Genomic DNA, 72,089 nt, shown 5'->3' with positions numbered 1-72,089 from the left:
CGAGCAGCCCCTCGGGTGCTTCCTTGGCCCATTGGCTTTCTTCTGGCCCAAAAAAATCCTCCAGGAGTTGCGTTGCGTTTGGACTCCGTTTCATATTGATTTCCTGCAATGTAAAAAACATGCAGAAAACAACAACTGACACTCGGCACTATGTCAATACGTTAGTACCAAAAATGATATAAAATGACTATAAAATGATTGTAAAACATCCAAGAATGATAATATAACAACAAGGAACAATCAAAAGATATAGATATGTTGGGGACGTATCAGCATACCCAAGCTTAATTCCTGCTCGTCCTCGAGTAGGTAAATGATAAAAAACAGAATTTTTGATGTGGAATGTTGCCTAACATGTTCATCACATTCTTTTCTTTATAGCATGGACATATGGAATTTTATATGATTCAAAGCAATAGTCTAGTTTTGACATGAAGACTTTAATACTCAAGCATACCAACAAGCAACCATGTCTTTCAAAGTATCAACACTAAAAGCAAGTTATCCCTAGCCCATCATGCTCAATCATTGATCCATTCATGAAGCACACTCGAATATTAGCTACACCCAGTGCTCAAATATGATCATAGTGCCCCTTAGTTGGTGCTTTATAAGAGAAGATGGAGACTCAAATTCCAAATAAAAATTGCATAAGTAAAATAACGGCCTTTCGCTGAGGGAAGTAGGGATTTGTAGAGGTGCTAGAGCTCAAAGCTTAAATTGAGAGATAAAATTTGAGAGGCATACTTTTCCTACCAACGAAAATGACTTGGAGCATCCCAACACTTTCCATGCTAGATACATCATACGCGGTTCCCAAATAGAGAATAAAGTTTATTCCTTTTTCCACCATAACTTTCACTTTCCATGGCTAGTCGTATCCACGGGTGCCTTCCATACCAACACTTTCCAAGGAATTTATTATTTGACAACATAAAGTAAATTTATTTTTTATTTCAGGATTGGGCATCCCTAATACCTTTGTCATACTCTCATGCAATGACAAGTGAATAAACACTCATCCTGAGAATAACACATCTACCATGGAAAATATTGGCTACCCTTTACCGCCTCGCGAGTAGTAGAGCACACAAAAGAGAAATTTATTTTGAACATTAGAGATGGCACATGCAAATTTTCTTAGAACGGCATGGAAATACCGTGTATAGGTAGGTATAGTGGACTCATCAGGCAAAACTGGTTTAAAGGGTTTTGGATGCACAAGTAGTGATCATACTTAGTGCAAAATGAAAGCTAGCAAAAAGATTGAGAAGCGACCAACCAAAAAGCAAAAAATCTCATACCCAAGCGTTAAGCATAAGTAACACCGAATGATGCACCATAAGTAGGATATAAATTTCGTTGCATAACTATTGACTTTCGTGCTTGCATAGGGAATCTCAAACCTTAACATCAATATTATTACTAAAGCACAATTACCCATCAACATGACTCACATATCATATCGTCATATCTCAAAACCATTGCTAAGAATCAAGTTTATTTTGTCCAATTACCTTCATGAAAGTTTTTATTATATCCTCCTTGGATATCTATCACTTTGGGACTATTTTCATATGTTGCTTTTGATAAGCTCAAACAAATATAAGTGAAGAGCATGAGCATAATTTTTTCTTTCTCTCAAAATAATCTAAGTGAAGCAAGAGAGAATTTCTTAAAAATTTACTAACTCCCTAATAAATCTAAGTGAAGCATGAGAGCATTTCTTCAAATTTAACAAAGCACACCATGCTCAAAAAGATATAAGTGAAGTACTAGAGCAAGTCCATGGCTCTAAAAATTTAAGTGAAGCATAGGAGCAAGCATAGCATAATTTTTGGCTCTCTAAAAAGGGTGTGTCCAGCAAAGATTCAACACTTAAAACACAAAGTAAAACAAGCAAAAACTCATATCATACAAGACGCTCCAAGCAAAACTCATACCATATGATGAATAAAAATATAGTTTCAAGTAAAATACCGATGGTTGTTAGAACAAAGCGGGGATGCCACTCAGGGGGCATCCCCAAGCTTAGTTGCTTTCTAATTCTTTGAATATTATCTTGGGGTGCCTCGGGCATCCCCAAGCTTAGACTTTTGCTTATCATTATTCCTTCACTCATCGTAAGATAACCCAAAACTTGAAAACTTCAATCACAAGAAACTCAAACAAAACCTTCGTGAGATCCATTAGTATAAGAAACCAAACCACTCCTATAAGTATTGTAGAAAACCTATTATTATTTTGTTTTTGCATTATATCTATTGTATTCCAACTTTTCTATGGCAAAAAATCATCAAAGAAAATCATAGAATCATCAAAACAAGCACACAACACAAAGAAAACAGAATCTATCAAAAACAGAACAGTCTGTAGCAATCTGACAATTTCGAATACTTATGTAACTCCAAAAAATATGAAATAAATTGGTGAATGTGAGGAATTTGTCTATTAATCCTCTGCAAAAAATAATCAACTTAAAATCACTCTTTTGTAAAAAAAATGACAATGAATCTCGTGAGGGAAAAAGTTTCTGTTTTTCAGCAATATCAAATCAACTTTCACCCAAGTCTTCCCAAAGGTATTTCTTGGCACAAACACTAATTAAAACACAAAAAACACAATAATAACAGTAGAATAATTGTGCTAATACTCGAGAACAGAAAGCAAAAACCAAAAATAAATTTTATTCATTGGGTTGCCTCCCAACAAGCGCTATCGTTTTATGCCCCTAGCTAGGCATAACGCGTAGGATGTAAATGTTGTCGTCTTTGGTTCTAGATCCATAAGATGCCCTCAAGATTGATTCATATAGTGTCCTAATTCTTGTACTAGGGAAGTTTTCCATTCCCTTCCTTAGTGGAAATTGAAATTTAATATTGCCTTCTTTCATATCAATCACAACACCAATAGTACGCAAAAACGGTCTACCGAGAATAATTGGACAAGACGGATTGCAATCAATATCAAGAACAATAAAATATATGGGCACATAATTCTTATTTGCAACAATAAGAACATCATTAATTCTTCCCATAGGCTTTTTAATAGTAGAATCAGCTAAGTGCAAATTTAAAGAGCATTCTTCAATATCGGTAAGACCAAGCACATAAAGAAAAACACTCATAATTTTTAATATTGACTTTGATAGTAGGTTCCCACTCATCATGCAATTTTCTAGGAATTGAAACTTCTAATTCCATTTTTTCTTCAAAAGCTTTCATCATAGCATCAACAATATGTTTAGTAAAAGCTTTATTTTGTTCATAAGCATGGGGTGAATTTATCATGGATTGCAACAAAGAAATACAATCAACCAAAGAGCAACTATCACAATTAAAGTCTTTGTAATCTAATATATTGGGCACATCACTAGTTAAAGTCTTGACCTCTTCAAACCCACTTTTATCAAAAAAAATCAACAAGATTTTCACCCTCCGAATCATAGAGACGTCTTCTAACTAAAGTTGACTCTTCTCTAGTCCCTTTTTCATCAATATTAAATTTACTAAACAAAGAATCAATAGAAGAAACACCAATGACTTTAAGATCTTCATCACTTTTATGATAGTAATCACTAGAAAACGCTTTTTCTAAAAATTATCTTTTAGCTCTAAGCATAGTGGTTCTTTTCTTAATTTCATCCATAGAGACATAAAGAGCTTTAATTGATTCATAAACTTTAGGCACAAAAAATTTCATCTTGAGTGTTTCTACATCCTGAGAAATTCTATCAACACTTCTAGAAAAATCATCAATTTTATTCAACTTTTCTTCTATCGAAGCGTTGAAAGCCTTTTGTGTATTGATAAATTCTTTAATATTGCTCTCAAAATCAGAGGTGTTTCTATTATTATTCTAGGTGGGATTACCATAGGAGTTACCATAATTATTAGAGGAATTACTAGGAAAAGGCCAAGGATAAAAATTACCTCTATAAGCATTGTTATTGAAATTATTTCGCGAGACAAAATTCACATCTATGGCATCACTATTTTGCTCAATCAAAGTAGACAAAGGCACATCATTAAAATCAATAGGAGCACTTTTATTAGCAACCAATTCATAAGAGCATAAACTTTTTCACTCAAAGAATTTATTTCTTCTACCGAATTGACCTTTTTACTAGTAGGAGCTCTTTCGGGTATGCCATTGAGAGTAATTTGCCATAATATTGTCTAGTAACTTAGTGGCTTCACCCAATGTAATTTCCATAAAAGTACCCCTAGCGGCAGAATCTAAAAGATTATGAGAAACAAAATTCAGTCCTGCATAAAAATTATGTATGATCATCTAAAGATTTAACCCATGAGTTGGGAAATTCCTCATCATCAATTTCATCCTTTTCCAAGATTGTGCAACATGCTCATGTTCAGGTTGCTTAAAATTCATGATCTGGGTTCTAAGGGAAATAAGTTTTGCAGGCGGAAAATACTTGGTGATAAAAGCGTCTTTGCACTTGTTCCAAGAATCGATACTATTGCCAGGCAAAGAAGAAAACCAAATTTGTGTGCGATCTCTCAAAGAAAGCGGAAATAATTTCAACTTCACAACATCATTGTCCACATATTTTTTTTCTTTTGCATATCGCATAATTCCACAAATGTGTTAAGATGGGACGAGGCATCCTCATAGAAGTACCGGTAAATTGATCTTTCATCACAAGATTCAACAAAGCAATATTAATATCACAAGACTCTGCACTAGTGGAGGGAGGAGCAATTGGAGTGCTAATAAAATCATTGTTGTTAGTATTTGAGAAATCACACAACTTGGTGTTCTCTTGAGTCATGATGACTACGGAACAAGACTGCACTCAAAAACAAATTTGACGAGAAAACGGCGAACGAAAGAGGGGGCGAATAAAACAGTATTTTTTGTGAAGTGGGGGAGAGGAAAACGAGAGCAAATGGCAAATATTGTAAATTGCGAGGAGTTGAGATTTGTGATTAGGAACCTGGTTGATGTTGAAGATCCTTCCCGGCAACGGCGCTAGAAATTCCTTTTGATGTCTGCTAGAACTACGTCGGTATTTCCCCAAAGAGGAAGGGATGATGCAGTATAGTGACATTAGGTATTTCCCTCAGTGATGAGACCAAGGTTATCGAACCAGTAGGAGAACCTCCTCACACCACGTAAACAGCACCTGCACACAAATAACAAATACTCGCAACCCGACGTGTTAAAGGGGTTGTCAATCCCTTTCAGGTACGACGCCTCTAGTGGGCAAATAACGCAAGGTAAAAAGTGGGAGATAAGATAAATAGATCGCGGAACAAATAAATTGCAGCAAGGTATTTTTGTAAGATTTCGGAAGAGACCATTGTATTGTTAAACGAGAGAGAGAGAGAGAGAGAGAGAGAGAGAGGAAGCCATCTAGCTTCTAAGTACGGACCCGTAGGTCTACAAAGAACTACTCACGCATCATAGGAGAGGCACCAATGGAAGTGGTGAACCCCTCCATGACAGTGTCTAGATTGGATCTTGGTGGTTCTGGACTCTGCGGCGGCTGGATCAATATTTCGTCGACTCTCCTAGGGTTTCTGGAATATTTGGGTATTTACAGAGCAAAGAGGCGGTTCGGGGGGCACCCGAGGTGGGCACAACCCCTCAAGGCGCGCCTGGGCCTCCTGGCGCGCCCTGGTGGGTGCTGCTCACCTCAAGCAGCCTCTCAGGTGCTTCCTTGGCCCATTGGCTTTCTTTTGGCCCAAAAAAATCCTCCGGGAGTTGCGTTGCATTTGGACTCCGTTTGATATTAATTTCTTGCAATGTAAAAAACATGCAGAAAACAGCAACTGGCATTGGGCACTATGTCAATAGGTTAGTACCAGAAAATGATATAAAATGACTATAAAATGATTGTAAAACATCTAAGAATGATAATATAACAGCATGTAACAATCAAAAATTATAGATACGTTGGAGACGTATCAGGCGCCGCCCCCCTGCACTTGTCCTATTCAGACTCCAAGGGGTAGCGCGGCCTGCCCTGGCTGCCCTCCTCTCTTTCCACTAAGGCCCGTGGTGTCCCATTAGTTCCCTCGGGGGGTTTCAGTAACCCCTCCGTCACTTCGGTTTTACCGGAAACTTCCCGGAACACTTCCGGTGTCTGAATAACATGGTCCAGTATATCACTCTTTATGTCTGGACCATTTTGAGACTCCTCGTCACGTCCGTGATCTCATCCGGGACTCCGAACAAACTTTGGTCATCAAAAACACATAACTCATAATACATATCGTCATCGAACATTAAGCGTGCGGACCCTACGGGTTCGAGAACTATGTAAACATGACCGAGACACATCTCCAGTCAATAACCAATAGCGGAACCTGGATGCTCATATTGGCTCCTACATATTGTACGAAGACCTTTATCGGTCAAACCGCATAACAACATACGTTGTTCCCTTTGTCATCGGTATGTTACTTGCCCGAGATTCGATCATCAGTATCATCATACCTAGTTCAATCTCATTACCGGCAAGTCTCTTTAATTGCTCCTTAATACTTCATCCCGCAACTAACTCATTAGTCACATTGCTTGCAAGGCTTATAGTGATGAGCATTACCGAGAGAGCCCAGAGATACCTCTTCGAAACACGGAGTGACAAATCCTAATCTCAATCTATACCAACCTAACAAACACCTTCGGAGACACCTGTAGAGCATCTTTATAATCACCCAGTTACGTTGTGAAATTTGATAGCACACAAGGTGTTCCTCCGATATTCGGGAGTTGCATAATCTCATAGTCTGAGGAACATGTATAAGTCATGAAGAAAGCAGTAGCAATGAAACTGTGATGATCATAATGCTAAGCTAACGGATGGGTCTTGTCCATCACATCATTCTCCTAATGATGTGATCCCGTTCATCACATGACAATACATGTCTATGGTCAGGAAACATAACCATCTTTGATTAACGAGCTAGTCAAGTAGAGGCATACTAGGGACACTATGTTTTGTCTGTGTATTCACACATGTACTAAGTTTCCGGTTAATACAATTCTAGAATGAATAATAAACATTTATCATGATATAAGGAAATATAAATAACAACTTTATTATTGCCTCTAGGGCATATTTCCTTCACACATCACCATCACCGTCACCACACCGTCGTGCTGATGGAACTCATCTACTTCTTAGACCCTCTACTGGATCAAGAGTTCGAGGGATGTCGGTCGCGCTGAACGTGTGCAGAACTCGGAGGTGCCGCACGTTTGGTACTTGATCAGTCGGAACGAGAAGACATTCGACTGCATCAACCGCATTGAGCAAATGCTTCCGCTTTCGGTCTACGAGGGTACGTAGACACACTCTCCCCATCTCGTTGCTAGGCATCTCCTAGATAGATCTTGCGTGAGCGTAGGAATTTTTTTGAAATTTCATGCTACATTTCCCAACAGTGGCATCCGAGCCAGGACTATGCAGAGATGATATGCACAAGTAGAACACAAAGAGTTGTGGGCGATGATCATCATACTGCTTACCACCAATGTCTTATTTTGATTCGGCGGTATTGTTGGATGAAGCGGCCCGGACCAGCCTACATGACCGAGTTCATGAGACCGGTTCCACTGGCAGACATGCAACTAGTTTTGCATAAAGGTGGCTGGCAGGTATCTGTTTCTCCAACTTTAGTTGAATCGAATTTGACTGCGGTCGGTCCTTGTGAAGGTTAAAACATCAAAGTTGATAAATCACCGTTGTGGTTTTGTGTTGTAGGTAAGAACGGTTCTTGCTAGAAGCTCGTAGCAGCAACGTAGAACTTGGAACAACAAAGTAAATGACGTCTAACTTGTTTTTGTAGGGCATGTTGTGCTGTGATATGGTCAAGACATGATGTGATATACGTTGTTGTATGAGATGATCATGTTTTGTAAAAGTTATCGGCAACTGGCAGGAGCCTTATGGTTGTCGCTTTATTGTATGAAATACAAATGACATGTAATTGCTTTACTTTATCACTAAGCGGTAGTGATAGTCGTAGAAGCAATAGTTGGCGAGACGACCACGACACTATGATGGAGATCAAGGTGTCAAACCGGTGATGATGGAGATCATGACGTTGCTTTGGTGATGGGGATCAAAGCACAAGATGATGATGGCCATATCATGTCACATATTTTGATTGCATGTGATGTTTATCTTTTTGCATCTTATTTTGCTTATTACGGCGGTAGCATTATAAGATGGTCCCTTAACTAAATTTCAAGGTATAAGTGTTCTCCCCGAGTATGCATTGTTGCGAAAGTTCTTCATGCTAAGACACCACGTGATGATTGGGTGTGATAAGCTCTATGTTCAAATATAACGGGTGCATGCCAGTTTGCACATGCAGAAGGTTAAACTTGACGAGCCTAGCATGTACAGACATGGCCTCGGAACACTGGAGACCGAAAGGTCGAACGTGAATCATATAGTAGATATGATCAACATAGAGATGTTCACCATTTATGACTACTCCATCTCATGTGATGATCGGACATGGTTTAGTTGATTTGGGTCATGTATCATTTAGATGACTTGAGGGATGTCAATCTAAGTGGGAGTTCTTAAGTAATATGATTAATCGAAATTTTAATTTATCATGAACTTAGTCCTGATGGTATTTGCAAATTATGTTATAAATCAATAGCTCGCGTTGTAGCTCCCCTATGTTTTTTTGATATGTTCCTAGAGAAAACTAAGTTGAAAGATGATGGTAGCAACTACACGGACTGGGTCCATAACTTGAGGATTATCCTCATTGCTGCACAGAAGAATTATGTCCTTGATGCACCGCTGTGTGAAAGGCCTGCTGCAGGAGTAGAAGCTGACGTTGTGAATGTCTGGCAAGCTCGATCTGATGACTACTCGTTAGTTCAGTGTGCCATGCTTTACGGCTTAGAATCGGGACTTCAAAGACGTTTTGAACGTCATGGACCATATGAGATGTTCCAGGAGTTGAAGTTAATTTTTCAAGCAAATGCTCGAGTTGAGAGATATGAAGTGTCCAACGGGTTCTATAGTTGCAAGATGGAGGAGAACGGTTCTGTTTGTGAGCACATACTCAGAATGTCTAGGTACCATAATCACTTGACTCAGCTGGGAGTTAATCTTCCAAATGATTGTGCCATTGACAGAGTTCTTCAATCACTGCCACCAAGCTACAAAGGCTTCGTGATGAACTACAATATGCAAGGTATGGGAAAGACTATTCCCGAGCTCTTCGCAATGCTAAAGGCTGCGGAGGTAGAAATCAAGAAGGAGCATCAAGTGTTGATGGTTAACAAGACCACTAGTTTCAAGAAGAAGGGCAAGGGTAAAAAGAAGGGGAACTTCAATAAGAATGATAAACAAGTTGTCACTCCCGGGAAGAAACCCAAAGCTGGACCCAAGCTTGAAATTTAGTGCTTCTACTGCCAAGGTACTGGTCACTAGAAGCAGAACTGCCCCAAGTATTTAGCAGATAAGAAGGATGGCAAAGTGAACAAAGGTATATTTGATATACATATTATTGATGTGTACCTTACTAATTCTCGTAGTAGTGCCTGGGTATTTGATACCGGTTCGGTTGCTCATATTCGTAACTCGAAAAGATTCCTAAGGACGAGGTGACGATGCGCGTCAGGAATGGTTCCAAGGTCGATGCGATCACCTTCAGCACGCTACCTCTACATCTACCTTTGGGATTAGTTTTAGACCTGAATAATTATTATTTGGTGCCAGCGTTGAGCATGAACACTATATCTGGATCTCTTTTAGTGTGAGACGGTTATTCATTTAAATCAGAGAATAATAGTTGTTTTATTTATATGAGTGCTATCTTTTATGGTCATGCATCTTTGAAGAGTGGTCTATTTCTGTTGAATCTTGATCGTGATGATACACATATTCATAATATTGATGCCAAAAGATGCAAAGTTGATAATGATAGTGCAACTTATTTGTGGCACTGCCGTTTGGGTCATATCGGTGTAAAGCACATGCAGAAACTCCATAAAGATGGACTTTTGGAATCACTTGATTATGAATCATTTGATACTTGTGAACCATGCCTTATGGGCAAGATGACTAAAACCCTGTTCTCCGGAACAATGGAAGGAGCTAATGACTTATTGGAAATAATACATACCGATGTATGCCTTGCAATGAGTGTTGAGGCTCGTGGCGGGCATCGTTATTTTCTGACCTTCACAGATGATTTGAGCAGATATGGGTATATCTACTTAATGAAACACAAGTCTGAAACGTTTGAAAAGTTCAAAGAATTTTAGAGCGAAGTGGAGAATCATTGTAACAATAAAATAAGGTTTCTACAATCTGATCATGGAGGTGAATATTTGAGTTACAAGTTTGACCTTCATTTTAAAACAAGGGATAATTAATTTGGTGCCCTTAGTTGTGTCCCCCTTGGCAGGTTTGCCCCGAGTTTCCAACAACCCTCGTTCTTGCCCAACTCACTTTGGTTTCTTTGTGCTTTTGCCCTCCCGTCACGGTTCCGTCCAGTCAGCGCCGTTTGACCGCTACCGCCGCTAGATTTAGGAACTGACTTGCCCCCCGTGCTCACTCGCTTGTTCCCCCCTCACTCTTTTGTTCCCCATTCCTCCCGTCACTCTCTCTCCCTGTCCAAACCCTAGTTCGTCGGCGCCACCACCAGATCCAGAAACCCTAAGGGCACCACCACCAGAACGTTGTCTGTAGCACCAACACATCCATTTCCAGGCGATGGGGGAGAATGGAGAAACCCTAGGCGGCAGCCGCCACCACAAGAAGGGAATCGCATCGGCGCGGGAGGGCGATGGCTGCGCGCACGGCCACGGCGGCGGTGACATCATCGACGATGATAAAAGCTTGCCATCGGTTAGGGGGGGCGTTGAAGGCGGCTGTGGTAGTAGTCAGGGCGACAAAGGCAAGGGCACCGCATCTGCACGGGGGATCCCGACGGGGTAAGTCTCAGATCTGCTTTTCCATAGTATTGTAGGCTTGATTCAGAGAAGATTTAGTCATGGTAGATGTTGTGTTCATTATTGTAGGATGGATCCAGCTGTTGCATTCTTTCTATCTATTAGAATGGAGACCACAGTCATAGTTTCTGCTGGTACTAGAGGAAAAGAAAGCAGCTTCACATTTCCATTAGTTGTGGACAGCAGTAGTAGTTCATTTAATGATTTTAGGGCTAGTATTTGTGCAAAGTATCCATGGGGATTGTTTGATGTTGTTGACATAAGATACTAGGACAGTTCATAGGAGAGTTGGAACCCTCTACAGTGTGATGATGAGTTAGGTTTGATATTTGCAAGAAATGAAGAGACAAGGTCATGCAATTTGGAAATTACAGTAATTCAGAGAATAAGAGGAGAAAGGTGTGAGAAAACACCTGCATCTAGGACAACTGCTGGAGGGACCAGAGGTAGAAAAAGGGGTAGACCATTGAAAGGATCGAGATGGACCTAGAGGGGGGGTGAATAGGTACAATTACAAATTTTAATTATTACTTAGCAATTTTAGGCAATAATGCGGAATATGAAGATGAGCCTAACAATTGCAAGTGAGTACTAAGTACTAAGCAAGTAACACAAGCACGTAAGTAAGCAAGCACAATATGATGTACGTAAGTGTAAAGAGACAAGTAACCACAAGTAGAGAGTTAGGGTTAGAAATAACCGCAACTCCGGGAGACGAGGATGTATGCCGATGTTCACTTCCTTGGAGGGAAGCTAGTCACTGTTAGAGAGGTGGATGTTACCATGAAGGCACACCAACGCCACGAAGGCTCACCCAATTCTCCCTTTGAGACAACACCACGGAGGCGTTTCTCAACCACTAGTGGTAGACCTTGGGGTGGTCTCCAAACCCTCACAAACTTTTCCGAGGGTAATCACAAAGTTCAATTCCTCTCCGAATGACTCCTACCGCCTAGGAGTCTCCAACCTCCAAGAGTAACAAGAACGATGGGGGAAAGCTCAAAACTTGCTCAAATCACGAATTCCTTTGGTGCAAAGAAGGAGAAGGAGTGGATCTATCACTTGATTGGACAACTTCTCACAAATGCTCTCTAATCCCTTGGGGATCTAAGATTTGGTGTGGAGGAGTGAGAGAGAGTAAGAAATGTGTTCTAGGGTTTGTTCAAAGTGAGTGATCAACCCACTCCCGTGGGGGAGAAGGGCTATATATAGTGTGAGTGCAAATGTGGCCATTATAGAGTAAATGAACGGGCAGGCCGGAAATCTGGGCTAGAGGCCGGACATCCAGATTGGCAAGGGCACACAAGGAACACATCAGAGGCAGAGCAGAAAACAGAGAGGCCGGACATCCGGGGTCCAAGCCCGGACATCCGGCGTATCAGGAAGGCCCGGACATCCGGTAGATGACCGGACATCCGGCTGATCACAAGGCGGTTACAGAAACCCAGTTGTTCTGTGGTAGTAGGGGCCGGACATCCGGGATAAGGCCCGGACATCCGGCGCGGCATGAGAGCCCGGACATCCGGCATAGAGGGCCGGACATCCGGCAAATGATACCAGCAAAAATGCATTCTGGATAGCCAGGGATGGAAATCCGGCCTGCAGGCTGGATATCCACCGTGAACACGGACATCTGGGGACAAGCCCGGACATCTGGTATGCTAGAGACAGAACCTTATCAGAGGGCATAAAGTTGGATCACTAGCCTAGTTTTGAACGGTTGTTATTGACATGAGCAAGTCTTAAGCTAACCCTATCGATCCCCTCTTAATAGTGTGGGATCCTATACTCAAGGAAATAAATATGAAATCACTTTTGATACTTCATCCTTGATCAAAGTTACTTCATATGCTCTTGATCCACACACGTCGATGAAACCGGGGACTAACACCTGAGATTTACTTAACAACCATTGTTAGTCCCTTACATGTATATTGTCATCAACATCAAAAACATGATGTAAGAGCATGATTTCTCTTTCAATCTCCCCCCTTTTGTTTGTTGATGACAATCACACATGTACTATCACAGTTGTAATAAATAATCAGTATTGACAAATATGAGAGCAAGAATACAAAGTATGTTGATGTTTCTATTTGTATTTGGCTCCCCCTCATTGTGAGCATGCAATGAATGTATTAGAATGCATGTGTATCTCCAGAAGATATATATGTATTTGCCATGCACATAGGAAATCATAATGACACATGGATAAGGAAACAACAATTCCATAGCCACAAGGTAATCAATATAGACTCACATGATCAAGATAATACGATAACGTAGGTAGCAACATACCAAGTTTAACATACCAAGTTCGAATAACAGTAGGGCTAATCCCAAGCAACATAACAAGTTCAACATACCAAGTTTGAATAATAGTGGGGCTAACACAACGAGCTAGTACATCAAGTAATACTACTTCTCCCCCTTTGACAGCAACAAATAAAAAAAGGGGCACACTCGGTCACTCCTGGCGGATGTCATCAAGATCATCAAAGAACTCCAGATACTCGTCACGAGAGGGGAAGCCTAACGTAGAGGTGGACGGAGCCGCGGGAATAGGATCATCGTCACTCACGGGACTCCCACGGTTATGGAGGCGCTGCTTGAGCTGATTCTTGGAGAGGATGAGGCGCTTCTGAACATCATAATTCTGCTGACAGCTAAAAGTGATGGACCTCATGATGGTAGATTGAGCCTTGCTGATGAACATCGCTAAGCGACCACGGGGAGCCGTTGAGGAAGATGGAACAAAGGAACCAGTGGGCTGAGTCCTGCTAGCAGACCTCCTAGACTATGAAGGAGCAGTAGGCGGAGCCGCAGCCACCACACGCATATGAGGAGCAGGCTTCCAACAAGAGTGAACAGTAGTCTTGACCACCTCAAATGGAGCAGTATGATCAATCAAATCCTGAATGAATGGAGCATGAGGAAACTGGTGTGTCTGAATGAAGTTGCAAAGACGGATCTCATGCCAAATGAAATGGGTTGTGTCCAGAGGCTCAGTGGGTTTGTCATGCATACAAACCATCAAGTCAATGCAATAGTTGTAGGCCCGCGAGCGATCTCCCTTCTTAGGATAGAGAGTGTGAAGCACACACTGATAGAGGATGTAGTAAGGAGCACGGAAGATAGATACCTCATTGAGTGGATATGCAAGTTCTTCTTGAGTGAGCTGAGAGGTAGGTTTGATAAGTGGTAAGCAAGCATCAATCGCTTTGGGCTTGCTCTCAGGATACATACTGTGGATGTGATGGCCAACACCGGAGAGACCTAAAATCTGAACAAACCTGTCATAGGTGATGCTCAGAGTGGTGTTATCAGTCCTCCAAGTGACAGTGTTGTCCGGACCAAAGAAACAGGTGGCATAGAACTGTAGAATGGCAGCTTCATTCCAATCACACCTGAAGGTCATTGCGGGACCGAGAGTCATATCATCAATGATCTGGACCGGATCATTTGGAAACATGTCAGGATTCTCACGTAGGAAGTTCAGATCCAAGTATGAGTGAGGAGCAAGGCCACCCCACGGACGAAACTGGAATAAAGATCCTGCTGCATACGAGTCCAGAACCAAGGATCCTCCGCATCAGCCACCATCTTATATTGATTGACATCCCGACGAAACGCAAGATATTGAGCTGCCCCTAGAGTTTTGAAGTTGTGAGGAGCACGATCCCCGCTGTCAGGAAGCTCCATGGAGATGCGACGACCATGAGCAACGGGCATTGCAGACCTGCTGACATGAGGCATCGGGGCCCTCCTAGTACCGGGCTTTGACTGTCCAACGGAGTGTCTTGGTGCACAGACCTCCTCATCCTCCCCAACATAGTCCGCATCATCTGGATCCGAGGCCGACGGACTAGTGGATGGTGCCCTCTTCTTCTTCTTAACGGTGGTGGCCTTCTTCTTCTTAGGCCGAGCATGCTCATCAGAGTCGGTTGAGCCTTGCCGGTGACAACCCTGGAAGAGGACTCAGGACGATCGGGGCCACAGTTCTTGGTCCTTGCCATGATGAACTCCGGCAGTTACTCCCACACAACACCGGTCCCTCCCAAGGGATTCACAACCCAACCCAAGAAATGGATTGGATAGGATCGTAGATCGGGAGGAGGAGAGGCCATGAGCAGGAGATCGGGGCCGGAGCACGTAGAATAGGGTCGGGGCAGCACCGGAGCGGCAGCCCGGCGGCGGCGGCTGTGACGAGCGCTGGGGGAGAGGAACGTGAGTGAATGGGAAATGAGCCCCAAACGCCCGAGCCCCTCCCCAGATATGTGTGGCCGCGGTTACGGACCGGATATCCGGGGCCCGACCCGGATATCCGGCGAGCGAAGATCAGAGAGCGTGTAAAAAGGGGACAACGGGCCGGACATCCGGGAAGGAGGCCGGATATCTAGTGTGTGAGGGACCGACAGCTATAGGATCAGGGCCCGGATGTCCGGCTAAAGCCCGGATGTCCGGCAGTGGGCCGGATGTCCGGCCACAGGACAACAGATTTAGGCCAGAGAGAGATTGGAAAGAAGATAATTTCCGTGATTTGATATGGACTCCGCCAAGGAGTTTTGGAGAGAATTGATAAAAGTGACTCCCTGAGTAATTCTAAGGCCATACTAAGATGAAATAGCATCCCTAACAACAACAAAAAAACAAAAGTTTCACATACATAAGATACACGCAATGACCGAGGTCACCATGTTTGAGCATATGTAACATAGTGCCGCAAAGATGTGGACTTTGGGCATATAGTCATGACTCCATCATGTTAAAGCACCGTAGTTCGAGACCCATGGTAGCTTTGAGAGTGTTGGTTCTTTTTATGCATTATGTAAGGTGAGAGCATTCATGAATTGAATGCCTCCCCCTAAATATATGCCTACATCATGACCAGACATTAGATTCATGCATGAATGGGTACTAGATTTCACATAATATTGTCAAGCTCCAAGATACCAAGTTCACGCCTAAGTCGACAAAACCTTGCTTCATCTAACGGTTTGGTGAAGATATCTACCAGTTGCAAATCTGTACCAATGTGATCAATGTGAATATCTCCCTTTTCAACATGATCTCTCAAGAAATGATACCTAATATCAATGTGTTTGGTGCGGAGATGATCTTTAGGGTTCTCAGCAATATTGATGGCACTTTCATTATCACATAGAAGAGGCACATGTCTATAGGTGATACCGTAATCCTTCAAAGTTTGCCTCATACATAACAACTGAGTTGCACAACTGGCGGCAGCAATGTATTCAGCTTCTGCGGTAGAGAGAGCAATACAATTTTGTTTCTTCGAGGACCAACTTACCAAGGATCGTCCAAGAAACTGACATGCACCGGATGTGGACTTACGATCCACTTTGTTTCCAGCCCAATCCGCATCCGTGTACCCAATAAGATCAAACTTAGCATCCTTGGGGTACCAGAGGCCCAACTTTGGGGTGTGAACAAGGTATCTAAGAATATGCTTAACCGCCTTATGATGACTTTCCATAGGGAAAGCTTGAAATCTAGCACACATGCATACACTGAACATGATGTCTGGTCTAGATGCACAAAGATAAAGCAATGAACCAATCATAGAGCGGTAAGTAGATGGGTCGAAAGGAGTACCATTTGTGTCTTCAGTGAGAGCAATTTTGGTTGGCATGGGTGTCTTGCATGGACTAGCATCAGACATGCCAAACTTCTCTAGGATATCCTTGAGGTACTTTGCTTGAGATAAGAAAATTCCTTCTTGAAATTGTTGAATTTGAAATCCGAGAAAGAACTTCAAATCCGTATTGAGTGACATTTCAAAATTCTTGGTCATTGAAGCCGCAAACTTCTTGCACAAATGAATGTTAGGAGAACCAAAAATGATGTCATCTACATAGATTTGGCATAGGATCAAATCACCCTTGTCCCTCTTAGTAAAAAGAGTGGGATCGATCACCCCTCTCACAAAACCATCATCGAGTAAAAACTTCTTCAAATGATCATACCAAGCACGAGGTGCTTGTTTGAGGCCATACAAAGCCTTATGAAGTTTATACACATAGTATTTGTGAAAGGGATCAACGAACCCGGGTGGTTGTGACACATATACTTCTTCTTGTAGAGGACCGTTAAGGAAAGCACTCTTCACATCCATTTGATGTAATGTAAAACCATTGAAAGCGGCATAAGCAAGTAAGATGCGAATGGATTCAAGACGGGCAATGGGGGCAAAGGTCTCACCAAAGTCCAAACCTTCAACTTGTGAGTACCCTTGTGCCACTAACCTTGCCTTGTTGCGGATGATTACACCATTTTCATCTTGCTTGTTCTTGGAAATCCATTTTGTTCCAATGATGTTGTGCTCGGTAGATGGCCTCTTGACTAATGACCACACTTGGTTGTGTTCAAAACTATTCAACTCTTGCATAGCAACTAGCCAATCGTTGTCCATCAATGCATCTTGTACCTTGAGGGGCTCAATACTAGACACAAATGAGAAGTGAGCACAAAAGTTTGTCAAATGTTTATGAGTGACTCTACCTTCTGATATTCCAGTGAGAATTTTGTCAACATCAACACGACCGGCCACTCGAGGCATGATGGAGGTAAGGGTTTCATGAGGTTCAACTTCATGTCCATCATCCACATCCTCAACATATGGATCATTAATGTGTGGAGGAAGATCTTCTTGTTCATATTGCATTTGTTGAGGTTCATCATCAATGGTTGGACTTTCTTGTTCTTGCACTTGATGATGATCTTGTTCTTGAAGATTATCATGAAGGGGAACTTGATCATTCTCTTCAACTTGGGCTAAGGGTATCGGTTGAACAATAGGAGCTTGTGGTGGTATGGATGTTGAAATAGTTTGATGATGTGTGAGACCTCCATCTTCTTCTTCATCATCATGAGATTCTTGTTCCGTAGGAAGAAGTGCACCAACACCCATGGTCAAAATGTCTTGAGAAGAATCTTCTTCACCTACATCACTTAGATCAACTTGCTCCCCATGGGAGCCATTAAATTCATCAAACACCACGTCACAAGTTTCTACAACACATCCATTGGATTTGTTGTAGACTCTATAGGCGTGAGAGTTTGATCCATAGCCAACAAATATACCCTCAATTGTTTTGGATTGAAATTTTCCTAACCGTTCTCTTTTGTTGAGGATGAAACATTTGCACCCAAATACACAAAAGTACTTGACATTTGGCTTGTTTCCAGTTAGAAGCTCATATGGAGTCTTTTCCAATATAGTGCGGAGGAAGAGCCGGTTTGATGCATGGCATGCGGTGTTGACAGCTTCGGCCCAAAAACTATGTGGTGACTTGTATTCATCCAACATGGACCTTGCCATCTCTACAAGTGTACGGTTCTTCCTTTCGGCTACACCATTTTGCTGAGGAGTGTATGGAGCTGAATACTGATGCTCAATCCCTTCATCACTAAGAAATTCTTCCAAGGTATAGTTCTTGAACTCAGAGCCATTGTCACTTCTTATTGCCCAGATTTCTTTGTCAAACTTGCGTTGGGCTTGCTTGGCAAAATCAATGAAGGTGATCTTCGTTTCGTCCTTGGACTTGAGGAAGAACACCCATGTATATCTTGAGTAATCATCAACAATGACAAGCCCATACTTTTTCCCACCAAGACTATCCCATGAAGGAGGCCCAAAAAGATCCACATGAAGGAGCTCCAGGGGCCTTGAAGTAGATACTATGTTCTTGGGTGGGTGCTTTGATTGATGTTGCTTCCCGGCTATGCATGCACTACACACACGATCTTTCTCAAAAGAGACATTGGTTAGTCCAAGGATGTGATTCCCCTTTAAGAGATCTTGAAGATTTCTCATGCCAACATGGGCTAGCCGATGATGCCATAGCCACCCCTTGTCAGCCTTGGCCATTAGACAAGTTGCATGGAATGTGCTCTGTTTCGAGAAATCAACCGTGTAAAGGTTGCCATCCAACTCTCCAACAAAGGCCACTTCGAGAGTATCTCTCTTAAAGACTTTCACATCCGTTAGTCCAAAGAGTGTATCATAACCAACAGAAGCCAATTGGCGAACAGAAAGCAAGTGGTATTTAAGGGATTGGACAAGCATGACATTTGCAAGAGACATGTCATTTGTGATAGCCACCTTGCCCAACCCGAGTACCTGTCCTTTTGAACCTCCACCAAACATAATGCTCATGAATGGTTGAATAGCTTCCATGAAATCGTAGAGCAATTTGCTATCTCCGGTCATATGATTTGTACATCCACTATCAATCACCCATTTCACTCCACCGGAGAAGTTAACCTACACACAATTAGGACTTGGTTAGAGGCACCCATTTTGCAATGGGACCTCTCAAGTTAGTCACAAGGGTCTTAGGGACCCAAATAGCATAGAACCGGAATGCATTTCGAGGACCAACAAATTTTGCAAAGACTTGTCCATCCTTAGTCTTACGAAGTACATAGGATGGAGGCATGAACTCTTTAGGCTTGTTGAGAGTGGGCATGCCCCTTGTGGCCTTCCCACTCACAACCTTACCTTTCTCCTTGTGCCCTTCTCTTACAAATGTTTCTTTTAGAGGAGTTGTGCACTTTTGAGAGGATGTCTTCTTCTTGCTTGTGCTTGGGTCAAACCCAAGTCCCTCTTTGGCAAACACCTCATTGTGTTGGCTCAATATCTCATCAAGATTCTTTTGCCCTTGAGCACATGTCATGAGACCTCGATTTGAGCCTTGAGAATACGATTTTCCTCAAGAATAGATGCTAGATCACTACTAGAGTTAGTAGTACAAGCATCAACATTGATAATAGGAGAAGAGTAAGCCTTGGCTAGAGTTTCAAGATAAGTAAGTTTGAGTGTCTCAAAACTCTTTGTAAGAACGGTGAGCTCTCCTTCCTTAGTCTTGAGAGACACGGATAGAAGCTCACAATCCTTAGATAGAGAAGCATGAGACTTTACAAGCTTACTTTTATCATTCATTAACTCTTCGCAAGAATCAATAGCCTTTTTCAAGGAGGCAAGATCATTAGTGTGAACATCAATATTTGCACCAATTTTTAAGCATAGTTCATCATTTCGTGCTTCCTCATATTGGACTTTCCGCTCAAGGATTTCACATTTTTCCTTTTCCTCAGTGACGAGGGTTTCGAGTTCCTTAATGGTGATGGTGTGCTTACTCACCATCTCCATAAGCATACGAAACATAGTGAGCTTCTTTCCTTTGAGGGAGCACATGAACTTATTAAGTTTAGCAATCATAGGATCATCTAGATCATCATCCTCATAACTATCCTCCGCATCAAGATACTCATCACTAGGAGTAGAAGGAGTGAAGAGAGGAGGATTTGATCGTGGAGTTACCTTGACCTTGTCAGAAGAGCTTTGGTCCTCTCCATCTTCAACCATGGCCTTTGCCATTAGGCACTTGTGAGCGTTGCCCTTGTAATCTTTCATGTAGTTGTAGGTGACCACGTCACCACTCTTGTTTACTAACCTCAAGGTGTTTTGAGAGTCTTGAGCAACTCCGGCAACACCACTAACATCATCCGGATCGGATTCTTCTTGAGCAACCATTGCTTTTCCATCTCTCTTCTTGAGCTTGGAGTTCAAAGGATTTGGCAACTTCTTCTTGGGAAAGGTCTTGGGAAACCTTGGTTTATCTTCTCTCTTCTCATAAGGGCACTCGTTGGAGAAGTGGTTGGTTTCTTCACAGTTGTAGCATTTTCTTACTTTCTTCTTTGGAAATCTTCCCTTGAATTTTCCCGCGCTAAACTTCTTGACAAAGAGAGCCATGTCTTCATATGAAGGGCCCTCGTCGGATTCAATCTCATCACCATCTTCATCATCATCATCATCTTCTTCTTCTTCTTCACTTTGCTCATCTTCACATACATGCTTGGCCTTCAATGCAAGATTGATCTTTGATGATGGGGAACCATGCATGGCAAGATGTTTTGTGGCATTAGCCTTCGACTCTTCAAATAGTTGAAAGGTGGATATGATGTCATCTGTAGTCATTTCCTTGAAGGTATGGTGTTGTCTTATGTCCCACACCATTTGATGGTGATATGGGGCAAGAGCATGAAGCAACTTATCCACAAGGAAACGCTTAGTCATGTTGAATCCATCTTGTGTCTTGTCACACTCACATGACTCAATATCGGCAGTGAGAGTCATGAGACGCTCATGGAGTTGATTGGGGGTTTCACCTTTCTCCATACAAAAGTTTTGCAATTGCCCCTTGGCAATTTCATATTGAGCACTCCGGAGGGTAGAGGTGCCAGTCTTGGATCTTATAATACTTTCCCATAGTTCCTTGGCACATGTGATGTGTATGAACGGTCTCCTTTGCTTTTCAGCCATACCTCTCCTTATACACATGATTGCAGTGTCATTGAGGTTCTTGTCATATATTTCTCTTGGTGTGGGGTTCTTTGGATCAACCACATGATAGCCATACTCTATGATCTCCAGCATCTCATCGTTTCCATGTCGAAGATGATCCTGCATAGCAACTCTCCACAAAGCAAAATCGGAAGTGGCACTAAGTAAAGGAGGTTTGCCTTGAGGATTATATCTTGGTTTCTCAACCTGAGGTCTTGCATAAAGCCAAGGAACACTGGCGTGTTCATTGCTAGGAGGTTGTTGACCAAGTGATGAAGTAGGCACAGTTGGCCTCGAAGCCACACCACCTGAGAGTGGTGCAAGCACCGTGGACAACGTGGCTAATCTCATTTGGACCAAGGCCTCAAGAGAAGCATCATGCTCCTCTTTTTGCTTAGCAAGGGCCCGTTCTAGATCCTCAGACGTAAAGGACTTGACTTCAGAAGAAGCCTCGCCTTTATCCTTAGGATCTACAACCAGGGGAGTCCCATATGGGTTCATCTCGCTCTAGGGCGGTTAAGCCACAAGAATAGAGCACGAGGCTCTGATACCAATTGAAAGGATCGAGATGGACCTAGAGGGGGGTGAATAGGTACAATTACAAATTTTAATTATTACTTAGCAATTTTAGGCAATAATGCGGAATATGAAGATGAGCCTAACAATTGCAAGTGAGTACTAAGTACTAAGCAAGTAACACAAGCACGTAAGTAAGCAAGCACAATATGATGTACGTAAGTGCAAAGAGACAAGTAACCACAAGTAGAGAGTTAGGGTTAGGAATAACCGCAACTCCGGGAGACGAGGATGTATGCCGATGTTCACTTCCTTGGAGGGAAACTAGGCACCATTAGAGAGGTGGATGTTACCACGAAGGCACACCAACGCCACGAAGGCTCACCCTATTCTCCCTTTGAGACAACACCACGGAGGCGTTTCTCAACCACTAGTGGTAGACCTTGGGGTGGTCTCCAAACCCTCACAAACTTTTCCGAGGGTAATCACAAAGTTCGATTCCTCTCCGAATGACTCCTACCGCCTAGGAGTCTCCAACCTCCAAGAGTAACAAGAACGATGGGGGAAAGCTCAAAACTTGCTCAAATCACGAATTCCTTTGGTGCAAATAAGGAGGAGTGGATCTATCACTTGATTGGACAACTTCTCACAAATGCTCTCTAATCCCTTGGGGATCTAAGATTTGGTGTGGAGGAGTGAGAGAGAGTAAGAAATGTGTTCTAGGGTATGTTAAAAGTGAGTGATCAACCCACTCCCATGGGGGAGAAGGGCTATATATAGTGTGAGTGCAAATGTGGCCGTTATAGTGTAAATGATCGGGCAGGCGGGACATCCGGGCTAGAGGCCGGACATCCGGATTGGCAAGGGCACACAAGGAACACAGCAGATGTAGAGCGGAAAACAGAGAGGCCGGACATCCGGGGTCCAAGCCCGAACATCCGATGTATCAGGAAATCCCGGACATCCGGTAGATGACCGGACATCCGGCATGATCACAAGGCGGTTACAGAAACCCATTTGTTCTGTGGTAGTAGGGGCCGGACATCCGGGATAAGGCCCGGACATCCGGTGCGGCATGAGAGCCCGGACATCCGGCATAGAGGGTCGGACATCCGGCAAATGATACCAGCAAAAATGCATTCTGGATAGCCAGGGCCGGAAATTCGGCCTGCAGGCCGGATATCTGCCGTGAGCCCGGACATCTGGGGACAATCCCGGACATCCGGTATGCCAGAGACAGAACCTTATCAGAGGGCATAAAGTTGGATCACTAGCCTAGTTTTGAACGGTTGTTATTGACATGAGCAAGTCTTAAGCTAACCCTATCGATCCCCTCTTAATAGTGCGGGATCCTATACTCAAGGAAATAAATATGAAATCACTTTTGATACTTCATCCTTGAGCAAAGTTACTTCGTATGCTCTTGATCCACACACGTCGATGAAACCGGGGACTAACACCTGAGATTTACTAAACAACCATTGTTAGTCCCCTGCATGTATACTGTCATCAACATCAAAAACATGATGTAAGAGCATGATTGCTCTTTCAACCATCTGCATCTAGGACAGGAGCTAGCAGTACTCCTAGTGCTCCTGGCACTAGTGCAGCAAGTGCTAGTACCACCCCAACTACTCCAAGTGGCACTGAGAAAGAAGATGATCAACCTGATCTAGTTGTGGAGGAAGCACTACCTAATGCACCTATTTTGTCTGATGAGGAGGATGAGAAGCTTTATCCAGGTTATGTACAACAAAATAATCAGGAACATGCAGCAAATGAAGACTACATACCTGCAGAATTTTCAGATACTGATGAAGATGAAAGGCTAGAGGATCATGAAATGGGAGCTTTTGAGGATGTAGCTGAGGACAGACCTGTCATGATGTATGATAGAGATAACCCAAGCATTGAGGAAGGTGTGGTCTTTCCTTGGGCAGTTGATTGCAGAAATGCAGTTGGAACATTCTCAATCAAGCCTAAAACTGAGTACATCACACTGAAGAGTGACCAGAGTAGGTTCACTATTAAATGTGCCTATGACAGGTGTAAGTGGAAGCTGCATGCATCTTTGATGATGAGGAGCACTTTGTTTCAGGTACTAGCTATTTAGTTTACTACTATTTGTTTTAAAATTGTGACTTTTTGTTTTACTAATGGTGTACTGACAGACCATTTGTTTCCTTGTTTTATTTTCAGATCAAAGTGAACCTCCACCCTCACACATGTCCTAGTGTGAACAAATCTCAGAGATTGAGAGCTGCAAAAAGAAGGTGGATTGCAGATGCTTCTATGGCTTGGATCAGAAAAAATCCAGGGATTGGCACAAAGAATATCCAGGTTAGGTTGTTAGAGAAGTATGGTGTTGAGGTGCCTTACAGCAGATGCTACTATGGTAAGGAAATGGCACTTGACAAGTTATATGGTAAGTACAATGACAGTTTTCAGTTACTTTTTGCTTTCAAAGCAGAAGTAGAGAGGGCATCACCAGGCAGTGTTGTTGACATTGACCATCACATAGTGGAGTACAAGTTAAAAGGAAAGAAATTCTACAAAGAGTGTTTTAGAAGGGTTTTTGTCTGTTTCAAAGCTTGTCAGAAGGGGTTTCTAGAGGGGTGCAGGCCATACTTGGTTGTAGATGCAACTGCATTGCATGGTAGGTTTAGGGGCCAACTTGTAGCAGCGTGTGCCCTAGATGCACACAATTGGTTATTTCCTGTTGCATATGGTGTTCTTGAAGTGGAGTCCACCGAGAGTTGCACATGGTTTTTCAATAATTTGAAGAAAGTTATAGGACATCCTGAAGGATTAGTTATCCATACTGATGCTTGCAAAGGACTGGAGAGTGTTGTTGATGATGTTTATCCTGGAGTTGAGCATAGAGAGTGCATGAGACATTTGTCTCAAAATTTTGGGAAGAAATTCAAAGGGAAATTTTATGATGACAATATGTGGCCTTGCTCACTTACTTATAGCATCAAAAAGCACAATTATCATCTGAACCAGTTGAAAAGCAAGCTCAAAGTGAAGGACTATCTTGAGGAGCACCACACGAAAATCTGGGCTAGAGCTAATTTCACTGAGTTGAGCAAGGTTGACTATGTAAATAACAATCTAGCTGAATCATTCAACTCTAGAATCAAGAAATACAAGGGCCTACACCTAGTTGACCTGCTTGACAAGATCAGGCAGTATATTATGGAGAAGTTTGACCTAAGAAAAATAATTTGCATTGACCATTTCATTGGGCACAACATCATACCAGCAGTAATGAAGGCATTAATGGAGAAAACTAAAGGTTTGGAGATGAGCATTGTGAGGAGAAGCCCAACAGAGGCTGAGGTAACTGCAACTGACAGAGAGAAGAGAGAATGGAGGTATCCTGTGGACCTGGAGAAATGGACTTGCAGCAAGCAATGGCAGGTGACTGGTAAGCCCTGCATCCATGCACTTTTCTTCATCACTTCTCTAAGGGGTGATGCTAATGCAATTGATAAGTATGTCCATAAGTACTACTCTATTGAGATGTTCAGAGCCACTTATGCTGAAAACCTACCAGCTTTGGAAGGCAAGTAACAGTGGGACATTGTAGATCCTGGATTCAAGTTATGTGCTTCTGTTCAAAAACAAGCACCAGGCAGGCCAAGAAAACAGAGGATTAGAGCAAGCAGTGAAGGAAAGGGCCTTGGTCCAAGGAAGAAGAAGTGCAAAAGGTGTGTGTCGGTGTCAAAACCGGCGGATCTCGGGTAGGGGGTCCCGAACTGTGCGTCTAGGCGGATGGTAACAGGAGACAAGGGACACGATGTTTTTACCCAGGTTCGGGCCCTCTCGATGGAGGTAAAACCCTACTCCTGCTTGATTAATATTGATGATATGGGTAGTACAAGAGTAGATCTACCATGAGATCGGAGTGGCTAAACCCTAGAATCTAGCCTATGGTATGATTGTTGTTCGTCCTACGGACTAAAATTCTCCGGTTTATATAGACACCGGAGAGGGCTAGGGTTACCCAGAGTCGGTTAGAATGGGAGGAGATCTTCATATCGTATCGCCAGGCTTGCCTTCCACGCCGAGGAAAGTCCCATCCGGACACGGGACGGAGTCTTCAATCTTGTATCTTCATAGTCCGGGAGTCCGGCCAAAGGTCTTAGTCCGGCCATCCGGACACCCCCTAATCCAGGACTCCCTCAGTAGCCCCTAAACCAGGCTTCAATGACGACGAGTCCAGCGCGCAAGTTGTCTTCGGCATTGCAAGGCGGGTTCCTCCTCCGAATATTTCATAGAAGATGTTGAACACCAGGGTAGTGTCCGGCTCTGCAAAATAAGTCCCACATTCCTTCGTAGAGAGAATAATATTTGTATCAATCGGATCTGCTGACGTATTCCGTGGCGTGACATCATGCCACAGCCAGGCTCTTTATTCATTTTATTGTTCCACCTCAGCGCGTTTAGCGAGGCGGTTTCCTTGGCACGTCTTGTCAAAGAAGAGATCGTGTCCCCTTATTCCGGGATTCTCATCAATACGGGTGTGGGTAACCCAACCGTGACTCAGGTATGACTCCCTAATTGAAAGTGAGTCTCAAACGGTTACGGGGAGGGCTCTTGGTATTCACCTCCTTTATAAAGGAACCAAGGCCCGGCCACCTTGTTCTTAAACCAATCAAATCCGCCCCTCGCTTCGAGTTCCAACACCCAAAGCTCTAGTTTTAGGTGCTTCGGACCTTCGAAGATGTCCGGCTCCGACCCTCAAGGCCGGTGGATGCCTTCCTCCATCACGGAAGAAGATGTGTGAAAGTTGAGAGATGACAGGTATCTAACCGGCGAAATCTCGCATAGACTGCCTACTCAACGGCAAGCTATTCCCGCCCCCCAGCCTGGTGAAAGCGTGGTGTTCGCATCGCATTTCCTTCGGGGACTAGGCTTCCCGATCGATCCCTTTGTGAGGGGCTTATGTTTTACTACGGGCTGGAGTTCCATGACCTAGCTCCGGAGTCCATCCTCCAGATCTCATCATTCATTTTCATGTGTGAGGCTTTCCTCCATATCACCCCTCACTTCGGATTGTGGCTAAAAACCTTCAAAGTGGAACCGAAAGTGATCGAGGGGCAGCACGCTGAGTGCGGAGGGGCTATAATAAGCAAGATGGACGATGCTCCATGGCCCGGAGGCTCTTTTCAAGAGGAGCTCGGCTTATGGCAACGGGACTGGTTTTACATCACAGCCCCTAGGGGCACCACATGGGTGGCACCGCCTACCTTTCGCTCGGGTCCCCCACCACGGCTGGCATCATGGGTTAATGAGGTACTTATCTGGGGGCCGCTAAAAGACGTACCCTTGCTGCAGGGCCGTATTCGAGATCACCTAGAAAGAGATATCAATCTGACCGTGGTGGCGCAAGTCATGGTGATTCGCCGCACACTGCCCTGCAAACGTCGACCTCTCCACCTATGGGAGTTCAATCCTGAGGGACCACGGGTCCTACAACACTTCATGGGAATGACACCCATGGAGATGTACAAATTGTTCTTCGGATCACAAGCAAGGTGTCCAGATTTGTCGGAGGACGCTGGTCTGAGCTGCAACCGCCCAGATGCTAATGTAAGTAGCCCCGTATTTGCACATACCATCCATATTTTTTATCAAATCTACCCTTTAGCAGAGTTGCCCTTTGAACAGGAGTGGATAGCGAAGGCTAAGCTTATCAGGTGTCCAGCCCCCCTGCCCGAGACCGTGCCGAATCCCATGTTGACCAGGATGCTGGAGGCCGCGTCGTTGGCGGAAGGCGAAGGGGGGAACCAAGGAGCTACCGCCTCCATGAAGGAGGCCGTTAGGAAGGGAATAATCGAAAATTATCCCGACCAGGGAAAGAAAAGGACTGCCTCTGAAGACCCGGAGGTGATAACCTCAAAACGGGGAAAGAAATCTTCGTCAGAGGGTTCGGCACCGGAGAACGCTTCAGCCGAACTGCCCCCTAAAGGGGACCCGCTCTCCCCCGAGGCGTAAGTGAAGGGAGGGGTTCCATAATGAATCACATTCATGTTTTACTCCTGAGGAAAATAACCAAAACATTATCTTGCAGTTCGGATCTTAACCCTTCTCAGAAGAGCTCATCTTCAGGGGATCTTCGTCCAGAGATGATAGAGAGCAAAATGCCTCCCCTTGTTCCACCGTCTTACGAGGCTGGCGACCCCGAGGTATTGTCCCGGAGGGATTTTTCGAGTCCGGACCCTGAGAAAGGTCATCAGACTAGTTCGGCACCCTCTTGCGCGCAGGCGGAGGGGCTGAAGGATCTGCTTAGTGGGGCGTCCATCTCAGAAGAACACCGTATATTGATGGATACGGTGATTGGAAGGATTTCGTCCGCGGAAAGCGGATTGTACGAGGCTGCCAGGAGTTTACTAGCAGGCTTCGAAGTATGTAAAAAGGTGTATCTTTTGGCAGAGCCGCATATTAAATGTGCCCTGTATGAGTAGTAGCCCCTGAGACTCTGTGTGTCGTCACGAGTGATGGAGCACAGAGGATCATAACCCCAGGTATAATGTGCCACCTATTCCATAAAGGTGGTGAGGTGTTCGGTGGCTAGCCAGACTGATGAATCTGCCGAACTGAAGCGGCAACTTGACGTAGCAGATGCCGACATCGCGCTTGTACATAAGCGGCTAGACGAGGCTCAAGGTATGTTCAAAAGACACCCAGCAATAGGGGCTTGATGCTTGGGCCTTATATATGTTTTATGTAGATGGTGTTGCTGCCGTGGAGAACCTTCGGGCGGAACTTGCCCGAGCAAAGGAGCAAACAAGGAAGAGTGATGCGGCTGCCATTAAAGTGGCTAAAGAGCTAAAAGCCGAACAGGCTGCTCACTGCCAGAGCAAGAAGGAAATGGCCGAGATGGCCATAAAATTGAGGGATGCTACCAACCGCTGTAGATTGCTTGAACAAGAAGATAGGGCGGCTCAGAAGGATCTTGAAAAGATCATTGTCGAAGCCAAGGATACTCGCTCTGCCATGAGAGCGATGAAGGAGGAGCTGCGTCAGGCCGGAGATATCACGGCTGGAAAGCCTTATATGCTGCGGATGAAGTTTGGAGACCCCAAGTATGCTCCATTAGACCGGCAGTGGAGTTCGGACAACGCTTATCTGGATTTGGCCGCAAGTGCGGCGGACGCGACCGAACACTTCCGCAGCCGAGGTGACCATGAATTGGAAGAGCTTTTTTGGTCGCAGTACCACAATCCAGAACGCCCACTGTCAGTCTCCGACCGTTTAGCCGCCTGGGCGGAGCTGAACAGATTATACGGACTCGCCATGAAGTATGTTGCGAGTCGTCTGTGGCCGGAGAAGCCGGAGCCGAAGAGTTATTTTGGCTTGGTGCAGCAATTTCTTGGTTCGGTGCCGCATGCTGATGCAATGAAGAGGTCGGCGTGCATAGAGGGCGCACAGATGGCTCTTGCCCGTGTCAAGACATACTGGGCAGATATGAAGACAAGTTCAAGGAGTACGATGAGACTTCCTCACCCGTAGCGATGCTTAAGTCTGTCCAAATCATGTTAGCAATTGCCGCATTTTATGATTACGAAATCTAGCAAATGGATGTCAAAACTGCATTCCTTAATGGATTTCTTAAATAAGAGTTGTATATGATACAATCAGAACGTTTTGTCGATCCTAAATGTGCTAACAAAGTGTGCAAGCTCCAGCGATCCATTTATGGACTAGTGCAAGCATCTTAGAGTTGGAATATATGCTTTGATGAGGTGACCAAAGCATATGGTTTTATACAGACTTTTGGAGAAGCATGTATTTACAAGAAAGTGACTGGGAGCTCTATAGCATTTCTAATATTATGTGTGGATGACATATTGTTGATTGGAAATGATGTAGAATTTCTGAATAGCATAAAAGCATACTTGAATAAAAGTTTTTCATTGAAAGACCTCGGAGAAGCTGCTTACATATTGGGCATCAAAATCTATAGAGATAGATCAAGACGCTTGATAAGTTTTTTCAATGAGTACATACCTTGACAAGATTTTGAAGTAGTTCAAAATGGAACAGTCGAAGAGGGAGTTTTTGCCTGTGTTGCAATGTGTAAAGTTGAGTAAGACTCAAAACCCGACCACAACAGAAAATAGAAAGAGAATGAAAGCCATTCCCTATGCCTCATCCATAGGTTCTATAAAGTATGATATGCTGTGTACCAGACCTATTGTGTACCTTATCATGAGTTTGGCAAGGGGGTACGATAGTGATCCATGAGTGGATCACTGGACAACGGTCAAAATTATCCTTAGTTACCTAAGAGGACTAAGGAAATATTTCTCGGTTATGGAAATGATAAAGAGTTCATCATAAAGAGTTACGTCGATGCAAGCTTTTACACCGATCCGGATGACTATGAGTCTCAATCTGGATACATATTGAAAGTGGGAGCAATTAGCTAGAGTAGCTCCATGCAGAGCATTGTAGACATAGAAAATTTGCAAAATACATACGGCTCTGAATGTGGTAGACCCGTTGACTAAACTTCTCTCACAAGCAAAACATGATCACACCTTACTACTCTTTGAGTGTTAATCACATAGCGATGTGAACTAGATTATTGACTCTAGTAAACCCTTTGTGTATTGGTCACATGGCGATGTGAACTATGGGTGTTAATCACATACAGATGTGAACTATTAGTGTTAAATCGCATGGCGATGTGAACTAGATTATTGACTCTAGTGCAAGTGGGAGAGTGAAGGAAATATGCCCTAGAGGCAATAATAAAGTTGTTATTTTATATTTCCTTATTCAATATAAATGTTTATTATTCATGCTAGAATTGTATTAACCGGAAACTTGATACATGTGTGAATACATAGACAAAACATTGTGTCCCTAGTATGCCTCTACTAGACTAGCTCGTTGATCAAAGATGGTTAAGTTTCCTAGCCATGGACATGTGTTGTCATTTGATGAACGGGATCACATCATTAGGAGAATGATGTGATGGACAAGACCCATCCGTTAGCTTAGCATAATAATCGTTCAGTTTTATTGCTACTGCTTTCTTCATGTCAAATACATATTCCTACGACTATGAGATTATGCAACTCCCGAACACCGGAGGAATGCCTTGTGTGCTATCGAACGTCACAATGTAACTGGATGATTATAAAGATGCTCTACAGGTATCTCCGAAGGTGTTTGTTGGGTTGGCATTGATCGAGATTAGGATTTGTCACTCCGAGCATCGGAGAGGTATCTTTGGGCCCTCTCGGTAATGCACATCATATGCAGCCTTGAAAGCGATGTGACTAATGAGTTAGTTACGGGATGATGCATTACGGAATGAGTAAAGAGACTTGCCGGAAACGAGATTGAACTAGGTATGAAGATACCGATGATCGAATCTCAAGCAAGTAACATACCGATGAAAAAGGGAATAACGTATGTTGACATAGCGGTTCGACTGATAAAGATCTTCATAAAATATGTGGGAACCAATATGAGCATCCAGGTTCCTCTATTGGTTATTGACCGGAGAGGTGTCTCGGTCATGTCTACATAGTTCTCAAACCCGTAGGGTCCGCACGCTTAATGTTCAATGACATTATGTATTATATGAGTTATGTGTTTTGGTGACCGAAGGTTGTTCGGAGTCCCGGATGACATCACGAACATGACGAGGAGTTTCAAAATTGTCGAGAGGTAAAGATTGATCTATTGGAAGTTAGTATTCGAACACTGGAAGGGCTCTGGAATGTAGGGTACATATCAGAGTATCAGAGGGGTTACCAGACCACCCCCCCCCCCGGGGAAAGATATGGGCCATATGGGCCATGAGGAGGGGGCGGCGCCACTCTTTCCTTCTCCCTCTCCTACTCCTTCCCCCTTTCCCCCTCCGAAAAAGGGAAGGGGGGCCGAATCCTAGTGGGAGTCCAAGTGGGACTCCCCCCCCCCCACACACACTTGGGGCGTGCCTAGGCCTGCCTCCTCTCCCTCCCTCCTTTATATACGGGGGGAGGGGGCGCCCCTATGAGACACACCAATTGGTCTTAGTTGTGTGCGGTGCCCTCCTCCACAGTTTACACCTCCGGTCATATTCTCGCGGTGCTTAGGCGAAGCCCTGCGCGAATCACATCACCATCACCGCCACCACGCCGTCCTGCTGACGGAACTCATCTACTCCTTCGACCCTCTGCTGGATCAAGAGCTCGAGGGACGTCATCGCGCTGAACGTGTGCAGAACTCGGAGGTGTCGTACGTTCGGTACTCGATCGTCAGAATGAGAAGACGTTCGACTACATCAACCGCGTTGAGCAAACGCTTCCGCTTTCGGTCTATGAGGGTACGTAGACACACTCTCCCCATCTCATTGCTATGCATCTCCTAGATAGATCTTGGGTGAGCCTAGAATTTTTTTTGAAATTGCATGCTACGTTTCCCAACACAAACTCTCTAGTAACCCCGGAACCAGACTGGATCGTCGATCGGAACATCCGGAGCCCGGAACTTTCAGTTGTGCCCGGAACTTTCAGTCGTGCCCGGAACTTCCGGTTCAATTGTGTGGACAACTTTCGGAACAAATTCCGGTTCATTAGTCCAGCTTATTTTTGTCCAAGATTTAGCAATCTCGTCAAGCTCTACTATCCTCCCACTTACTTCTTTAAGAAGAAACTCATTCTCGAGAAAGTGTCCAGTTTCTGCGACAAACACTTTGTCAACGGACTTTTGATAAGGAATACCCAATTGTTGCTCTGGGATAACCTACGAAGTAACATTTGTCTGCTTTGGGATAGAGTTTATTTGGTTGTAAATGTTTTACATAAGTTTCACAACCCCAAATTTTGAGATGCGACAAATTGGGTTTCTCGCTAAAGAAGTAAGGGACATCATATGGTGTCGACTCAACAGACTTTGAAGGTGCTCTGTTTAGTGTATATGTTATCGTCTCAAGTGCGTATCCCCAAAATGATAAAGGCAGATCGGTAAGGGACATCATCGACGTCACCATGTCAAGGTTCGGCTACGCCTCCAGATATTCCATTCCTCTATGGAGTTCCAGGAGGAGTAAGTTGTGAAACAATTCCACGATCACCTAGATGTTTGCTATACTCATGACTTAGGCATTCTCCACCACAATCTAATCGCCAAAAAAATTGCCACGATGATTCTCAACTTCGTTCTGAAATTCTTTGAACTTTTCAAATGTTTCAAACTTATGTTTCACCAAGTAAATATAACAATATCTACTCAAATCATCAGTGAAGATTACGAAGTATAAGTATCCACCGCACATCGGTGTGCTCATCGGACCGCATACATCAGTATGTATTGTTTCTAACAATTCATGCGCCCGTTCGGGATGACCTGTGTATGGTGTTTTAGTCATTTTATCCATCATACAAGCTTTACACGTGTTAAATAATTCAAATCAAAAGTCGTTAATACTCCATCTTTATGAAGCTTATGCATACGTTTCTTTCCTATGTGACTAAGACAGCAGTGCCACATATAAGTGGTATTATCAGTCTTCTTAAGACGCTTAGCTCGGCTATGTCCCTCTTAACTCCATTCCACCAAAATCTTCTCTTTAAATCCATGTACATTTTGGTGTTACCAGGATGTATAGAATAGGAAGAGTCGTGGTTCCTACATGATCAACTTCCTCAACTCCAATCGTTGGGCACACAGACTCGGTTCTCAAACCACATAACTCGTTGATCGTCCTCGTGGAAACCTTCCGCCTTTTCCTTCAGGTTCGTCTTCTTCTTAATCTCAGGGTCCTACTTTTGAACTTCCCAGATCCTTTCTAATTCCATATTGCCCAGAGAAAGGCACAAATTCCCCACGGATTTGGCACTTCAACTCATGATGAATCGCCCAACTAGTTTCTAAACAAATTTAGAATATTCGTTGGCGGTGCTAAATTGTAGATAACATGAATCATGCGCCAGAGCAAGGTAGTAAACGGACATGACAAAATAAATGAATTGTCCCCTCTTGGTCATAAAAACAGTAACTTTTATTTGCTACCATGACAGTTACGTTTAGCAAGGTTATCTTTGGTAAGAAGTACCTCCCTCTGCAAAAAACCACATTAAAACTTTAATCTTGAAAGGAACCTTTGTTTTTCAAATATGTTTTCTGCGGAAAATAGGACCAGAATCCATAAGATCCGCATACATAGACTTCACAGTGAAGACACCATTAATGGTTAACCTCCACTGGAAGGAATCTGGCATGTGAGTTAGATTAATTGACATCAGTCTAGAAACCAAATGGATCCACTTGGTCCATTTGTCGCCGAATAAAGCCCTGTGAAATTGGATGTTCAAAGGACTAGCCCCAAGAATGGCAACCACTGTATCCTCTTTTGTGAACACAATATTATACAAGATCGAGTATTTGTAATGCTAATGGAATGTCACCTAACCAAGTATCTTCCCAAAAACTCGTCGATTGAAATTGTTAAGTAGAACAAAGGAATTATTAACACCATACTTTTAGATATACATGTAAATGTCCAGGTGCTACGATACTCCTATCATCTCTTTGGATCCAATTGCTTATCTCAGTTGCAACTACATGACCCCAGGTTTTCCAAATTTTGGAATAGCTTTTTCAGTAGCTTTGTCACATGGCATGACCTCCGCGGCAGTTACCATCTGTTGGTCTATCTCACTCAGTGCAATCTCATGATTATTTGTCAAGTTTATCTTCAGAATACTCCTACTGGTTCATGAATTGAAAGAATATGTTGTCTTGAGGGGCTTTCAGCAGAAGCTCAACCAAGCATTTAGTCAAAGGAGTGGGAGCATCTTGAATATTTAGTCCGAATGCGTTGGCTTGTTTGTAAATATTTGTTCTAAAAACTCATTTATTACTCCATCCAGATGAGAATATAAGTCTGGCACGGGAACTTAGATTTAAAAAATCACGAGGAATAGGTCATCTGAATATATATTTTTATGACATAATGTAACATATTTTTCGCTAATCAATAAAACAAAAACCTAAAAACATGTGTCCAACTTATCCCATCCGGAGGGAGCAATACGATGGAGCATGGTCTTTGCTTCCATTCAATAAAAAATGGATTAGGTTTGATGGAGAAAGGGTTGGATTCGTTGGGATTATGTCCGGTGGAGTCTGAATCCATCGCTGCTAAATGGAGACGGCCAGCGTGCGATCTGTTGATACTGCGCCGTCGTTGCTTACGGGAAGTATTCAGAGACATCACTCCATCAACCACTGCGTCAAGAATATGGGTAGCATTAAGCATAGCAATTAGCAACCCAAGCAAAGCAGTAGCTAGGTTTCTTCTATTCCTTACCTATAAGAACACTTCCGCAAGTTATGCTCCTAATAAATGTACTACCAGTGGAAATTGGACATCAAGATAAGGCGATGCACCAACTATTTCATCGAGATATTATGGAAACCAAGCTTGAAACAGCAACCTCGCGATGACGAAATGTCAACTTGTAAAGAAAATGACAGTTTCGATACTATCTTTTCGCTCCTCGGCCTCAAAATAATATGGGGGCAGCAATGATTTGCTCCTACTACACAAGTTCGGTAGATACACATACATCCACTTCCTCTTGTATAATAATTTACCAACATATACTAATGAGGGAAGGTCGGTACTCCATAGCATCATAACGAAAAGGTAGAGCGCTGATTGTCTGGGCCTTAACAACTGCCACCGTTAACATGGTGGCCAGTTCCAAATGAACCCCAGAATCTTCAGTACACAATTTATAAATAAACAAAGAATATGCCCTCCCTTATGCGAGATGTCTGTGGAGCTGGCGAGTATTGTTTCTTTCTCTCTCTTTTTTCACAAATAATGCCCAGCACGACAACAAGTAAAATAACCGGCTCAATGATCACAACAGATCCACATCCAGGTTGCTCACCGAATCCATCTCAACTGATACCATGGCCACATCAATCCGCTTAATTAATCCCAGCATCTCGAAGGGCAGCTCGCCTGTCTCGTCGAACAAGATTTCTCATCTTATTTGCCTAAGTACAGTTTTTCTCCCTAATTTTGTTTTCTCTCCATTTCGCGGCATCATTATCAGGCGTCCGGCCGGAGTTCATATATTGTGGAAATGGACATTTCATCTAATCCTTGTATGCTCGCAAAGTTTATTCATCTTGTGGTCTAGGTAACATTGCCGAAATAATATATTGACTACCTACTAAGAACTTGGTCACACAAAACACGTCAAAAAATAATGTTCAAATTACTGAACACTGGGATCAGTTCATCGTTCTGTACTTCTCTACGCGAAGGCCTGCGCCTCGATCTCGGCCTTCACCATGGCCGCGTAGAGGCCATCGCGGTGGTTTGCAAGGAGGGTCTCGTGGCTGCCGAACTCCACGGTCCTGCCGGCGCTCACCACGGCAATGCGGTCGGCATCGCGGATCGTGGAGAGGCGGTGCGCCACCGTGATCGTCGTCGCGCGCCGCGACACTCGTCGCAGCGCCTCCTGCACGTGCTTCTCGGACTCGAGGTCCAGCGCGCTGCTCGCCTCGTCCAGGAGCAGTATCCTCGACTGCTTCAGCACTGCTCGTGCGATCGCAATCCTCTGTTTCTGACCACCTGACAGCTGCACCCCACTCTCCCCAACCTGCCAAAAATAAGCGGTTCAGTATATAATGTCTATAATGTGTAAAAATCATGTAAACAACATCTTAATTTACAAATGTTAAGTTTTAAGTAAGTACAAATGTTAAGTTTGGCGTTGGAAGTTGAGATTTGTGAGCAGTTTTTCAATTTGTGAACAGGTACTCACTTGAGTGTCGTAGCCTTGGGGAAGCCCAGCGATGAACTTGTGGATGTTGGCCTCCTTAGCAGCATTCTCGATTTCGGCCCACGCGGCCTTCGGGTTGCCGAACCCAATGTTTTCTCTGATGGACCCACTGAACAGGGCCGGCTCCTGGCCCACCATCGCGCATTCCCCTCTGAGCCACTTGAGGTCCAGCTCCCGCACGTCCATGCCGCCGACCGTCACGGTTCCCCCCAGCGGGTCGTAGAACCGCTGCACCAGCCACACCACCGTCGACTTGCCGCTCCCGCTCGGCCCGACCACCGCCACCGTGCTCCCGAACTTCACGCGCAGCGAGAAGTCGTTCAGCACCGTCACGTCCGGCCGCGACGGGTACGCGAAGAACACTTTCCTCAGCTCCACGTCCATCGGCTTCCCGTCCTTGATCGTCCGCCGCTTGGTGCCTTCCTCGTTGATCGTCGGCCGGCGCTTCAGGATGGACAGTATGCCGGCGATGGCCGTCGGCGCGCCGGACGTGTCAGGGGCGAGTCCGGCCAGCTGGCCGACGGAGAAGGAGCTGAGGACCAGGATGAGGAAGATCTTGGACACGTCGCCGAAGGTGGACCAGCCTTTGGTGATGAAGTAGGCGCCCGCCCAGAGCGTCACCGTGTAGGCGCCGTACATGGCGCCCTGGGAGAGGCCGAGGATGATGCCCATGTACTGCGACTTCCGCTGGGCCTTGGCCGAGGGGCCGTCCAGCGCCCGGTTGAACGTGCCGACGATGCCGCCCTGCGCGCAGAGCGCCGCGACGGTGCGCACGTTGGAAACGGCACCCGCGGCGATGCTGCTGGCCCGCGCGTACGCGGCTTCGTCGGACCTGGCGCCGACGTTGATGAGCAGGTTGAGGTAGCTCGCGCCGAGCGTGAGTGGAGTACAGGCCATGGCAATCAGTGTAAGGCGCCAATCCAGCCCGAAGCAAATGCCGAGGCCGACGCCGGCGGAGCCCACGGCCATGAGCAGCACGGCGTACCGGTCGCCGAACATGGAGCGGAAGGCGATGGCGTCCCTGGCGAGCCGTGTCACGAGGACGCCCATGGCATTGTCTTCCTCGTCGAACCACGCGGGCTCCTGCCGCATGATGGCGCGGAAGAGGCGGTCGCGGACGCGCATGGTGAGCCGGGCGCCGGCCCAGCCGCAGAAGCCCTGCTGACCCGTCATGGTGAGAATGCAGGCAAAGCCGAGACCCACGACGGCGAGGGCCAGGTACCCGATCTGCCGCCTCATCTTGTCCGTGTCGGGGTCGAAGTACACCTGGACGGCCTGGCCCAGAAGCAGCGGGAAGACGGAGAAGACCGCGCCGGCGTTGATGCCCATGAGGAACCCAAGGATCAGCAACGGCCCTTCCTGCCGCTGCAGCTCCCATATCTCAGAGACGCTGAACTTGGCGGCGGCCTTGCGGCCGCGCGCGTCCTTAGCATCCGCCTCCACCTCCTGTATCGCGCGAATGCCGCCATACCTCGACTTAGAGACCGACACGTCGTACCCCGAGTTGTCAGTGAAGCTGTTGTACCCCGCCGCGCCGGGCGTGCCAGGGGTGCCGGGAGCAACGGCGGGAACGGACCTGCCGCTGTCAGAGGCGAGCTTGACGAGGCCGGCGTAGGGGCCAGCGCGGGCCATGAGGTCGGCATGGCGGCCGGACTCGACGACGGCCCCGCGGTCGAGCACGGCGATGGTGTCGGCGTTGCGGACGGTGGCGAGGCGGTGCGCGATGACGAGGACGGTGCGGCCGACGGAGAGGCGGTCGATGGACTGCTGCACGACGGCCTCGGACTCGGCGTCGAGCGCGCTGGTGGGCTCGTCCAGCAGCAGGATGCGCGGCTCCCGGATGATGGCGCGCGCGAGCGCGATGCGCTGCTTCTGTCCCCCCGACAGCTGGGTCCCGCGGTCACCAACCTAAACAAAAGAGAATATTTAGGCCATGTTTGGTTCATAAGTCCTAGACTTTTTTTTAGTTCCAACTTGTAAGTCACAAGTCCCTAAAAAGTCCCTGACTGTTTGGTTAAAACAAACACCCTCTTACTTAGGAGATCCTGGCGAGCCCATGAACAGAGACAGACTAGTGAGGCCATCATCAGCATCGGCATCATCAGTTTGCTTAATGCTTATAAAAAAAATCAGTTTGCTAAATGGATTTAGTTACCTGCGTGTCGTAGCCGTCGGGGAGGCCGAGGACGAAGGTGTGGGCGTTGGCCTTGGTGCAGGCGGCGATGGCCTCTTGCCTCGTCGCGTTCTCCTTGCCCATCATCACGTTCTCGATGATGGAGACGGCGAACAGGATGGGCTCCTGCCCGACCAGCCCGATCTGCGACCGCAGCCACTTGAGGTTCAGCGACCCCAGGTCCTGGCCGTCCAGCGTGATCGTCCCTAGTAGACACGAACAAAAATTCGTTACGACCCATCATCGTGCGTGCAACGGCAGCGCACGGCCATGCGGTGACCGTCATGTACCTCGCGTGGGGTCGTAGAACCTCTCGATGAGCGCGAACACGGTGGACTTGCCGCCGCCGCTGATGCCCACCAGCGCCAGCATCTTCGCCGCCGGGACGATCAGGTTCAGGTTGTACAGGATGAGCGACTCCGGGCGCGACGGGTACGCGAACTCCACGTCCTTGAACTCCATCCTGCCCCTCACCGCCGACAGCGCCCGCCCGCCGGCGCCGTACGGGTCGATCTCCGGCTCCCGGTCGATGATCTCGAACACCCGCCCGGCCGCCGCCGTCCCCTGCGCGAACTGCGCCGAGTACGACAGCGACAGCGCCAGGCCCCTGCACGCACGACGACCACCATTTCCAAAGTTACAACCAGCCAACAAGCCTAGCGACAGAGAAAGTGATGGCGCCTTGGCACCGGCGTGCAAGGTGCTGCTCGTGCTTGCCTTCCTCCGACCATGACGCCGAAGAAGCAGGCGATGGCGTCGCCGCCCTTGATCTCCCCCTGGGCGACCAGCTTGGCGCCGTACCACAGCGCCAGCGCCCACTGGGAGTAGGTGACCAGGTAGATCATGCCCATGCCGGCGCCCTTGGCGAAGCCCATCTTGACGCCGATCGGCGACGCCTTGCGCAGCCACTCGGCGTACCGGTCGGCCAGCCGGTCCTCCATGACGAACGACAGCACCGTCCGGATCGAGCTGATCGCCTGCTGCGCCACGCTGCCCGCAGGTTGGTACGACGCCTAGTTTGATAGATTGTCAGAAGCAACACAAATGTTCAGTTCAGACTGCATGTTTGTTTTCCTTCAGTCTATATATATGTTCAAGACACGAATTACCTCTTCGTTGGCGGCGAGGCCGCCGTATATGGCCTTGTAGGCGATGCCGCAGGCCATCATGACCGGCGTGACGGCCAAGACGGCGAGGGCGATCCGCCATGACGTTCTGAACCCAACCACGTAGCCGAAGATGAAGGTGAAGACGTGATGCACAAACCCTGCCATCTATATATACATGCACAAGTACAGCAGTTCAGGCAGAGCGCTGGGAGGATGCAGCCATGTTTTTTGTCCATAGATATGGGCAAAGTGTTTAAGCAATGTAAATCTTGGTTACCTTCTCCCCCATGACTTCCTGGATCTGTGCGACGTCGCTGGAGATGCTCTGCATCACCTCGCCGGTGCTCACCTCCGTGTCGAAGAAACCGATCTCCTGCCGCAGCACCGCCTTGAGGTACTCTCGCCGCACCCGCAGCGCCGACCTCTCGCCCACGATCCTCCAGCACATGATCTCTGCGCCAACCAACGCTCATCAGTACTGGTACTAGATTCATGCATGAGGAATGACATGTCAGAACAACAGTCATGCGTGTGCTCACCGAGGTACGCTCCGATGACGACAACCACGGCGAGGATGACCATGTACACGCTGATCTGCCTGACGTCTTTCATCATCTGCGTCTTGTCGGAGGCGACGATCTTGTTGACGAAGTTCCCGAAGAGGTACGAGTACCAGGGCAGAGAGCCGCCGTTGATCATGGCGCCGATGCACCCGAGCACGAGCAGCACGACGTCCATCGGCGTGGAGTACTTGAACAGCCCGGTGACGCTGACCGGCTTCCCGGCCCTCAGCTCGACCTCGCCGTCGTCGTCGTCCTCGTCGTCGAACTCGTAGCCGCCAGCGTCGTCGTCGCCGTAGTACCGGCTCCGGCTCTGGCTGTAGGACGTGGCGCTGACGTCGTAGCCGAAGCTGGGCACGTCCCGCTGCACGGGGGCGGGGGTGACGTAGAGCTTGTTGTGGTTGTCGCGCGAGAAGGAGACCTCGCGGGACACCGGGGTGCGCGCGCCGGCGCCGGCGCCGTACCTCACCATCGCCCTGTCCACGGCGCCGGCGGCGGGGGCGACGGACGCGGCGATGCTGCAGTCGTCGTTGCTGGCGAAGGAGACGTCGGGGGCCACGGCGGCGGCCCGGCTCGCGTCCGTCACGACGCTCTGCAGCTCGAGCCGCTTGCCGGCGACGGTGCTGACGGCGCCGCTGGGCCGGTGCACCGTCGACATGGACGACGAGCGGTCGCGGTGCGTCCGGGGCCCGGACCGGCGCGACAGGTAGTAGTCCCGCGCCGTGCGCTGGAACAGCGCCGGGCCGCGGCGGGAGGCGGCGTCGGAGCCGGCGAGGCCCCAGGGCCCGACGGCCGCGCCGAGGCCGTGCGGCTGCGCCCACGACGTGTCGGGCTGCCAGGACACGGAGCTCTGCCACGACATGTCATCGTAGCCGCCACCCCGGCGGCGCTGTCCGCGCGGGGCGCGCCCGCCGGCGAAGGAGGTGGAGTTGTCCGGGGTAGGGTAGGGGCTGCGCGCGCCCTGGCGCCGGCGGCCCTGCCCTTGCGGCTGCGGGCCGGAGCGGGAGAAGGAGAAGTCGGCCATGGTCGCAGCTCCAAGAGGTGGCGTTGGGTCCGATGATAAAAAGGGGTTCCCGCTCTCGGGTGTAGCTCCCGATGCTCGCCGCTTGGTCGCCAGTCGCCGGACAGACGGCACGGCCCTTGGGCACGACGCCGCGCGGTGTGTCTTTTTTGTAGTACTACCAGGTGCCTGAGCCAGGATCAGCAACGGCGTATCTGCACTGGGATTTGACTGTTTCGTGTGTTGTGACGTGAGGAATGCGCCGTGCTTGACATGATTCTGTTCTGCCTGCACTTTCTGGTGAACACCGTAGTACATATGATAGTACTATAAACATTACCAAGTCCGAGCTGTGCGGTGGACATAGCTATGCACGACGGCTTCGACAAATGGAGACAGAGATAGGAACCCTGCTGCTAGGCTCCAGGCAATGGTACTTTGGAACTTTGGATGGAGCGTGTATCCCTTCCTTGCCTACATCTTGTATTCTTGTGCTGTCGATTCGACACTTAGGGCTTCTTTGGATCACAGGATTAGAAAACAAAGGAATTCAAAAAACACAGGATTTTGACAGGATTGTAGGTGCAAAACAGAGAATTACAAAATAGAGGAAAACTACAAGAATGGTCATTTGGATGGAACACAGGAAAAACACAGGAAAAGTGTCTCGATCCTACGCGAATCAGTGTAAAAAAGAGGTTATAGTGGATGTTGAAATTCCTATAGGATTGAGGTGTAGGAATGCATCCATAGGAATTTTGGAGGTGTGGTTCCTTTGATCCAAAGGGCTTCTTTAGGAAAAAATCCAATGGATTGGAATCCTCCAATATTCCTATGAAAATCCTTCAATCCAAAGAGGCCCTAAGCATGTGGAGCCTGAACTAGATGGTTGTCTGTTTGATGTGATCAAAGCTCTCAACACCAATGGATTATTATTTAATGAATGAATGAATGTACTCGGATATGTACTAGACAGGGTTGGAAGTTTAGCAGCCTGCCACCAAGAACACATCTTCGTGTCAATCGCCTGGGACGTGATCCGCTGGCCTATGAGCTGAGCCGCGTGAGATGGTCCAAATTCGTCACCGGCGCCCACGACGCCCCCATGAAACTCGTCCCAGAATATGCCCAGCTAGCCTACGAACAGCCCGTCATTTTCTTGCAATTTCACTACCCTTCTCATTTCTCGCTCTCTGCTCCTCCGTATACTGTATACTGGAGTAGTAAGATTTGGAAAGCAACAGTATGGTTTTTATTTCTTTCTGGGGGCACTTGGGCAGTATGACTATCTGCTGTCTATTTCTTCAGAGGATCGGTGGTCCAATTCAAATCTGAGTATTTAAAACACAATGGTTCTTCAGGTAGTGCTGCGCCGGCCGGTCAATAGCATAATGCTTGTTTGGTCGGTCATCTTCCAAGTGGCGAGGAAACAGCACTGTTTCATCACCGCTGCTTACCCAGAAAGTGTCTTCGTTTCAAGGAAAAGCAGGCTCGTGGATTTCATATATCTGGTTAGGCACACTCACCCAGTCAAGCCATGGGAGTCATCACTAGGCACAACCTCTACGGCCGGCCGAAACATTTTCTGAAGAAGCAAAACATGATCTTGTAGTTCAGGTGATCCATTGTGTCAGCATTTAGATGTGGAAAAACATGAGTAAATAGCATAAATCTTCGTTTCATTTTCGCTCGATCGAAATACTAGTGGTTTAGCTGTTCCTGCAACATCGGCATGACATATGCTATGTATGAATGCAGACAATTCGAATCTTTACTACCATCTCAAAGCTAAGTGAGTTTCTATAGTCGAACTAAGGGCTATTATTATTTTCCTTTACAACAAACGGCACATATTGCTTGCTACCACAAAAATAAGTAACAGGAGCCTTACAGAGTACCAGAAACTTCAGGATTTCTGGAACGACATGGCCTTCCATGTGCATTTATCTTGTAGGTTGTGTCCAAACAAACCACGTCACTGAAGTAGCTGAAATCAACTCTAGATTTGGAATCGGCCCAGAAAATGTTGGTCAGTCTGTCATCCTCATCGAGCTGGACAGCATAAAAGAAAGACGGATTGTTTAGCTGCATGCTCTGCAGGTACTTAACAACACCTCCTGCATCACCACGTTGCATATTTTTCATACGCTTTGAACAAAGGGAACTTCTGTAATCTGCAGGGAGGAAATTAACATTTCTAAAAATTCCTGCCTGCTGTACTAAAGATCCACCAGAAAACCTTGACGGTGTTGTGGAATCTTCTGAGGAGTTGCATTCAGTTGTTTGTACCTCAGTGAGCACTCTCTGAGATCTCAGCATATGCATGGTTGATGGGGGTGCTGGCTGATGGTTATGGTCTGCTACAAATTCAGCAATGCGATATTTATTATAGGATGTAATCTTAATTATCATCCGTGCGGGGCACCCTATTCTTGTTTCTGGCCGTGGCCTTTTAACTCCATTAGCTCCTTTCTTGTCCTTACGGAAACCCTCCCTCGAGCATACAAAGGTTCTCGATCTTGTGATGTTGTCAGCTGATTTGTCCGATGAACTCTTACGAACACTAAAGCCCATGTGTCCAGCATACCTGTTATAGAATTCATATGCTTTGTCTTCATTGTCAAATTCCATGCCGACTTCAGGCACCATTTTTGCAACAGTAGCATCATCTATGGGGGCATCAGAATCAATAACTTTTCTCAATTTTCCCTGCTTGCATCCAAATGATTAGTGATTTAGCATGCTAAACAAAAATAACTGTCGGGATCATTGTTGAGGAAATCGTTAACTGGTAGCTGCTCGGTTGGCTGGTGAGTAGGGGATTAATCGGCTAATTGGCAAGTTAATCGGCCATTTAATCAATTAATCGGATGATTTATCGGTTTATAGGCTACTCGGTGACCCTATGAGTAGGGATTAATCGGCAAGTTAACTGGTTAATCGGATGAATTCTTGAACAGGGGTCGGGATATAATATACTCTCTGCTTATGTTGAGTATGTATATGATCTTTTTAAGAAACATTTGACTATGTAAGGTGTTGGCCATGCTATATTAATAGTACAATATGCCGCTCTACTATGAATCAACGATAATTGATATGTCAAAAGTATATGCAAGTTTAAAATACACAATTCAAGCTCCAGAAAAATTGAGGTCAACAGAAAAGCTCTTCTGACCCATACTAGCCAATGTTCATCGAGTAGAAGAACAACAGAGTTTTCACATGAACGTCATTTTTTTGCTCAGTAGAGAGCACAAAACAATCCTTACAGAAAGAAAAACGATTGGTGATTCAATGTGATTTGAGTCTATGAACAAGCACAGGAATTGTAGGCCCTATAAGCCACGACATGAGTGAGCGAAATTGATTAAACACATAGTGCCTACCTTTGCCCATGCTATTCCACATGCATTGCATAAAGTCCGCCGTCCCATCGGTCCACGACGCATATGAGGCGTCGCATTTGCGCTAATTCCACAGCGTAGGCATCTGAATAACTATAACAAAGGAGTTAGAAATTATCTCACTGCCACAGGGATGCAGTGTGATTGAAGAAAGGAAGTAAACATGTAGTAAGTCGCAGCATTCTCTTGACACTACAAAAATCACACACATGTTACACCCTCGCTTTGCACAGTAAGAGGCAGACAAAATAGGAACCCAACTAATGTGTGCATATGCAGTGGGCATTCATGGATGATTACTATTTTCTCACACCCATGAAATGAAAAGACGGTATACGCTATACAGTGAACGGGTGAACAGCTGGTCACTCTGTTAGCCTATGGATGCATGTCCAATTTCTTCAACTACAGAACGCACCTAAAACAAAGGTCCCATGTCCACAATTGCAGAACACACCCATGTAAAGGCTAAGTAGACTACGAATACACATAGAATCCATATTATCCACAAATCTCTATTCTCACACAGACAAGATTAGCAGTACAGATGCTGAACTTTAACTAGCCTCCAAGCCACCCAGTGACACTTCCTATTTTGCATAGATTTGGGCACATCCTCTTCAAGTTAATGTCAATGTCAAAATCGGTTGCGCAGACAAAATGTTGGCACTGGACAGCTGAATGTAAAAGACAGTATGTTCCTTTGGTTTCTTCACCTGGTAGGTTCGTCCACCCTGTCGTCTCCTTCGGCACCGCCGACACCAACACCAATGCCCCCTTCGCCCTCGAACTCCATGCTTATACCAGGCAGGAACACAGAGAAGGGACAGCGTTCCTTCGAAATTTAGCTGGGAATAGGCACCTTGGTGCTGTCCGCGCAGGAAAAAAAAACCTGCCACAGACTAGAGGGTGGATTGGATTGGAGTATCCATCCTAGCAAGAAAAGGGGACCAGAACAGAGCTCTCGGGACAACCCGAGCAACCTTAGAGTTGGTCAGCGACAGAAGGCACCGATCCAGGTCCGGTGGATCGCCGCTCCGGCGAGAAATGGCGGGAATCTGCGGGGGAATCGGTTGGATTCGGGGGTTTAAAGCTAGGGTTTTGGGCGCTTGTGGGGGGCGGGGAGCCGGATTGGGATTTGGTGTGGGAGATGGGATACCGGGGGCACGGCGACGGAGCGCTCTATGCCTGCCACGCGCGCATATCCTGCTTCCAGTGGGCATAGCCTCATAGGGGGTAGTTCGCCTCTTTTCTCTTTTTTCTTTTGGATTTTTTTTTGATTAGTTCGCCTTTTTTCTCTTTTTGAGCAGGGGTAGCTTTTTTTTAGATAAGCAGGGGTAGGTTGTTTTTTTTAAGGGGAAACATGCTTTACTTTACTGATCAATGGAGCAAATTAAAGGAATAATAGAAGTATCATGAGGGTGTAACAGCCACACATGGCGACCCTCCCCTAAATGTAAAGTATGTTTAGCTAAGCCATGCGCCTCCTTATTGGAGAGATGTCTCTCATGGGTAAAGGAGCAGGACTGAAAATCCCCGCTCATGTCGTCGATCTCCTGCACAATTGGTGCGATTGCGTCCATAGTTCCAATTTGTATGTCCTTGACCACTAAGAGGCAATCTGAGGCCACCCTGATATGAGTCAGTGTCAGGTCCTTGGCCAGTGCAATAGCCTCGCGACATGCAAGAGCTTCCAATATATTTGGATCGGTCATTCCATGGAAGACCACCGCCGCAGATCCAACATATGCTCCTGACTGATCCCGGCAAACAGCACTAACAGCCCCCACTGGAGGATGTTTACAGGTGGCTGCATCAACGTTTACCTTATGGTGACCTGCCGGTGGTGGTATCCATTCTTGTGCCCGCGTCGGAGTTGTCCTGGGCTTCGATATTTCATGTGATGAAAATGTAATACGCAAGTCTGCCAGGAACCATGTCATGAAAGAATGTGTCCCTAGCGGGCTCTGTTGTTGCCCCTCATGGATTAGCTTTCTCCACGCCGACCAAATTGCCCACAGTGTCATGGTTAGCTTTGTAAACTCATCATGTGGCATTGATTCTTGCATGCTGAAGATCCAGCGGTGTAACTCGGCCGGACTTGGCGACTCACTAATGACCTGCCCTGACTGGACAGCACACTAAGTGACCCGCCCGATCCTGGCGGCTTATGGGTGACCTGGCAAGCGGATCAGAGGAGTGACAAGACCCGGGGGCCCAAGAGGCTCAAGGCCCAGAAGGCCGGCTTACGTTATGATAGGCCGGCTTAAAAGGAAAGGTGTGAGGAGTATCTCCCTTACAAGGAATCAAGACCAGGACTTGTATCCGACTTGTAGTACAAGATAGGCTAGTCCTACTAGGACTCCACATATAACCCGCCACTCTAACTTATATAAGGAGGGGCAGGGCTCCCCAAAGGAGGACAGAAAACAAGAACAATCTTTAGGGCTAGACACAAAGGGGAGTCGGCTTACGGCGACTCCTCTCATGAGCATAATGAGACCTAGCCACAAACAACATGTAGGGTTGTTACCGGATGATGTTTCCCGGGGCCCGAAGCTGTCTAAATCCTTGTCTTGCGTGTTGCGTCTCTCGTCCCGATCAACCTCTCTCAAGCTACCACATAGATGTGTTGGCCTCGCGACTAAGTCCTGACACTAAGGACATCTGACGTGTTAATTCCACGACAGTTGGCGCCCATCGTGGGGCTCGCGCACGGTGGTGTTGAGTTCTTGAAGGGCGCTATCCCAGGGATCGAGAAGCTCCGCCCAGCTTATTGAAGAAGTTCCGGTCGACTTGTCGGAGAGTTCCAGCTGGCTCACCGAAAAAGTTCCGACCGCCTCGACGAAAGGTTCCGTCTGAATCGGTGAAAAGTTCCGACCGCCTCGACGAAAGGTTCCGTTTGAATCGGTGAAAGGTTCCGACCGCCTCGACGAAAGGTTCCGTCTGAATCACCAAAGAGTTCAGATCGCCTCGACGAAAAGTTTGGTCTGAATCGCCGAAGGGTTCCAGCCGAATCACCAAAAGGTTCCGTCCGAGTCATCAAAGAGTTCCGACTTAGGCTACAGAAAAGTTCCGGATTATCAAAAAGCTCCGGCCGGATTATCAAGAGGTTCCGGTTCAAAAGTTTCGGATTATCAAAAGTTTCGGCCAGATTATCAAGAGGTTCCGGTTTAAAAGTTCCGGATTATTAGAAATTCCGGCCGGATTATCAAGAGGTTCTGGTAAAAAAGTTCTGGGTTATCAAAGGTTCTGGCCGGATTATCAAGAAGTTCTGGTTCCAAAAATTCCGGCTCAAAAAGTGCCAGCCGGGTTGTGTGGAGAGCTCAGGCGTTAGAAGACACAGAACCAATTAACTCTTTTGTCAAAAAACAAAAGCAACACTATGCATTATCCGGCGCTAGCATCCGGCAAAAAATACCAGGTGATATCCATCCAGTTTACTTTTATCAATATTTATTAATTTTTTGAAAACAACTACTATGCCTATAGTGTTGTTATATATAGTCATCTCCCCTGCGGTTCGGTTTATGTCAACGCGCCGACCGGCTCACCCGTTAGTGCCACCTTACAACGCTACAGATGACTCGCCTGTCCGCCCTCGCGGCCGGTTCATGCGTCCTCACTGGCTTACAACGTGGATGACAACTTGCTCGTCCGCACCGGCTTACAAACGCCATGGCCGGTTTATCTGTTTGTTCCCGCGGCCGATTCACCCGTGAGGGATTTCAGTTTCACCTAGGGATCATCACTTTAGTGGCGGATTATTTTCGGCCTAAACAAATCAGGTGATATCCATCCAAGTTTGTTTTATTATCACATGTTGTTTTTGTCAAAGAACAAGTTTATCTTTGCCTTGGTCTGCAATATTGTTTATGCAGGGCAATTATTTATGACAAAAAGTGATATTATACCGCGGAGGTGGAGACACGCCAACATCTTTTGGCACAGGTGGTCGTCGTTACTCAACGGACTCCTGCACCGGCTTACAACGCCGTGGCCGTCGCTCGCGACCGCGCCGGCTTACAAATGCCATAGCCGTCTCTTGCGACCGCGCCGGCTTACAACACAGTGGCCGTCTCTTATGACCACACCGGCTTACAACAAGGAGGACAACTTACCTGCCCGCACCGGTTGACAGCACCACGGTTGATTCATCTGTCTGAGCCGCCTTTGATGTTGCGGTCGTTTTTTACGGTCCGTCTCTTGTGGCCTGGTCTACGTCAACACACCGGGCCGCATTTTTTTGGATGAGCTGTTTATTGAGTATGAGCAAGTCACTACTTGGGAAGCCCGATTTCTTTTCCAACAAATTGGAGGCAAATTATCATATATCATCAACCGCCATCTGCGCTGGATGGCTCAATGGATAGGTGCACAAGTCGTCGGCACTACGGTTTGGTTAACTTTAGACAGCCAGTTGGAAGGAACCATTGGCCGAGTTGCTGACACGGCTCATACGGGATCATTTATAACCCGCCGCAGTCACCTCAACCTTATGTGGATAATCACTAGCCTAACATATCAAGTGAAATCCATCCAATATATTTTATATTACATATTATTTTCTTCAAAAGAGCAATTACTTTGGTTTGCAAGTTGTCCCATGCAGGATTCAAACCGGTCTATATCATGGTTAATTATGGAGAATCTCAAACCAACTCCTCAAGTCGTCTTGAGACTCGGGGGCTACAATGATATGACTCGGCAAAATTAGCCGGTTTCAATAAATTCAAGATCATTGAAGGGAAAATAACCCAGCCCCGGAGATTACTGCTAGATCGATGAAAATTTAAAAGCCGTCAGAAGATTTCCGGCTCAGAATAAGGACTCCGGTTTAATCCGGCTCAAGAGACATCTTTCTCCCACAAAGCACTGAAGCTCTCAAATCCGGTTCAAAATCCGGCTCAAGGTAAATTTGTCCCTCACAAATTTTTGAAGCTTTCAAATCCGGTTTAAAGTTCCGGTTCAAAAAGAATTAATATCTCGCAAAGTTCGAGTTCTCAGACAAAGTAAAGGTTGCCAAAAAGAACTTGCTGCCATGATGCGCGGTTCAAACATGGGTATCCTGCTTTACGACTTATCAAATTTATGGTCACTTGGGGGCTTCCTGCTCATCGAGCATAGCTGTCGGTACCCTCTTGATCAGTGTGATGCCAAATTTATGGTCACTTGGGGGCTTCCTGTTCAAACATAGGTCGTATTCGAACCAAAGAGAACATAGCTGTCGATACCCTTTTGATTAGCAAACTGCTGAACCTACTTGGGGGCTTCTTGATCGTATCCGAATCATAGCTCAACCCCTTTGGCAATCGACGTGGATCGTAAGCGTCGCTAAACAACTCTTAAGGTCACTTGGGGGCTTCCTGTTCAAACATAGGTCGTATTCGAACCAAAGAGAACATAGCTGTCGATACCCACTTGATCGGCATCGCCAAAGCCACTGGGGGCTATATGATCGTATTCGAATCTTAGCTTAACCCCTTTGGAACGGTTTATTGATCGTATCCGAATCAGAAGCCTCAAAAAGTTTTATTCTATCTCTGGTAAAGTTTATTGCAGCCACAATTACTTAACTTGAGACCTTTTGGGGATCATATCTCAAATGTATATAAGTGTTTTATGATTAACCCGGCTTGACTTTTGACTATAAGTCGCCAACTTATGACAACCATCATTTATATGGAAGCATTGGCTTCTAAGGATTGGGTTATCACCCTTACTACATAGGTCGTATTCAAACCAAAGAGAACATAGCTGTCGATACCCACTTTGATCGGCAACGCCAACGCCATTGGGGGCTATATGATCGTATTCGAATCTTAGCTTAACCCCTTTGGAACGGTTTACTGATCGTATTCGAATCAGAAGCCTCAAAAAATTTATCTGTTTTTATACAATCGCAAGTATTTGAGTTGTCACAAATATCATATGTGCCGGTTCTTACAGAGTTGAGTTATCAACTTCACTGTCCGGGTCACATAAGCCGGGGTATCATTCAAAGGATCATAGGGATCTTGTGATCTACTTGTGTGCAGGATAAGACTACATTTGGATGGTTACCCGCCCTGGTTTTTGACGATAAGTCGCCAGGGCATATGTTGTTTAAACTCTTTGCAGGATTTGCAGAAATATGACATATAAATGATTAAGTTCAAGCTCATTACCAAAAGTTCATGCTTCAAAATGATGATCCATTCTGGATTTTTCTCAAAGGCTATAAGCCGCAGGGTTATAAAAATTCCGGCTTATAATGGAGGCGTATTACATCGCCATCGGCCAAGAGCCGCCAAGTCTTTAAACTCCGGATTTATTTGTCAACTGATGAGGTATTCAAACCTTTAATAGCCAAACTGGCTGGATTTTCATGATGACATTGATGATTGAGGTTTTCATACCGGATTATATTATTCAAATCTCGCATAGCCAACATGGCTGGATTTCTATTGTGATTATCAATAACCAGTGCTATGATTGAGGTTTTCAAAGTCGCTTTAGCACAACGACTATTATTTTTATCAATGGATATGATTTATCCTACAATGGAAGGAATAGTCCCGAGTCGCTGCAGGCTTACGACCCGGCACTTGGGGGCTATATTATTCAGATTGGGATTATATCAAATATGCAAGTCCCATGTCGCTGCCAGCATGCACCATGGCACTTGGGGGCTAATGCAGAGTCATTTTTTGCCCAATTTATTGAAAGACCCGACTCATCACATTTTAAATGAGCCGGCCCTTGGGAGCTACCAATTGCTCCTGTCAAAAATTCAAGGTACACAAGCCTCAGTCGATTACATTGAAAGATCCACTACTCAGTTGGTAGAGCGCAAAGCTCTTAACCTTATGGACGTGGGTTCAAACCCCATGGTGGAGATTACATTATATGATGTTATTATCAATGAATTATATGCAAAGTCCCAGCTCAGTAATATCTTACTGAGCCGGCCCTTGGGGGCTACACATTGCTGTTCAAGTTTACATGGTTATATCTATAAAGTCCCTGCTCATTATTACATAATGACCCGACCCTTGGGGGCTACACTGGTTGAAGTATTTATGAGCATAAGGCAATTTCAAGTCCCAGGTTGCTGCAAGCATGACAACCCGGCACTTGGGGGCTACAGGTAATATGGATATAAGGGAGAAATATCTTCCAATTTTCAGTTTTGAGCAAACCAGATTGACCCGGCATCACCAATCATTATGACCCGGTGTCTGCAACAATCATAACCCGGCATCATCAATAATCATGAACCGGCATTGGTAACAATCATGAACCAGCATTGGTAACAATCATGAACCAGCGTTGGAAACAATCATGACCAGGAATTATCAGTTTTTATAGCCCGGTGATTTTGGAAATCATAGATCGGCAAGTTATATATTTTCAAACTGGTTGAATATCAGATGAGTATTTCAAGACCAATATTTCTTAAGCCGGCGCTTTGGAAGCCGACTCAAATGGATTATTTGTTTACAATATTTCTTCTACAAGCAAATTGATTGTGAAGCTGGTCTATTGACCCGGATTTTTCTAGAAGAAGGAAATAACAAGGACTTAAGGATGTTCAGGGGCCGGTTTACAAGAATTCTTAACCCGGAGCACAACCTGTCAAATTTGTTCTTGTGTTTATTTTGCAGCATAAGTTTACCATGGATAAATCCAAGCTAAACTTGGGGGCTAATGTCGGGGATATACCCCGCGGTGTAACCCAGACGGACTTGGCGACTCACTAATGACCCGGCCTGACTGGACAGCACACTAAGTGACCCGCCCGATCCTGGCGGCTTATGGGTGACCTGGCAAGCGGATCAGAGGAGTGACAAGACCCGGGGGCCCAGGAGGCTCAAGGCCTAGAAGGCCGGCTTACATTATGATAGGCCGGCTTAAGAGGAAAGGTGTGAGGAGTATCTCCCTTACAAGGAATCAAGACCCGGACTTGTATCCGGCTTGTAGTACAAGATAGGCTAGTCCTACTAGGACTCCACATGTAACCCGCCCCTCTAACTTATATAAGGAGGGGCAGGGCTCCCCAAAGGAGGACAGAAAACAAGAAAAATCTCTAGGGCTAGACACAAAGGGGTAGCCGGCTTACGGCGACTCCTCTCATGAGCATAATGAGACCTAGCCACAAACAACATGTAGGGTTGTTACCGGATGATGTTTCCCGGGGCCTGAAGCTGTCTAAATCCTTGTCTTGCGTGTTGCATCTCTCGTCCCGATCAACCCCTCTCAAGCTACCACATAGATGCGTTGGCCTTGCGACTAAGTCCTGACACTAAGGACATCTGGCGTGTTAATTCCACGACACTTTGCGTTAGGCTCCACTGTTGCAATCACATGCTCCACCAACTCTGGATCGCTTAGAGCCCATACACAACGAGCCATTGTGCATGTTATCAATGAATGCATCCACGAGTTCTCATCTCCGCAGATAGCACAATGCGACGATGTGGACATATTACGATGACTGGGGACATCCGCCGTGTGTATAGAGCATTGTGCAAGTCTCCATAGGAATACCTTAAGTTTTGACGGAACCGCAACTTCCAGAGACTGGCCCAGCTTGCTTCTTCTCTGGTTCTATCCGCTGGACCTACTTGGCCTTCAAGCCATGCCTCCCTTCTTAGCTTCGTATTGATGAACATACGATATGCCGAGCGAACGGAAAAAGACCCCTTTTGTTCATGTGCCCATGTCTAGGAGTCACTGCACTGTTGAGTAGCAAGCGGAATGTTGAGAATCACATCTGCATCTATTGGGAGGAAAGTCACTCGAACCACATCATGCTTCCACTTAGCATTGGAGATATCAATTAGTTCAGCCACATACTGTGGTCTATGTTGACTCAAACAAACAATGGGCCTTAAGGACGCCTCTTTTTGAACCCAATTATGCTGCCATATAAAAGTATCTTTGTCATCACCAATGCGTTTGATGAGTCCGTGTGAGAGGATCTCCTTGGCCTCCACAATTGCCCTCCAAATTTGAGATGGCTGGCTGCCCAGTGGAGCATCAAGAAAATCTGTAGCTGGAAAGTAACGAGCTTTCAGAATTTTTGCACTAAGTGTCTCTGGTGTTTGTAGGATCCTCCACGCCTGTCCTGCCAAAAGCGCAAGATTAAACAGTTCAATATCCCTAAAACCCAGTCCACCTTCATATGTTGTCCTTGTCATCTTCTCCGAAGAGACCCAGCTTGTCTTCCTTTCACCATGCTTGCTTCCCCACCAGAACTTGCGTATGATGGAGTTAATATGAAGACAAAGGCCCCGAGGTAGCTTGAAGCATGCCATAGAGTAAACAAGTATTTATTGTGCTACAGACTTTATAAGTACTTCCTTCCCACCTGAGGAAAGCACTTTTTCCATCCATCCCTTAACTTTGCTCCATACTCTATCCTTCAAATATTTGAAGGCCCCATTTTTGCTGCTCCCAACATCTGTAGGCATGCCCAAGTACTTTTCTGAGAGGCTTTCATTGTGAACATTCGGAATATTTTTCATGCTTTCTCTAACATTCTGCGAGCAGCCCTTGCTGAAGAAAACTGAGGACTTTTCCAAGTTAATTTTCTGTCCTGAGGCCTGGCAATAGGTTTCCAACAAAGAAGATACCTGAATAACCCCCTCATCACTAGCCTTGACAAACAGCAGGTTGTCATCTGCAAAAAGAAGGTGGCTTACTGGCGGAGCCGTGTCTGCCACTTTGATCCCATGCATTGGAGATGACTCTGTCTGGTTTTTTAAAAGGCACGAAAGGACCTCTGCTGCCAACAAGAATAAGTAAGGTGATATTGGATCCCCTTGTCGAATCCCTGGTGAAGGTGTGTATTGTTCAAGCTTCTTTCCAAATAGAACCAAAAACTTGACTGAACATACCATCCTCATAACTGAGTGGACCCAGGCAGGAGCAAACCCTAGTTTAGTCATGATAGCTCGGAGGTAGTCCCACTCCAATCGGTCATAGGCCTTCATCATGTCAAGTTTGAGAGCACAAAAGCCATTTTTCTTTGATCTGTTCCGCTTCATAAAATGTAAACACTCATAAGATGAAATAATGTTATCTATGATCAACCTCCCAGCTACAAAGGCCGATTGCTCCTCCGATATGATCACAAGAAGGATGGATTTCAACCTGTTTGCCATAACTTTCGACGCAATTTTGTAGAGTACATTACATAAACTGATGGGCGGAATTGCGTCAGTAGTGTGGGGTTGGTTACCTTAGGGATGAGGAATGGGATAGTATCATTCAACTCCTCCACTTCGTCTTCACCCCTTAAGATTTTCAGAATGATTGTGGAGACTACATCCCCACAGAGATCCCAATGTCTCTGAAAGAAGTGCGCTGGGAACCCATCCGAGCCTGGTGCTTTAGTAGGAGCCATCTGGAACAGCCCCGTTTTTTTCCTCTCTGCTGTACTCAGCCATGCGACGCTAGTTCATATCGTTTGTGACTTTGCGTGGCACCACATCGATCACCTGATGCATGTTCGTCGTTCCCTCAGATGTGAACAAATTTTTGTAGAAGGCCGTGACCATACTTTCCATCTCTGTTGCATCATCTACTGTAGTTCCATCTTGTCTGAGTAGGCTTTTGATCTTGTTTTCGAGGCACCGTCTGCTGGCTCGCAAGTGAAAGAACTTGGTGTTCTTATCGCCCGCCGCCAGCCATGTGATATGTGCCCTTTGCCGCCACATGACTTCCTCTCTATGATACAACTCTATCAGGCGATCTTTGACTTTCTCCTCCTGATGAGTTGGTGCCGTCCTAGATGGATCCGCACGCATAATCTCAAGCTACAGCTTGAGAGTTCTGATCTCCTCTTTGACACTGCCAAAAGTGGTTCGGTCCCAACGCTTCAGGTTTTTTGATAGCAATTTAATTTTTGCACACAGTTCAACAACCATACTTGCCCCTGGGACTTGCCAGTGTTGTTCAATGGTAGCCTGAAAACCATCATGAGACTCCCACATCATCTCGTACCCGAAAGGTTTGGCTTTGTGCGGTTCATCTCCTCAGGTGCGAGTTTTAGCAGAATTGGTAGATGATCCGATGTGGTGGCAGACTTGTGGATAGCTCCGCCCCGGGTACATGTTGGACCAAGATGCAGTAGCAAACGCTCTGTCGAGACGTACCCTCGTATACGTGCCTCCGGCGACCCTTTTCTCAAAGGTCCATCTGGGTCCCGAGAATCCTAGGTCCATGAGATTGCATGTATCAACAACGTCCCTAAAACCATTCACCTATGTCATGCATCGATGGCCAACTCCATCATGCTCATTCAGGCTAAGGACTTCATTGAAATCCCCGAAGCATAACCATGTTTGATCATTCTCTTTTGCAAGAGATCTTAATAAGTCCCAAGTTTCCCTCTGTCGCTGACCTGGAATTCACCATACATAACTGTCAGACGCCATGGTGTAGTTCCAGGGAAAGTAACATGTGCATCAATATGATATTCAGAGTAACCAAAATTTTCGATCTTTATTTCATTATTCCAGAAAATACCGAGACCCCCACATCTACCAGAGATACTAACAGCGTATGAATTATCGTAACCTAGGGTGCCTGCCAAGTTCTCCACTCTATCTCTAGGGAGTTGAGTTTCAACTATACATAGCACCATCGGAGCAAACTGCCTCGCGAAATCACAAAGCTCTCGAACTGACGCGGGTTTGCCCTCCCCACGACAATTCCAACATGAGAGACTCATTGGACCTGTCGGCGCTCCTCCGAGGAGCCCGCCATGTTGTCCATATTGCTTTGGTTTTTCTCGGGAGAGCTCCCATTCTTGTGCTTCTTTCTATCTCTCGGGGCGACATACGATGGAGCAGGAGGAGTACTGAAGTTGTAGCCCCTTGCTGCACTTCCTTGGCTGCATCTATCATGACCTTACCCTTGCTACCTTCAGCTACAGTTGGGTTTTCTCCATCCATGTTCAGTTTGCGGCTAATCGAAGTTTGGGGGTGGTCAGTCCTAACCTTCTCACCCTTGCCCTTCAGTGGGCTTTCTGCTGTATCCTTCAGATCATCATCTAGGTCTGTGTCAGCTCCATCTCCCAGTCCGGCCTCCTCTAATGACCACTTCTTGGCTCCATTGTTCCTCCCGCGACCCCCTCCACGGGCCCGTCCACGTCCACGTGAGGAGTTCCCCCTGTTCCAGCCAGGATCACAGTTTTGGCTCTCTGGCAGGGATCTTCGAGTGGCTTTCATCCACTCACCATATTCAATCTCCTCGGGGTTGTGAACCCCATCGCCATACTCCTCCATGGAGTGGCCCATGAGCGGACGATTCCAACTCTAGCCCGTTTACGGCCATAATGCGGTCTGTTATTGCCCTATGTTTGGCCAACCAATCATACGACCCGTAGAAGGCCCATTGATGATACGGCGCATAGAAGGCCCATTGTGTCTACGACCCGTATAAGGCTCATTGTTTATACGCCCTGTAGAAGGCCCATTGTTTCTATGGCCCTTAGAAGGCCCATTGTTTCTATGGCCCGTAGGAGGGCCATGGTAACTACAGTAAATATGTAGCCCATGGTTATTGTGGCCTAGTTTTAAAAAGTAGGTTATTGCGACCACTAGCAAACTGCGGAAAAAGAACTACACTGACTACAAGCAAACAAATAAACAAGACAATAAGGAAATAAATAAGCAAGCAAATTACGCTAGGATATCATGGCTATTACACATATTACATCCAATGGGCATCAAAGTTCGCCCCCAGTGCAAATATAGGGAACAAAGCAGCATATAAACGCCGCAGCAAAACAAGTCCAGAACTGAAACCACTTCAGAAGAGCTCAAGAAACAATATCCTGGGTACCCATAATGCTGGCAAGATGCTTAGCAAGCTTATTAACTTTCTCTTGTTTGGCGCTTAAATCCTCCAACACTTGCTGTTGCACCAGAAAGTATGCATCTGAATTCCGCAGGGACATCCTCAGTCATTTGGATTCCTGTCGCATAACATATGATCGATGTCTTTCAACTTGAAGTTGAGACTCAAGAAGCCGAACTGATTCAGGCACTGAGTTCCAAGAGCTGGTGCCAGCAGTAGTAGCCAGTAACTCGAACACTACATCAAGACAGGACTTTGGGGTTGTCTCAGTGTCTTCAATATAGTTTTTATCAGCTTTCTTGGAGACCAACAGGGATGTCTCACTATCTTGAACCTTATCTGTATTACTTCCTTTACCATTGCATAACAGGGTACTCTTCTCCAATATTTTATCCGCGTTCTAAAAGAGAACAAACAAACACATCACAGGTTTACAATGTAGTATATGAAACTCATTTTGGTAAACCAGTTCAGTAGTAAGGTGGACAGGATAACAGCATGAAACAAACATATATCTATGTAGTATGGTCACTGTATGGTCTATATCATTCTAGTTTATGTTGCCAAATCAATATAGATACAGTTCAAATCATATATATTTAAGACAAAGCAGCATAGACAGAATATAAGTGTGGGAAACTACACAACAATAACAACACTTGTAATGTGCATGGCATGAGAACATAACTGTTTATTCAATTGAAACTGAAATCAACATAGAGCAAGTTACAACGGCAAACACGTTAAAGAAATAGGTTTAAAACATACCTGTTGCGCCATTGGAGTTTCAATTGCATCCTTCAAATTTGAAATTAGTTGGTATGAGTAAATACAGTGGTGCAAGAGCAAAGTAGTATGAACCATAGCTACGGAACCTGACCAGAGAACAATTCTTCTTCTGCTTTAAGCGTTGACTTGGGGTTCGGAGTGGTGGTCCTCGTGATTTGGGCACTGTAGTTGCCTTACTAACTGCTGGTGTTTGGTTGCTCTGCGGTGGAGACGGTGCTGTGTCAACGGGAACTGGGTTACTATCTGCTGGGGTTGGGGTTAGAAGGGGTGTAGCTGGTTCTCTATCCAACTGGGTAGGGGTACAATCTGCGTGAGTCTGGGTTATGTGTGGTGGGGCTGGTTCTTGGGCAAGTACAACCATGGTTCTATCTGCGTCGAAGGTAGCACGATCTTTTCTGAAGACCGTGTTTTTACTCCCACAGATACTGCCATCACCCCCTCCAATTGAAATGGCTGATAAACAAGAAAAGTAATTGAATGTACAGATATTGTAAGATATACAGGTGCAATAGATAGTAGGGAAGAAAACAGGGCATGAAATAATTCACATTTATGTTGTCTAACCAAACAGAATAGCAGGACATAATTTCACATATATGATGGCTAATTAAATAGGATAGCATGACACAATTTCACATGTATGATGGCTAACTAAACAAGATAGAATGACATACTTCAAAATATGATGACTATGTAAATAGGATGACATGATATAACTATACGACATGTCTATTAAAGTGGTTGGCATGCCATAAATCACAAACATGCCGTCGATGGAAACATGATGGCATGATATAATTCATGGATAGAATGACATAATTCAAAATATGATGACTATGTAAACAGGATGAGATGATATAACTATATTATGTCTTTAGAAAATGGGTTGGCATGCCATAATTCAGATACATGCTGTCTATGTAAACATCATGGCATGATATAATTCAAATATATGATTTATATACCAAGGAAGTGAGCAGAGGGCAATCGCATATATGATGTGTCAACTAAGGAGATGACATTCAATATTGTGTATATGATGTAAAAACTAAGCATTGCAATACAACATATGCATGATATGAGTAATATAACCCTGCCAAGTTTGAGCATACACCTCAGGGGGATAATAGGACTAGTCATCTGCCTCTGAATCCTCCTCTGAAGAGCTATCTATAACCAGCAAGATATTTGCTTCAACAGGTAGCATTGTCTGCTCTGAACACCTTGTTTTCACTCCAGATTTCTCCATCACCAATTCAAATGGCTAATGCATAGGAAGAGCAGTTGAATATACAAACATTGTCGACAAAAGCAATGAGAAATACAAAAAAAGGACGGCATGATATAATTCACATATATGATGCTTGGCTAAACAACATGACATTGCATAATTCACATATATAATGCCTTGCAACAAGATGGCATTGCATAATTCACATATATGGTAATTAGACACTAAACAGGTGGCATTCACACAAAGCTTGTCTAAACTAAGCAAATGACATAGCAATGCAAGATACTATACGCACGATATGAGCAACATAACCCTGCCAAGTTAGAGCATGCACCTCGGGGGGGGGGGGGGTAGGACTGGTCATCTGTCTCTGAATCCTCCTTTGAGGAGTTATCTGTAACCAGCAAGACATGTGCTTGGTCAGATAGCATTGTCTGCTCTGAAGACCTTGTTTCCACTCCAGATTTTTCCATGACCATGCCGAATGGCTGATGCACAGGAAGAGTAATTGAATGTACTAAAATTGTTGAAAAATTTAACACGTAATAAAAAAATGATGGCATGATATAATTCACATATAAGATGACTGGCTAACCAGGGTGGCATTGCAAAATTCACATATATGATGCCTAGCTAAACAAGATAGAATTGCATGATTCACATATACGATAAAGAAACTAAATAGATGGCATTGACACAAAGCATGTCTAAACTAAGCAGATGACATCTTTGATGTATACAGTAAGCAATGCAAGGCACCATATGCATGATATTACCAACATCAGCATGCCAAGTTAGAGCGAAGACCTCATGGGGTAAATAGGAGTGGTCTTCTCCTTATGAATCCCCCTCAGAACAGTTATCTTCCTCTTGATTATGATCCGAAATGGGTGAAGGGGGGGTTGCCTTTGCGCCCACCATGGAGCGATGTCTGCATGAAATTTTATTGCCACGCAAGGCTCGTCCTTTCTGCTCTATATGATCAGTTCCATTGTGTACAATAACTGACATGCATAGGAATAAAACATAGTGAGATTATGTAAGGAGTGCATGCACAAATCCAGAGTGATGGCAGCAAACTGTGGATAGACCCAAAACCAATAATAGCAGGCAGATAATAGCTTTAGTTAAAAAATATAGATAATGGCTCCTTTAATGTTTGTTTGCACCCGACATGAAACTCATAGTAGATACCCGAGATTAACCAGATAGTAGACATATAATACTGATTGCTGCCCCAATATGTACCCCACAATCATTTAAAAACTCAAGTTTCAGCATTAGTTTGGACCTGACTCGGAGCCTAATAGGTGAACACGACAATAATGTAGCATGTCATCATATTAAGCGATGCATAACGTAAGCAGACACGGAAGAGTGCGACCTCTATTGTGGACTCGTGTAGTCCTCAATATCATCTGCTCAGTTGATGATGGTAATGCAGTTGTCATGGCTACCGGCGGCGGGGAAGAAGATCTGAGACAACAAAAGACAGTCTGGAGAGCGGATCCCTGTTGTGGTCAATGTCGGTGTCAAAACCGGCAGATCTCGGGTAGGGGGTTCCGAACTGTGCGTCTAAGGCTAATGGTAACAGGAGGCGGGGGACATGATGTTTACCCAGGTTCGGGCCCTCTCTATGGAGGTAATACCCTACTTCCTACTTGATTGATCTTGATGATATGAGTATTACAAGAGTTGATCTACCACAAGATCGTAGAGGCTAACCCTAGAAGATAGCCTATGATTATGATTGTTGTCATCCTACGGACTAAACCCTCCGGTTTATATAGACACCAGAGGGGGCTAGGGTTACATTAGGTCGGTTACAGAGAAGGGAATCTACATATCCAAATTGCCAAGCTTGCCTTCCACGCAAAGGAGAGTCCCACCCGGACACGGGACGAAGTCTTCAATCTTGTATCTTCATAGTCCAATAGGCCGGCATAAGCATATAGTCCGGCTGTCTGACGACCCCCTAATCCAGGACTCCCTCAGTAGCCCCCGAACCAAGCTTCAATGATGATGAGTCCGGCGCACAGATTGTCTTCGGCATTGCAACGCGGGTTCCTTCTCCGAATTTTCCAGAGTACCTGTTGTAACGAGCAGTGTTCGGCTTCCCATTTAATGTTACACTCATCGGCTTCTGTACCCTAACAGTATCAGCCTCCACATGTCGAGAGAATGCAAAAAGCCAGGGCATTTTTACACTTGCCACCCTGACCATGTAAATAAATCGTCTATTAAAGAGACAAGGATCCTCAGATCCAAATCACACCATCTTCCCCAAGCGAGGATTCATCAGAGACCGCCCGAAAAAACCATCCCATCATGTCCGGCCATCGCAGCTCTTCCTCCCGCCCCTATAGCGCCAAGCCAGGTGATTGGCAGAAGTGTACCGTATCCCACAGCCAATTGGTGAAGTTGCAGACCCAGGGGTTTCTTCCACCTTCATATCTTGTCCCCATACGGGCCGGATTAGCCACCTTTGACGACGAGGAGCAAGTAGAGAGTTTTCCCAACCCATCCAGGGGGAGAGAGTGTGCCTTGTCCCTTACTTGCTAAGGGGCATCGGATTCCCAATCCATCCGTTCCTCCGCGGGCTCTTGGAGTATTATGGCCTCCAGCTGCACAATTTTACCCCTGCCCCCAGCCTACACATCACAGTTTATGTCGCCCTTTGCCAGTTATTTCTGGGTTGCAAATCTCATTTCGAGCTATGGAAGAGGTTGTTCTGCCTCGTCCCTCGCAATCAGGAGGGATCAATAGTCCAAGTGGGCAGAGCCGAAATATGGCGCATCGCCGGGACCGGATACTAGTCCGGCACTCCAAAGAAGGCATCTGAAGATTGGCCTTTCGAGTGGTTTTTTATAGAGGATGTCTCCCTTCTTGACCCTATCTGAATGGGTCTTCCTGAGTTCACAAATGCCCCTTTGAAGAAATGTTGTAGCTGGCGTCCTTGGAGCCCCAAGGAGGAAGATAGCAGAGAGGTCCTTCAATTGATGGGCAGGATAAAAATGCTTGCCCAATGCGGATTGACAATAATCGAGGTTATGTCTATATGCATAATGCGGGGGGGGGGGGGGGTGCAGCCACTCCAGTATCGAGGGCGTCCCATGTGTCACTTCAATGGAGAAGACGATGCCACCCGCTATGGTCGGAAAGGTCCGGACTCCGCCACTGCTCTGGCGAAAATACTGTTCGATTTATACAAAGGGGAAGAAGAGGAGTTCATCCGCATTAAGCCACGGGATGGATTTTCCATGTACAACCCCCCTAGCTGGGTGAGTTGCTATCTTTTACTCAACTCTATCCATTCCCGCAGTTTTTCATCACAAATATTTACCTCGCTAGTCCATAAGAGGAAATGAGGAAGGCTATGAGGGAGGTTCACAGCCCGCGTCCACCGCCAGAGGACCACAACCGGGCCCTCGACCCTGGACTCGAAGAGGATCCGGACATATTTGTGGAGCTTGACGGCATGGTATTTTACCAGACGAGCTGTGACGGCACCTTGGTGGCCATCATTGCCAACTATCCCGTCCTCCTCCCAGCATCACGTGTAAGTAAACAGGAGACTTATCTTCTGAAAAGGATTTTACTCTTTCCGCCTTACCCACCGCACATATATTATGCTATAAAGGGAAGGCCACCGGCGCGCCATGCCGAACCCGCGGCGACTCACCAACAAGGGGCGCCCAAACCGGGTAGGCTTCCAAAAAGAAAGGCGAGCAGAGACATGGCCGAGCCGCCATCGAAGAGGTATGGTTGAAAACATGCTTCGTGATTATTATCTTAAAATATAACAATATCCGCTGTGTCTGGGCAGAAAGAACATTCGCTGGACTGTATCCAGGGATCCTGCCCATCATGCATCTACCAGCCAGATTCCAGAACCGGCCTCGAGGATGGAGGCTAATGTGGGGACGACACCGGACGTTCCTCCTACAGAGGATTCTGATAGAATATCCGCTACAAATTCCGAGGTGGAGAGTGCTATCAATCATCAGTGTCGGCGGGCCGCACTCCGCGACCCTAGTTTTTCCGAAGAGGCTTTCAATGCCTTCAACTCGGGAGACGCGTACACCCGAGCTGCTCAAGATGGGCTTGCTAGAGCCACAAACCAGTATTTAAAAGATATACGCGTAAGCAAAATCTGATAATTATGTATATCAGTAGCCCTTGAGACTTGAAACAGTTGGTACAACTGATTTAAGGATCATTGTATGAACAGGTTCTTACAGAGAAGAATACACTTTTGTCTCAAGAGCTGGAGAAGTGTCAAGCCCAGCTAAGGGCCGCAGCTGCCGAAATGGAGGAATCCAAGAAGGCCTCATCTGGTAATATTTCTCTCTATCGAGAAAAAAACATAAATACGTGTACCATTTGGTGTTCGGCACGTTGCGGATCTGACAATAGATTCCGTAGATAATCCCGGGGTGAATTCGGGTATCCTACAAGAGGACGAGCAAAGAGCTCAATGACAACTAGATGCTGGCGAGCGTGTACTTACACGGGCCAGGCGAGAGAAAAACAATCTCCAGGATGCCAATACCCGACTGAGCGTAGAATTAAAAGATGTTCGGGCCCAGCTAGCTGACTCCGTGAAGGGGAATAGAAGGCTTCAACGCGGCATTTTTAGTATGTGCTCAAATGAACCTTTATATAGTTCGGCGAAGAAATGGGCTAACAGAGTTATGTCTGTAGGTATGCTGACTAGTCGTCCCGAAGAAGAGATGCCCGGATCCTCAGGCGATCTGCTGCAAGAGCTTTCGCAACTGCACCAACAAGTTCGCAGGTGATGCAGGGTGTCGCCAAGGCCTTGTGGCCATCCGCCTCCCTGCCGGGAAGGTTGGAAAAAGCGGTACGTGTAAGCGAGGCGATTGGCCTTCGCCTAGTTCCTAGGCAGTGCCTAAGCACTCTAGGCGTGGCCTAGGCGATAATATAGTTTTTACTTGTAGTGTATTTGTGATTATTATATGGGTGTTGATATTAGTTTAGGGCATATAAATAAGTTAATTACCACCTAATGCCATTGGAATATAACCCGTTTGACATATCAGTGCAAAATGTGGCATGATTTATTGCTCGGGTAGGCAATTCCTTGTCTGCCCTGCCTAGACCTCCATTTATGCCCTAGGCAAGGCGTTTGGCCATTGCCTAGCGCCTAGGCATGCCTAAGCGCCTCCTAGGCACTGCCTTCTACAACAGAGGCCGGGAAGCATGGGGGAGCTTGTACAGCTACTCAAGGGAGAGCGGTGGCGTTTCCAACTATGGAAGATATCTGCCTGTCGACAAGGTGTGAGGGAAGCTTGGGCCATGGTAAAAACATGGTATACCAAGCTTGATCCGAATCACATGGCCCGGGCCAGACTTGTAGGGTCAAATGGGAATGAGATTCCCATTAGTCTGGTATATGACCAGGCAGGATTAGCCGCAAAGTATTCCCAATAGGATTGTAGGCTAGACAACCTGTTGGATGGCATAGAAGAAGTATGTGAGTCTAAGTGACTATGTACTTCAATTGACATATTTGTCCCTAGCCGGATTGTAAATCATTTGTCATGGCGGACCTTTTCGCTTCAACCTCCGGACCTGACAGTCCGGAGTGTTTCCGAATACCCGCTCAGTTATGTAAATCGGGGTACGCATGGAAACCAGGCGTAGGGGTCATAATTGCTTGAACAGACAAGTACCCAACTAGCTATGTTATATTACATGGATAGTAAGAAACATCTTCCAGAGAGAATAGTTCTGTTAAGGGTTCCTTTCCCTGGGTACGCATGCATTAGTGTGCATGTCTGAACTATGAGCAAAAACGCAGTATATGCAACATCTGGGGGTTTGTAATGTAATAGGTAAAAACATCTTTAGTTTACCGACCGAATATTCTCTTAAGAACGATAGCTTCTGGATTCACCCAGTCTGAGGTACACATCCGGTGTACCCGACAGTAACAATCGCAGAGGTGCTCCCCTTATGCCCTAGCAGAACTAATGGGAACGTAGGGCATAAACACAGGAGCCAGGCAACCCAGCTTGGCCAAAACTTAAGTCATATCGATGCATATAATGGTGAAGAAAAGGTACATATGGAAAAGTTACACATATGCAGTGGGCGTGATGCCCGGAAGATAATTATATTAAGCTTCTGTATAGGAAGCCCCCATGTATAATGAGCGCACATACTTGATGATTAGCGCGTCACAAGTGTGTAGTCGAGTCACACTTAAAGCCTTAGAGCCATAAAACGAAAGAGAGAGGATATAACTAAAAAAAATGCGGAGGGAAGGGGACAAACGGCGCTAGGCGTAGAATCTTCGGAGTCTAGCCACGTTCCATGGGTTCGGCTCGAGTCGATTATCTGATGCATCATGCAGGCGGTACGCTCCTCTGGTGAGAACTTTATCAATGATGAAGGGACCCTCCCACTTGGGCTTGGGCTTGTCCTTTTTCTTCTCCGGTAGGCGTAAAATGAGTTCACCAACGTTATAAGTTTTGGCCCGTATTTCTCTGCTTTGATACCTGCGAGCCTGTTGCTGATAGAACGCGGAACGGGCTTTTGCGATGTCGCGCTCCTCCTCCAGGGCATCTAAACTGTCCTTCCAATCAAGCTCGGCTTCTCTCTCTTCATACATGCACACTCGAGGTGAGTCATGAATAATATCGCAGGGCAATACCGCCTCTGCGCTGTACACCATGAAGAAGGGTGTGTATCCGGTAGTGCGATTTGGCGTGGTCCGTAGCCCCCATAGTACGGAGTCAAGCTCCTCGACCCAGTGCGTGTATGATTCCTTCAGAGACCGCATTAGTCTGGGTTTGATGCCGCTCATAATAAGACCGTTTGCTCGTTCTACTTGCCCATTTGTTTGAGGGTGATATACGGAGGCATAATCGAGCTTAATGCCCATGTTGCCACACCAAGTTTTCACCTCGTTGGCTGTGAAATTGGATCCATTATCGGTGATGATGCTGTGGGGGACACCATAGCGGTGCATGACCCCCGCTATGAAGTCTATCACTGGTCCAGATTCGGCCGTTTTGACTGGTTTGGCCTCTATCCATTTGGTGAATTTATCCACCATGACCAACATGTATTTTTTCTTATGGCTTCCTCCTTTAAGGGGTCCGACCATATCAAGCCCCCAGACCGCAAAAGGCCAAGTTATGGGGATTGTTTGGAGAGCGGTGGGCGGCATATGGCTTTGGTTGGCGAAGAGCTGGCAACCGATGCAATGTTGGACGAGGTCCTGTGCGTCTGCTCGGGCTGTCGGCCAGTAGAAACCTGTACGGAAGGCCTTGCTTACAAGGGCCCGAGCTGCGGTGTGGTGGCCGCCGAGTCCAGCATGAATTTCAGCCAAGAGCTACCGCCCTTCCTCTTTGGAGATACATCTTTGAAGCACTCCGGTGGCGCTTTTCTTATAAAGCTCTCCCTCATGGACCTTGTAGGCTTTGGAGCGCCGCACAATGCAGCGTGCCTTGTTTTGATCCTCGAGGAGTTCTTGCCTATTTAGGTAGGCCAAGAAGGGTTTGCTCCATGGGGCGATGACAGCCATGATTAGATGGGCCGAAGGTGTTATTTCGGTGGGAGAGCCTCCGATTATGTCAGTGTGTTCGGAATCTGGGGTTGTGATCGGATCCGGACTAGTATTGCATGTTTCCCCTTGCCACACCACGGATGGCTTGAACAACCTTTCCAAGAAGATGTTAGGTGGGACGGGGTCACGCTTAGCGCTGATGCGGGCAAGGACATCCGCCGCTTGATTGTTTTCTCGGACCACATGATGAAATTCAAGCCCCTCAAATCGTGCTAACATTTGGAGGACGACATTGCGATAAGCCACCATTTTCGGATCCTTGGCGTCAAAGTCTCCATTTATTTGAGATATTGCGATGTTTGAATCCACACACACTTCTAGGCGTTGAATTCCCATGGAGACAGCCATCCGTATTGGATTGTATCTCCGATGGGAGATGTCAGGACAACACATGCTCCCAGACCAGCCAGCATTTTAGAGTCATCAAAGTGCATGATCCAATTGGAATATGAGCCGTACTCTTTAGGGAGTTCAGCTTCTGTCCATTCGGCGACGAAGTCAGCCAGTACTTGCGATTTAATGGCTCGCCGTGGTTTATATGTAATGTCGAACGGGAGGATCTTGATGGCCCACTTAGCAATCCTGCCCGTGGCATCGCGGTTATTTATTATATCGTTTAGTGGTACTTCGGAGGCCACAGTGATTGAACACTCTTTAAAGTAGTGTCATAGTTTCCGGGATGCCATGAAGACCACGTATGCTATCTTTTGATAATGTGGGTACCGTGATTTGCACGGTGTGAGGACAGTAGATACGTAGTATACTGGCTTTTGAAGCAGGAACTTATGTCCGTCCTCCTCTCATTCGACGACGAGCACTGCGCTTACAACTTGGTGTGTTGCGGCTATATATAACAGCATGGGCTCACCAATGTTTGGTGCGGCCAGGATTGGGTTGCTGGCTAGAAGGGCCTTTATTTCTTCCAATCCGGCCGTAGTCGCATCCGTCCACTCGAAGTGTTCTGTGGGTCGAAGAAGGCGATAAAGAGGTAGTGCCTTTTCTCCCAATCGGGAGATAAAGCGGCTTAAGGCAGCCATGCATCCAGTTAATTTTTGGATTTGTTTGAGGTATGTTGGGGTAGCCAACTGTGACAAAGCTCAGATTTTAGCTGTGTTTGCTTCAATTCCTCTGTTGGAAACAATGAAGCCAAGGAGCTTTCCAGCGGGAACGCCGAAAACACATTTTTCAGGATTGAGCTTGATGTCATATGTTCGGAGGTTGTCGAACGTGAGCCTCAGGTCGTCTATTAAAGATTAGACGTGTCTGGTCTTGATGACCACATCATCTACGTATGCCTCAACTGTTTTGTGATGTCTACTGCACAACCTTCTTCTTGTAGACGTTGTTGGGCCTGCAAGTGCACATGTTTGTAGTACAGTAGCAAATTTCCCTCAAGTGGATGACCTAAGGTTTATCAATCCATGGGAGGCATAGGATGAAGATGGTCTCTCTCAAACAACCTTGCAACCAAATAACAAAGAGTCTCTTGTGTCCCCAACACACCCAATACAATGGTAAATTGTATAGGTGCACTAGTTCGGCAAAGAGATGGTGATACAAGTGCAATATGGATGGTAGATAAAGGTATTTGTAATCTGAAATTATAAAAACAGCAAGGTAACAAATGATAAAAGTGAGCGTAAACGGTATTGCAATGGTAGGAAACAAGGCATAGGGTTCATACTTTCACTAATGCAAGTTCTCTCAACAACAATAACATAGATAGATCATATAACAATCCCTGAGCATGCAACAAAGAGTCACTCCAAAGCCACTAATAGCGAAGAACAAATGAAGAGATTATGGTAGGGTACGAAACCACCTCAAAGTTATCCTTTCGGATCAATCTATTCAAGAGTTCGTACTAGAATAACACCTTAAGACACAAATCAACCAAAACCCTAATGTCACCTAGATACTCAATTGTCACCTCAAGTATCCGTGGGCATGATTATACGATATGCATCACACAATCTCAGATTCATGTATCCAACCGACAGAATGTACTTCAAAGAGTGCCCCAAAGTTTATACCGGAGAGTCAAGACGAAAACGCGTGTCAACCCATATGCATAGGTTCATGGGCGGAACCCGCAAGTTGATTGATACGTCTCCAACGTATCTATAATTTTTGATTGTTCCATGCTATTATATTACCCCTTTTGGATGTTTATGTGCTTTATTTTACACATTTATATCATTTTTGGGACTAACCTACTAACCGGAGGCCCAGCCCGTATTGCTGTTTTTTTGCCTATTTCAATATTTCGAAGAAAAGGAATATCAAACGGAGTCCAAACGGAATGAAACCTTTGGGAGCGTGATTTTTGGAACGAACATGATCCAGAGGACTTGGAGTGCAAGTCAAGAAGCAGCCGAGGCTCCCATGAGATAGGAGGGCGCCCCCCTGTAGGGCGCGCCCCCCTGTAGGGCACGCCCCCTGTCTCGTGGGCCCCTCGGGCGGCCATCGACGTACTTCTTCCTCCTACGTACCCCGAAAACATCCAGGCGCAGGACGAAACACAATTTCCACCACCGTAACCTTCTGTATCCGCGAGATCTCATCTTGGAGCCTTCGCCGACACTCTACCGGAGGGGGAATCGACCACGGAGGGCTTCTACATCAACATCCTTGCCTCTCCAATGAGTTGTGAGTAGTTTACCACAGACCTACGGGTCCATAGTTATTAGCTAGATGGCTTCTTCTCTCTTTTTGGATCTCAATACAATGTTCTCCCCCTCTCTTGTGGAGATCTATTCGATGTAATCTCTTTTTGCGGTGTGTTTGTCGAGATCCGATGAATTGTGGGTTTATGATCAAGTTTATCTATGAATAATATTTGAATCTTCTCTGAATTCTTTTATGTATGATTGAGTTATCTTTGCAAGTCTCTTCGAATTATCAGTTTGGTTTGGCCTACTAGATTGGCCTTTCTTGCCATGGGAGAAGTGCTTAGCTTTGGGTTCAATCTTGTGGTGTCCTTACCCAGTGATGGAAAGGGTTGCAAGGCACGTATTGTATTGTTGTCATCGAGGATAACAAGATGGGGTTTATATCATATTTCTTGAGTTTATCCCTCTACATCATGACATCTTGCTTAATGCGTTACTCTGTTCTTATGAACTTAATACTCTAGATGCATGCTGGATAGCGGTCGATGTGTGGAGTAATAGTAGTAGATGCAGGTAGGAGTCGGTCTACTTGTTATGGATGTGATGCCTATATACATGATCATGCCTAGATAACATCATAATTATTTGCTTTTCTATCAATTGCTCGACAGTAATTTGTTCACCCACCGTAATACTTATGCTCTTGAGAGAAGCCTCTAGTGAAACCTATGGCCCTCGGGTCTATCTCTTATCATATTTGCTTCCAATCTACTTTTATTTGCATCTTTATTTTCTGCATCTATATTATAAAATACCAAAAATATATTTATCTTATCATACTATCTCTATCAGATCTTACTTTCGCAAGTGGCCGTGAAGGGATTGACAACCCCTTTGTCACATTGGTTGCGAGTTCTTTATTTGATTGTGTAGGTTCGTGGGACTTGTTGAGGAGCCTCCTACTGGATTGATACCTTGGTTCTCAAAAACTGAGGGAAATACTTATGCTACTATTGCTGCATCACCCTCTCCTCTTCGAGGAAAACCAACGCAAGCTCAAGACGTAGCAAGAAGGATTTCTGGCGCCGTTGCCGGGGAGGTCTTCGCTCAAGTCAACACATACCAAGTACCCATCACAAACTCATCTCCCTCGCATTTACATTATTTGCCATTTTCCTCTCGTTTTCCTCTCCCCCACTTCACCCTTGCCATTTTATTCGCCCTCTCTTTCCCAATCTCCTCCTCTCTTTTCTGCTTGCCTTTTTTCGTTTCCCGTGTGTTTGCTCGTTTGCCTTGTCGCTATGGCTAGTTCCTTATCCACTCCTATGTCTCCCGGGTTTGAAGTTCTTCACTTCAAGCAAAGGCAAGGAGAAAATTTGAAAGATGCTTGGTATAGGATGATGGAATCTTATCGCAAGTGCACCCTAGAGGTGAACTTTAGAATTCTTCTTCGCATTTTTATGTTGGGCTAAACATGATGCATAGACAACTGTTGGACTCCATTTCCAAGGGAAGCTTTATTGAAATCGATCCTATTATTGCTCATGAAATTATAGAGGGAATAGTGGGAACACTACCTCAAAAGAGAGGACCACATCCTACCCAAGAAGAAACCCAAGTGCTTGGAAAGATTTGCGAAGTAACAATTTTTTTACAAAAATCTCTTGAGCCTCTTAAGAGTGTTAGCGGAAATCTTCACCGCATGAATATGTTGATTACCCTTTGCAATAAGCGGTTGGATTCTTTAGATCTAAAAATTTCCGAGTATGAAGGGAAACATGAAGAACCTCCCGGATTTGAGCGTGACTCCGCTAAGAAACTGAAAATCAAAGATGTCACTCCTTAGATCTATCTTCGCTTTTATGCCTAGCTAGGGGCGTTAAATGATAGCGCTAGTTGGGAGGCAACCCAATTTTCTTTGTTTTTTTATTTTGTTCCTGTTTAGTAATAAATTTTGCTTCTACTTTCTGTTTAGATGTGTTTCCGGTAACCGCCTTTTGTACAAGTCTTGCCGATGTTGCATGTAATCCTTTGTACAAAGCCGGGCGCAGATCCTGTGCATAAGTAAAGCTCATGTGCTCCGCACATCTTGTCAATTTCATGCTTTT

The 72,089-nt window shown here is 45.8% G+C and overlaps 2 protein-coding genes across 3 annotated transcripts; both read right to left on the bottom strand.

Annotated features, from left to right (window-relative positions):
* Positions 1-36,009: 36,009 nt before the first annotated feature.
* On the bottom strand, positions 36,010-41,141 carry LOC123089276 (ABC transporter B family member 19-like). Its single transcript, XM_044510993.1, has 8 exons — positions 40,476-41,141; positions 40,214-40,389; positions 39,937-40,101; positions 39,545-39,840; positions 39,118-39,434; positions 38,810-39,033; positions 36,637-38,562; positions 36,010-36,471 (listed from the first exon to the last, which is right to left on the bottom strand). The coding sequence occupies exons 1-8, from the start codon at positions 40,966-40,968 to the stop codon at positions 36,124-36,126; spliced, it is 3,945 nt and encodes a 1,314-aa protein (XP_044366928.1). The 5' UTR covers positions 40,969-41,141; the 3' UTR covers positions 36,010-36,123.
* Positions 41,142-43,159: 2,018 nt separating this feature from the next.
* On the bottom strand, positions 43,160-46,084 carry LOC123089274 (protein FAR1-RELATED SEQUENCE 5). 2 transcript variants are annotated; one of them, XM_044510992.1, is made up of 3 exons: positions 45,620-46,084; positions 44,886-44,996; positions 43,160-44,205 (listed from the first exon to the last, which is right to left on the bottom strand). In XM_044510992.1, the coding sequence occupies exons 2-3, from the start codon at positions 44,946-44,948 to the stop codon at positions 43,384-43,386; spliced, it is 885 nt and encodes a 294-aa protein (XP_044366927.1). In that variant the 5' UTR covers positions 44,949-44,996; positions 45,620-46,084; the 3' UTR covers positions 43,160-43,383. The 2 variants fall into 2 exon arrangements, with proteins under 2 accessions (XP_044366927.1, XP_044366926.1); XM_044510991.1 differs by having other exon boundaries at positions 44,886-44,988.
* Positions 46,085-72,089: the final 26,005 nt, after the last annotated feature.

The sequence above is a fragment of the Triticum aestivum genome, chromosome 4B, assembly GCF_018294505.1.
Source record: "Triticum aestivum cultivar Chinese Spring chromosome 4B, IWGSC CS RefSeq v2.1, whole genome shotgun sequence".
Lineage (NCBI taxonomy): Eukaryota > Viridiplantae > Streptophyta > Magnoliopsida > Poales > Poaceae > Triticum > Triticum aestivum.
This window is presented reverse-complemented; position numbering and strand designations above follow the sequence as displayed.

Coding starts and splice junctions, on each gene's coding strand:
- LOC123089276 (XM_044510993.1), bottom strand. CDS start 40,968: ATGGTGAGGTACGGCGCCGGCGCCGGCGCGCGCACCCCGGTGTCCCGC. Junction 40,390..40,475: donor CGTCATCGGAGCGTACCTCG/GTGAGCACACGC, acceptor TGGTTGGCGCAG/AGATCATGTGCTGGAGGATC. Junction 36,472..36,636: donor CCCAAGGCTACGACACTCAA/GTGAGTACCTGT, acceptor TATTTTTGGCAG/GTTGGGGAGAGTGGGGTGCA.
- LOC123089274 (XM_044510991.1), bottom strand. CDS start 45,699: ATGGAGTTCGAGGGCGAAGGGGGCATTGGTGTTGGTGTCGGCGGTGCC. Junction 44,989..45,619: donor AGGGTGGACGAACCTACCAG/GTGAAGAAACCA, acceptor ATAGTTATTCAG/ATGCCTACGCTGTGGAATTA. Junction 44,206..44,885: donor GTGGAATAGCATGGGCAAAG/GTAGGCACTATG, acceptor GGATGCAAGCAG/GGAAAATTGAGAAAAGTTAT.